At 40.2% G+C, this 72,089-nt stretch overlaps 2 protein-coding genes across 3 annotated transcripts in view; one reads left to right on the top strand and one right to left on the bottom strand.

The window, feature by feature from the left end:
* Positions 1 to 15,302, top strand: part of Focad (focadhesin) — a 225,907-nt gene extending 210,605 nt beyond the window's left edge. The window contains exons 30-34 of the mRNA XM_028773373.1: positions 7,002 to 7,179; positions 9,302 to 9,399; positions 11,630 to 11,881; positions 13,451 to 13,526; positions 14,911 to 15,302. Of these exons, the coding sequence (XP_028629206.1) occupies positions 7,002 to 7,179; positions 9,302 to 9,399; positions 11,630 to 11,881; positions 13,451 to 13,526; positions 14,911 to 14,984 (678 nt within the window). The 3' untranslated portion in view covers positions 14,985 to 15,302. The remainder of the gene's footprint in view (positions 1 to 7,001; positions 7,180 to 9,301; positions 9,400 to 11,629; positions 11,882 to 13,450; positions 13,527 to 14,910) is intronic.
* Positions 15,303 to 18,669: 3,367 nt separating this feature from the next.
* Hacd4 (3-hydroxyacyl-CoA dehydratase 4) lies at positions 18,670 to 42,087 on the bottom strand. 2 transcript variants are annotated; one of them, XM_028773378.1, is made up of 7 exons: positions 42,005 to 42,087; positions 40,611 to 40,714; positions 38,260 to 38,387; positions 30,596 to 30,708; positions 27,062 to 27,168; positions 24,235 to 24,360; positions 18,670 to 19,045 (listed from the first exon to the last, which is right to left on the bottom strand). In XM_028773378.1, exons 1-7 carry the CDS (start codon positions 42,040 to 42,042, stop codon positions 18,963 to 18,965), a joined length of 699 nt encoding a protein of 232 aa, XP_028629211.1. In that variant the 5' UTR covers positions 42,043 to 42,087; the 3' UTR covers positions 18,670 to 18,962. The 2 variants fall into 2 exon arrangements, with proteins under 2 accessions (XP_028629211.1, XP_028629212.1); XM_028773379.1 differs by lacking the exon at positions 42,005 to 42,087 and adding an exon at positions 39,951 to 40,217 and having other exon boundaries at positions 40,611 to 40,712.
* Between the last annotated feature and the right edge of the window lie 30,002 nt (positions 42,088 to 72,089).

Raw genomic sequence — 72,089 nt, 5'->3', positions numbered from 1 at the left:
TGTTGTCTCAGAAATCTTTTCAGGAAGTACTCTACCCTTTGGGAAGTTGTCAAGCTCAAAAAAAATTAGACAAAATTTTTCTGAAATATTTAATTTTATTAGCTTTAAGTTTAATTCTTGGTAACTAGTACTATGGGATACTTTTCTTGGTGTGATTGGATCGTCCCTTAAGTTTTTAATAAAATCTATTTAATAGACAGCTAAAATAGCTATAGTTTGCCAACAATTTTTTCAAGGAAAGCGTGCTCCATATGTAGAACTATTTTAGTTCTCAATTCCTTCTTTCCAGTGTTTGTCCTGATACAACCATGACACTGGGATACACAACAATCTTGTATGCTTTTTCACCAGTTTGTAACATAGAATATTGGTTGGATATTTTTTATTAATTACATTAATATTGAGTATAAATGGCTTATTTATTTATCTACTTATTTAATATGTATAGGTGTTTTGTCTGTGTGTATATCTGTGACTAACATTCATGCCTGGTATCCATGGAGAACAGAGAGAGTATCATACTCCCTGGATTAGAGTTATAAATGGTTGTAAACTACCATATGGGTACTGGAATTGAACCAGTGTCCTCTGGAAGTGGTTAAATGCTTTTAAACACTGAGCTATCTCTCTCAAGCTCCTCTTAATGGATTTTAAAAATTAAGTGGTGCTAAAAATGCAATGGATACCAACATAATTTGGTGGACTTAAAAAAATAGTCTTGACCTCTTAGAGCCTCTCAAAGGGCCTTGGGGTCCCCAGAATTCTGTGTGTCACATTTTGAAAACTGCTACACTAAATGCTTATGTTTAGACTGTATTATGGTTCAGGAAGTCCTGATGGAAGACCCCAGACTCAAATAGTATACAAGAACAAAGAGTGTTTATTCTGAAGAAACAACCAACATGGTGAGGTCACCAGTGCATCACAGTGGCGATGACCCCAGACAAAAGCACATAGGCCTTTTTATAGGGAACAGGGGGTCTCTCTAGAAGGATTAGTCATCTCTAATGTGATTGGTAGGGGCCAAAACCCTGACAATTTTGATTGGCTACTATGTTAGAGTTAGGTAATCTAAAACCTCATTGGTGGGTGCCAGGATGCCTCAGATGGACTGGACTGCATTTCCTTTGTCATGAATGATTAACCACAGGATGGGCTGCCCAGCACAGATGGCCTATCCTGAGATCAGATATCTCCTATTTATGTGGCTATCTTCAGGCTGTTTCTTAGGTGGGGAATTTTATTATCTTGTTCTTGGACTTTGGGGGTCTGCTGCTGAAGCAGATGGCTTATGGCCTAGTTTCTGAGTGAAGACAAAATGGAATGAATGAACCTCTTCATCTCCCCCCTTGAGTTAAGCTCCATCTCAGATCTTTGAGCTGTATCTATTGGCTGATACTGTTGTCTCAAGACCATGAGTTGAACAATGGAGATTTGCTTCTTAATGAACCTAATAAGGGCACTGATAATGCAAGGGCTGCATGTCAGTGTAAGGATCAATAGAATCCAGCTAAGGCAGAGGCAAGAATGGTTAGCCAAGGAGACCAATTAAAGCGGGATTCATAACAGCCTTGATTCTGTCTCAGTTTAGCCCTTTCTTCCAGTCTCTGGCGGACCATGGCCAAGTTATTTCAGATAATTCCCAAGTTGTTGGTATAGAAGCAACTCTGCTCCCTCAGGGGCTGGAAGAGCCAACCTCCCTGCTCCAGGAAGAGTAAATCTAATCCCCTTCTATTTTGGATAAGCCAATGAGTCTACTGACTGTTCTAGATAATGGATAGATTTTTCTAAGTAAACTAAATTTGAATCTATAAGATTGATTAGGCCTGGCGAGTCTGATCAGTTTTGACTAAGGCTGTAGCACCAATGCCGATTCCTGCAGCTGTGCCTGACCCCACAAGCACCAAAAGTAGAATTGGTGAGACCCCAAAATCTTGTTTTCCCTGTGATGATCTGAAACTGTCTCCATATAGGTACTGACAGGAAGGGAGTAAACTTGAGGGAACAGTGCAACAGGAACACACAGGCTAGAGTTTATTAGATGGACACAAGAGGTTAAGGCCAAGGTACACGCAAACCAAGTCTCATTAGGCAGCACGAGGTAGGAGTTGCTAGATTCTATGATAAGGGTATGATTGCAAAGATGCTTAAGATGGGAGAAACTATTTAGTCTTACCTCTTTTCCCATCACACACAGTCCCTTTCTAGTCACTGCTTGAAGGGTGAGGATAGGGGACTTTCCCCAGAAACACCTTGGTGGGCTTTTAACAAATTTCCTGTGGTAGCCCAGCCAGTATAGTATGGGGCCTGGGGTCCAGACAGAGCCAACAATCTTCTCTGATAAGGTCAGTAGTGGAGTTAATAAAATTGAAGGTAAGGTTGAGTAGTCCAAACAGGAGAGATGACTCGTAGACCCTAGGGAGAAGTGTGATAACAGGACAAGACTGAGTTTATGAAGGAAGAGGGCTCTGAGACTAAGGCTAATGTCTCAGTTCTTAGGACAGGTATTGGCATCTCAGGGGGTACTGGTTCTCTTTCTACAGAGGGAGGTCCAGATGGGGCTATTTGGTTTTGTATCTGGAAAAGGAGTCCCCTATTTTGCCTATGATATAATATTAAGCCCCCAATTTTTCCAGCTTTCCATCCTCTACTATTCTGTACCTTTTCTCTTATCAAGATGGAGATGGGGTTTCTCCCCCATGTTGAGCCTACCAGTCCTCCAGGTGTTGGGTTCACTATCCTGCCTATCTGGATAAGATCCCAATTACCATGCACCCGTGGGGCATTAGTCTTACACTCCATATACAGCAAAAGAAGCTTTCAGTACCACCACAAGCCCTTTAATCATTTGTCCCTGGGCACACATGGAGTTGGATGGTTGTGAATTGTCATTCTTGACAGCCCTTTTCACAAGTTGGCCTAGCATTTTGCAGATATTAATATGATGAACAGGGTTTGCCTCTTGATCTCAGATCCTTCCATATGTCTCTGGCCAGAGTTCATAGGTCTAGGTTGAAAATAGGAAAGGTGGTACTCACCGGACCAGTCAGTGTCAAAGCCTGTAACTCCCTCCCTAGCTCTCGAAGGGTTCTCTCAGGGCCTGGAAGTATCCATTTGGTGGTAACATCTTGGTAAGAATTGTTTGCTAATTTCTAAGTAAAGTGAGTATAAGGAGCAGGTAGATGGAGCTCTTTGGAGATTTATAAAGACCCTTCATCATCTAGGGTGCAGCGGGATACTTGTGAGGCAAGAATTTTTGAACTCTTAGATTTAGTGGATCCCAAGGATGGGTGACAGCTCACCAGTGTCTAGTGCTAGCCTCAGGTGCTTGATCATCTGGATGCCGTTCCCTGAGGTGTTTCAGCTATTGAATTGTTTCTTACCTGGCAGGTTTGGCGTGGGTATGGTGGATCCAAGTCTTTATCCCGTCAACCTTTATAGTTGTGGTCATTGTCAGTATCACCATATGCAGGCCCTTCCAGCAGGGCTCAAGGGTCTTGTGGTTGTGTCTCTTAATCCAGACCTTGACACCTGGTTCAAAGCAATGAGGATTAGGGGGTGCAGACTCATAGATTTGGCTGATGCTTGGCCATATTGACTTTTGCATCCTGTGAAGAGCCTGTAACACCTCTAGAAACATCTGATGGCCATATTCTGAAAGATAAAACCTGGTCCATTGTCAGGGCCCAGCCACAAGGGCAGTCAATACCTGGGAATGATTCTTCCAGTAACTTCTTGGCTACCAAAGTGGCGGTCTCTCTCCTGGTAGGGAACACCTCTACCCAAACTAAAAAGGTGTCTACAATGACTAGGAGGTATCTATACCCATACAGACCTTGCTTAATTCAGTGTAGTCTATTTCCCAGTTTACACCTGGCCTTTGTCTTCATAGCCTGATTCCTGGTCTTCCTTGCCCCGTGGTTAGGGGGTTTACTACCTTACAGGCCAGGCAGTGGGAAATGACCTCATGTACTAAGAGTCCTAGTTAAAAGATTTTGTACTTGGCATTCCTCAGCAGTTCTTTGAGATTCCTGTGGTCCAGGTGGGTATTCTGATGAACCTGATGTATAAGCTGTCTAGCAAATTCTGAAGGATCACATGACCTTCCACTGCTTAGAACCTTTTTTTTTTTTTTCTGATAAAGTCCTTGACATTTTCTTTGATCCCTTTTGCCTTCTGGGCTGTAATTTGGAGCATGGGGAAGCTCTGGAGGGGCCAGAACTACCATTGCTTTGGCTGTGAAGTCTAATGCAGTCTCTTTTGCAGCCTATTGGCTAGCCTGTTTTCTTTTGCCCTCTCATCCATGCCCTTTTGAAATCCTGGGCAGTGAACAGCGGCTACCTTGAGGGGCACCCATAATGCCTCTAACAAGACCAGAATCTCATCTTTATTTTTGATAACTTTTCGTTTTGCTGTGAGTAGCCCCCTTTCTTTATATATGAGTCCATGAGCATGAGCTATAGTGAAGGTGTATCAGCTGTCTGTGTGTAGATGTTAGCAGATTTGCCTTTTGCCAATTTAAGGGCCTGTGCCAAAGCAATTAATTCAGCTTTCTGAGCCTAAGTCCCAGATGGTAGGGTCTAAGCCCATATTATATAGTGTCAAGAGTCACCACTGCCACACCTGCATAACTGATTCTTCCTTGCATGAAGCTGCTCACATCTGCAAAATAAGTCCCTTCTGTATCCAGCCAGGGGATATTCGTTAGGTCTGGTCTCAGATTCTGGACATGGTTCTTCACTATTGAGCAGTCATGCATGATGTCCAGGTTCAGGAGCAGAATAGCTGGGTTCAGGGCAAAGGCAGGGTGGTATCTAATGCAGGGTAGGTTTAGGAACAGGGACTGATAGTGCACCAAGTGGGCATTAGATATCCAGCAGGCTGGGAGAGGTTTGAGAAGTCCCTCAATGGCATGAGGAGTGTTTACAATCAGTTCTTGTTCCATGGTGTTTTTATCTGCATCCTTGACATCCTTGACCAGCAAAGCAGTGGCTGCCATGATGCATAGGCAAGATGGCCATTCCTGTGATACAGGGTTCAGCTTTTTAGAGAGATAGACCACTGATCTTTTCCAAGGGCCCAGGGTCTATGTCAGTATCCCTTTGGCTATGCCTTTGTTTTCATCTGCATACTAATAGAAAGGCTTGTAGATGTCTGCCAGGCCAAGTACTGGGCCTCAACTGTTTCCTTGAGCCCATGAAAAGCTTTGTCCATCTCAGGAGTCCAGTTTAGAGTGCCCTCTGGTGACCTCATTCTTCAGTGACTGTTTCCTTAACCTGCAAAATCACCTGGAGTGGAGGTAGGAAAGGTCTCAGCCAAGGAGGGGGCTCTCCACCGGATGCTGCCAGACAGTGATGTATGGGACCTGTTCAGAGTATCCAGGGCTTCCAAACACAATACCCTTAACCAAGTAGATAGTAAGAAAGTGGAAAATGCCTCCTTTGGGCCATCCCACATTGAAGGCTGGCCAGTCATTTCTACAAAAGACAATCAGTTTCCTTGACCATACAATTAGGCTCCAACTCTCCACCAGGTGTTTGAAATCCTTGAAGTATGACTGGACTATATCCATGGGGTGTATCTCACTGACTTCCCCATGTTTTTTCTTAAGAAAAACAAAAAGAATAAGTAAAACACAAACACAAAACCACAAAAACAAGTCTACCGGGGTCCAGAAAAGAAACTTAAATGAAGCTGATAGTGGCCTACCCTAAGAATAGGCTCTGTCAATCAGGAGTGTCCTGCCAGTCTCTATCAAAACCTGTGTCAGACTGGTGCTCTCTGACTCCAGCTGAAGGGAGTCCAGAGGAGGTGGCCTATCCTAAGAACAGTCTCTGCCAACGAGGAACAATCTGTCAGCTTCCACTACAAAGACCAGGGTCAGACTGGAGCTCTCTATCTCCAACTGAAGAGGATCTGGAGCATCCTCAGAACCTCCTGGTCAGGAGTGAGTTACTGGAGTATTCACCCTGCCTCCTTGGCCTCCAGAGTGCAAACAAAATGAAAGAAATTCACCCCATACTGAACAAGACAAAGGATGAGTCAGAGTAAGACAAAGATACACAGCACACAGAGGTGTGCCCCAACTCACTGATAAGTGGGGAGTCAATTGCTCCCCCCAAATGCTCTACTATCAAGTTGGGACCCCAGCAAATCCCAGACGAGCCCTCAAATGTTAGGGTTCAGGAATCATTGAAGGAAGACCCCAGACTCAAATAGTATGCAAGAACAAAGAACATTTGTTCTGCAGAAATAACCAACATGCTGGGGTCACCACTGCATCAAAATAGCGATGACCCCAGACAAAGGCATGCAGGCTTTCTTATAGGGAACCCGGGGAACTCTCTAGAAGGATTAAGTAATCTCTAATGTGATTGGTAGGGGCCAAAGCTCTGACATTAGTACAATTTTGATTGGCTACTATGCTAGGGTTAGGTAATCTAAAACCTCACTGGTGGGTGCCAGGATGGCCCAGATGGACTGCATTCCTGCATCATGAATGATTAACCACCAGTTGGGCTGCCCAGCACAGATGGCCTATCCTGAGATCAGATATCTCCTATTTATATGGCTATCTTCAGGCTGTTCCTTGGGTGGGGGATTTTATTATCTTGTTCCTGGACTTTGGGGGGTCTGCTGCTGAAGCACATAGCTTATGGCCTAGTTTCTGAGTGGAGACAAATGGAGTAAATGTACCCCTTCAACTGGTATTTGGAATGTAGTAAGTGTAGTATGTATTATGCTATTATTCTGTATCCTTACTTCCTAACCTCCAAACACACTCATAGTTTCCATGGGAATAAAATGTGGCGTTGCAGCCATCTGTTGCGAGTGCATTTCAGTGTAACACAGGCAGCTAGATTCTGTGCTATAGGAAGTGAGCAGCTCTAGTATTTGGGGGAAAAGTGTCAAACTCACCCTTCTGACTGCTTTTCCCTTGAGGTTTTACTGACACTTCATTAACTTACTAACGACTAAACAACTGGTTCCCCCTCTCCCAGGACAACATAGAAAAGGCTGCCTTTGTCAAGTTGTACTTAGTCTCTCAAGGACGACTCCCGTTGATGAGCCTGACTGATCTACTCACTGCTGCTGTGCAGCACCCCGAGAAGGAGACTCTAGCCTGGATGATCTTGCACAGCTTATACCAGGCACGCATTGTGAACCACACCAACACAGGTGAGCACAGAAACGTTTGCCTGCTGTAGCTCTTCAGCTGCATGTTGTCACCTCAACTTCAAAGCTAGCTTGTTTGCTGACACAGGTCTGGCCTTACCAAAGATGAGTAGTAGTGCTTACGATGGATGATAGGCTGTATCGCACACCACCCATTTTTGGATAGAAGAATTAAATACTTTTAAAGGATTTTCATATTATCTTTGTTCTGCTGGTCTACCAATGGTTCTCAACCTGTGGGTCACAAACCCTTTGAGGGATAACCTTTTCACAGGAGTTGCATATATGATATCCTGTATACTGGATATTTACATTATGATTCATAACAGCAAAGTTAAAGTTATGAAGTAGCACTGAAAATGATTTTATGGTTGGGGTCATCAGAACATAAGGAACTGTATTAAGGGTCACATGCCACTTAGGAAGGGTGAAAACCACTGACCCAGACCATCATGGATACAACACTAGGTTACTTCTGTCAGTTTTACCTTAGTTTTCCAAACACACAAGATGGAAATGGACTCTCCTGATAATAGAAAGAAAATGGTTTGTCGGTGGCCACTTAATTAAGAGTCAAAAAGGAAAACAAAGAAACTTAAATAATCTGTGTAAAAAGACTTCTCAGGGTGTTTGTTTTTGTTTGTTTGTTTGTTTGTTTGTTTGGGGGGAAAGGGAGAAAACAGGTTTGTAGACCAGGCTGACCTTAAAGTCCAAGAGATCTCTGCCTTTCCTTCTCAAGTATTAGGATTAAGTTAAATGTGCACTGCCATGCCTGGCATGTTTGCTTACAGAGCATTTTAGACACTAAATTGTAATGGCCCCTTGAGGATAAAACTTGCTCTTGGCTATGTGTTTATTAGGTCACCTGATATGATGAAATTAAGCAGTTTGCTTATATCCTCCTTAGTGCCTAGCACCGAAGAAGAAAATGGCCTTGTGATGAGAAATGTAATTTTCTTTTATTTAAATAAATAAATTTTATATATTGTGCCCTCTCCCTCTCCCTTCCTCCCTCTCCCCCCTCTTTCTCTCTCTCTCTCTCTGTGTATGTGTGTATGTGTGTGTCTGTGTGCCTGAGTATGGGTACACATGTACTATGGTGTATGTGTAAAAATTAGAGGGCAATTTTGGGAGTGTGGGTCTCTCTTTAACTATGGGTTCCCCATATCTAATTCAGGTCATCAGGCTCTTGTGCCGAGCATCTTTACCTGCTGGGCTGTATCATCCGCCCAAGAATTTTAAGTTTTCATTCTAAAGTAAAAATATGTTTATTGGGAACAAATTTAGTAGCTGTTTCTAATTTTTGATAAAAATACTTAGAATAAACTAGAGATGTCTGATGTTGCTTTTGATTCTGATCAGCCTACTTCCTTTTCCTCTTATTAAATTCTTAAGATGTTCCTAAGTAGTTTTTCCTGTGCTGGAACCCCTCATTTAAAAAAAAAAAAAAAAAAAAAAAAGAAGAAGAAGAAGAAGAAGAGGCCTGGACTGATGGCTCAGTGGTTAAGAGCACAGGCTGGTCTTCTAGAGGGCCAAGGTTCAATTCCCAGCACTTACATGGCAGCTCACAACTGTCTGTAACTCCTGATCCAGGGGATCTGACACCTGCCCACAGACAGATGTGTGATCAGATTACCAATGCACATGAAATAAAAATATTTTTTAAATAATCATATCTCTCAATCCCTATACTGATATTTATTCTCCAGTTACTCTGTGGTGGCTGGTTGGTGTTTCTGTTTTTTATGTTGTCAGGACAGGCTTCTGATTACTCCAGCGTATTGAGACTAGGAAAGCACAGGAGGAATATAAAACAGCTAACTACCGGAGATTCAACATTATTGCCTAGTTACATTCCAGATTTCTCCTGGTGTGTTCAGTTTTCAGAGGAAAAACTTCAATAAATGTGTTCTGTCACTACTGGGCAGAGAGACTCAAGGGAGGATTCACTTCAACAAAAAGTCTAAACTAATTTCCTGATGTGAGTAGTGTAAACTTTAGCCTGGCAGCAACATTTCCAGAACTGCATCTGAAAGCTGTTCAAGGACCTCTGACCATGTGTCCTGCTTCGGTTGTGATGATTATTGCTAATCCATGATGGAAAAAAATACTCGTTTTGTTTCAGGCGTGTTGAAGAGACTGGAGTGGCTCTTGGAACTGATGGGTTATATGAGAAACATTGCTTACCAGTCAGCAACTGCTCAGCATGTGGCTCCTGATGAGGTACAATCTAGAGAAGCAGCAAACTTAACTTAAAATTAACTTAGCCGGGCAGTGGTGGCGCACGCCTTTAATCCCAGCACTTGGGAGGAAGAGGCAGGCGGATTTCTGAGTTCAAGGCCAGCCTGGTCTACAGAGTGAGTTCCAGGACAGCCAGGGCTACACAGAGAAACCCTGTCTCAAAAAACAAAAAAAAGTAAAACTTCTATTTCCTAAAAGAAGACTCAGTTGCTGTGTTGCTCAGCTTTTCACTGCTGTAACAAACACCAGAGGCCTTCAGCTGACAAAGTGAAATCATTCATCTGGCTCACAGTTTGGGGTTCTAGCCCAGGGTCCATTGATCCCACAGCTTTGGACATGTGGTGAAGTGATGCTTCATGGAGGGAATGCATTGCTGAGCCAGATCTAAGGCCCATAGTTCTTTTCAGGGCACACTCCCTCCCCAATTCCCAAAGAGCTCCTACTACTTACTGCCACCTATATGGTCTACTACTTTCCCATAGCATCTGCCTGGGGACTAAGTCTGGAAGCCATGGCCTTTGGGGTCATCCAAGATCCAAAATCAAATATACTCTCACAACTTTTCTTCCTTTTATTTTGAGAAACACTGGAAATAACTCTTTGATGCCATAAGGAAACAGTATCTATTGTTGTGTTTCTTGAGATGCCAAGACTGTCTTTAGAGAAATATTTTTAGCAAAACATGTTCTTTGATGCAAAGGACTCAAAGAATACTAGTTAGAGGAGAACCCCAGAGTCCTCATAGTGTGTGTAGGAATGCCAGGCTCAGGTCTCTGGGTTCTCTGCCTCATTTGACTAGAAATGCCTAGGATGAAGAGATTCATGAGTTATATGCAGAACATCTATGTGTGCTGACTCCTGCATGTGACATGTGAAGGTTTCCATCAGATCTGCAGTGTGCCTTATGACACCCCAAAGAAAAGGGTCCTAGTATTGAGTGATTGTAAAAACCAATACAAACAATACAATAATTGAAGCATAGCTCTATTCAACTCTTTTTTTCTTAATTTTCTGTGTAGGCATTCTTCCCAGTTGAGTTAAAATTTGCATAACCTGATATGTTCTTTGGAATTCTGAACCATTTATCTCCCACCAGCCTGGGAGCACATAGGGAGGGACCCATGACTCCAGCTATATATGTAGGGGAGGATGGCCTTGTCGGCATAGGTGGGAAAGGAGATCCTTGGTCCCATGAAGGCTGGATGCACATTGGGGGGGAATCCAAGGGTTGGGAGGTGGGAGTGGGAGGGGTGGTGGGGGCACATCTTCATAGAAGCAGGAGGAGGGGGGATGGGATAGGGAGTTCCTGGGTGGGAGTCGGGGCGGGGGGAATGGGGTAAGGGAATAACATCTGAAATGTAAATAAAATATCCAATAAAAACATACTAAATTTAAAAAAAATGCATAGCCTGATATGTTCTTTGGAATTCTGAACCATTTGTCTGAAGAGTTGTGTGTCTTTTTGAAGTTATTAAAATTTTAATCCATTAGTTAGGATCTTAAGAGATTGAAAAATATGTTTTTAAAAAATATTTATTTTTTTAAGTTGTAGTCTTTCCCCTTTCTTTCTGATTTCCTGAGCTTTTATTAACTTTCTGTTTTCTTACCTGCCCCCCCAAAAAATCTCAAAATTCTTAGCATGAAAATTAGCTGAAAAAGTATAATTGAGATCACAGTAATTCAGCTGGAAGTGTCCCCATTACTATATCTAAATTTTTTACAATTGTCTAATGTAGCCTGAAGGTTGGATTACAGACAGATTTTTTTTTTAATGTCTAAAGATAAACTTTTTATTTTTAAAAATAAAATGTTTCATATTTTTTAAAAAACAGTTTTGTTTATATAACAAATAACTTGCTTAGTTTATTTATCTTTTTAAAAAACACCAAAACTGGGGGAAGTATTCAGATCTTGATATGATTGAGAATTAATTGTATTTCTTTGAAAATGTTGGAGGAATAATCTGGAACTGCTGGGTCCTCCCTCACATAAGGAAAAAAAAAAAAAAAAACAGGAACCTTCCAAAGCCCAGATAAGCTCTACAGTTGGCATGGAAACTAAGTTTGCTGCTCAGTGCAGTTCCTCTTCTGGGGCAACAGGAGTAGTAGGAGAAAGAGAAGACCGCCTTGCATCATGATAGAGGCTGTGTTTGTGAACTTGTGTAACTTTGAATAAAACATATGGTCTCATGTTGCTTGTATTTTCTTAACAGGCTTTGGACTTCTTGATGCTGATATTTGCAGCTGCAGTGGTGGCATGGGCAGACCATGAGGCCCCCCTTCTCCTTGGCCTCAGTGCCAGTTGGTTGCCATGGCACCAGGAGAATGGCCCTGGTGGGCCAGCAGCAACCTTGCTTGGCAGGAGTCCGATGCATAGAGTCACTGTGCAAGAGGTTCTCACTCAGCTCCCCCGTAGCATGCTACTGCTGCTACAAAAGGAGCCATGGAAGGAACAGACCCAGAAGGTGAGGGGTGGCAGCCACCTGCTTAGCAGGACAGGCAGGCTTTTGTCTCCAACAGTTGCTGCTGAATGATGAAAGTAGCAATTAGATGAAGCTTGGATCACACCAAAGGCTTTCATACTCATCCCCAAATATCACTCTCATGCCATGTGATAGAGACAGAGGCCAGCCCAGGGTCAGGGTAACTATTGTCTAGACAACTGACAGCAGCAAAAACTCATTTATGGTGAGGGGGCAGCTAGAGAGAGCCTCTATCTCCATCCATTTATTGAGTGAGCTTGTGCTCTTGATCCTGGGTGGAAAGGATACATTTTACCTCCAATCCTTGATGTCAGGACACATAGGCAGACAAACTCAAGATCCACGATGGTGTGCTGTGTGGGATACGAGATGAAAAGTAAGAGAGGGGCATGGACCCATATGCAGGGGTGGTTCAGAGAACATTCCAGGGGAAGTGTAGCTCTAGAGTAGCTATAGTACTGTGACATAGAAAGGTCTGGTTGCCTTATTCTGTCTCACTATGTGTACTTGCCATAGCTGGCCTGTTGTAGATCCCAGACAGGGTTTTGTTGAAGTCCAGTATCATAAGCAGCACTTTCATGATTCGTCCTCATGTGCAGACTCGCAGCTGAACACATGGAAGCTCCATCTCCTTTACTTGGCTTTATCTGGCTCTGTCCTGTCTCTAATACAGCTGATTGGAAGATTCTTTTCTGAATCCTATTTAATCAAAACTATTTTTATGATGTTGAAAACTTTAATACTTTGCCACTTATTTTTGAAATATGAACATTAATCCTTAAAAGCATTTCTGAACTGTAAGCCTGGCTTAGCTACGCCTAACCCCACCGAGTGTCTCAGCTGAAAGGCCTTTCACCGTTAAGTCAGGTAAATGTTAGGAGGCTACCCCAAGCTTTGTATTTTATGTTCTACTTTTAACCAAAATAAACATAGTCTCTCCTATTATTTCCACACTGGAACACTGTTCACCTTGGATACAGGATAGATATCTTAAATTCATTGTGTATTTGTAGTGACTATTTACTAGTAAGTTATAAAACACGAAAGAAAATTTCTGAACCTATGATTCTTGGCCAAAATGCATATGAAACCAGGTGGAAGATGGTATGATGCAAAGAAAGTCACATTGCAGCCACATATAGCTCTGTTCAAGTCTTGATCTGCTATTATTCAGAGGAAGTTGACTTGGATCAGGTCGCTAACCCTGTCTGAGCATATCAGAGTGACTAGAGATAATGTTCAAGATAAGCTGAAGCCCTCTGGGCCCATGTCTACCGTATGCTTCCCACACAAGGTCTTAGTATATCTCTGTATGGAAAGTGGGTTAGGTTTAGTGAGGCCTCTTGATCAATTGTATCTTTCATCCCTGTCTCATCTCTGCACCACCCCCACCCTCATACTATCCCTGCTCTCCTTGCCATTTCTACTTCTCCAGCCTCTACAGGAAATGCTTCAAGACCTTTGCACTTCATGTATGCAGGCCCAAGAGACTGTCTGTTCTCATACTAATGGTGGGATTTACTTCACTGACAATATCCTTTTTCACCCTAGTTCATTGACTGGCTATTTAGCATCATGGAAATTCCTAACGAAGCCTTTGCAGCAAAGTCCAAGGATCTTTTGAAAGGTATTACTTCATGCTTTATGCCCAACATGAGCTAAAACTACTTGTGATGAAATGGAAGAGCATCAGTTGGGTACATGGGCTCAAGAAAATGCCCTTACTATGGCATTTTGAGTCAGAAAAATGGGGTAAAAAGGAGAGCCAGTGCCATTAAAAATTAACTTTAGATAAGTAATATTAAATATCATTATAATTATAAAATAATTAAATTTTGCAAAATTCAGAAAAGTTTAAATATAGCCAACAGAAATCCAGAGTTTCAGAGACAGTTTTGATGATGTCTGTAAGTTTTTCTTCATCCTGTATGTGAGGACTCTTGTAAAATATTTGTAATGGGAAACAATCGGGAAATACACAGAGAGTTCTCATTTCAGCTTTTATGTTGTAACACGATTTGTAAACCCTACAACACCCTACACTAACTTCTGGTAACAATGATACTGCTCTGTTTTCAGAAGGGAACGAGGTGCTGACCGAGCTGTCAAGCACTCTCATTCCCACACTTCTCCCTGCACTGGCACATTACGACTGTAGGAATCCCCAAATGTGGAAGATGTTTCTGAAAGTTTTATAGAGTTGCAAACTCAGCTATGAGGTGTGATTTGGCCATTCGCCTCACGACCTGAGATGGCTCATACTTGTCACCTGTGTCTTGGGACTTGCGGTTCTGGAGCCAGCAGCTCCTGCTCATGTCCTTGGGGCTTGCTGATAGGAGTCCGTATTTGTGTGCAGCAGGGAGTTTGGACCAATGATGGTTGCAAACATATGCTATCTTCATTTACAAAGGTACCAACTGATATCAATAAAGAAAACAATCACTTGGTTTAAGGAACCACACCTTTTCTAGATTACATAGTCATTGGTTACTGGAATGACCTGGGTTCTCTACATTCCTTTACATTTTTTTTTTATTTTACATAACATCTGAATATATTAATATTCTAGAATAAGATAAGAAATATGTAGTAATTACCAAACAATGTTAATCAGAATTTCTCTACTTTTAATTGTTCCTTGGGACCCGTAACACAGTGGGAAATACATACATTACAGATACATGTCCAGGTAAAATTTAGTGTGAGTACACTTGCTTCATTGAGCACAAGAACTCAGCGTTCTTATAGGTGTGAGGGCTTCTCTTTAATTAAACACTTAATGGAAATAGTTCATGTATAAAAGAAGACAAACTTAAAGTAAACCGTTACAGAGGCAGCATTTTATGTAAATAGTAATGACATTAAGAGAAACAATTATCACTAGCACCAAACATCAGTAGGTCTGCAAATTTTCCTGTTGACTGCTTTGACACCTTTTTGATCAAAATGATCATTTCAGACACAGCCCAGCTCTGTCAAGTCCATCAGTCTGTCCTGTGTTCTTGTCCTAGCCACCCTGCTATCCTTGCGAGTTCTCCCAGAGTTTAAAAAGAAAGCTGTATGGACCAGAGCGTATGGTTGGTGAGAGTCCCAGGAACCAGCAGCATTCTCCACCAAAGCAGACAGACCAAAGAAACAGAAGCTTTTTAGGACTGCTGTCTGAGATCTGTGAGAAGTGATACTCACCGTTGGAGGTCATGAGAAGATGGCTACATACTGACATCTCACCGTGTGTGTAGCCAGGAGGGGGTGTATTCCTTGGGTACCTGGGCATTTGAAACTGAAATAGAACATAACTTCTATATGGACAGAGTTCATTGTAAGTCTTCTTTTCTTTGTGAAAACTGGAGTATATTTTCTCTCCCTTAAGTTCTAGTAAAATAATCTTACGAGTTTTTGACAATGTGACTTTTGTTTTTAAGTGTGTGGGAAGGCCAGGTAGTGGTGGCGCACACCTTTAATCCCAGCACTTAGGAGGCAGAGGCAGGCGGATTTCTGAGTTCGAGGCCAGCCTGGTCTACAGAGTGAGTTCCAGGGCAGCCAGGACTACACAGAGAAACCCTGTCTCCAAAACAAAACAAAACAAAAAAGTGTGTGGGAAGATTTTGCCAGTGAAAGCAAACCATACAGGTGACAAGGATATTATAATCTACTTTCCATGAAGGCTTGTCATTGAGGTAGACAAATTTTATTCCTGTTGATAAAACACCCACTTACAGAACTGCTAGGCACGTTCCGATCACTAAGCATGACACCGACTAGTACCCAAGTTAGACTCATCAGTGATAGGTGGGATTCCTATGCTGGGTTGTCATGAATGCAAGTGAAAGTTATCCAATTCACAACAGCAGTGACCACCAAGGAGACTATTAGTTCACACACCAAAAACTCAGTTGTTGGTCTGATGAATCCTGTGATGCTGTGATCTCTTCCTCTGGAGATCATGCCTTCTACTTAGCAAAATGGCTGCCAGCTACCATTACCAAGGGTAAGGAACAGTTCTTTTCCCTACAAGCATGGTAGAATCAATACTGGGCAGACTCTAAGAATATATGTAGGTTTTTTGACAAGTATTTGGTCCTTGGCAGGTGGGATATACTCAGTGGTTAGGCCTAAATCAGGTGTTGACCTGAGTCCTGGACACAGAGGAAGTGGCCCCAAGCAAACTTGAACTGGGTTTCCCTGGGAGAAAGAAGATGGGATGCTAGACCAGCAAAAAGGGATAAATAACTCCTCAGAAGACCAATTTTTTTTATAAGATTGAAGATCTCTTCACCAGAATATTAGTGGCCTAAAGTCTTAAAGTATTAGTAGTCCAAAGATTGTATCATGATTTCAGCTCCTACAATGGCTAGAGACCCAAGCAACATTATAATTTTGATGCTTGTTTTTTATTGTGACTTCAACTGGGGCCCAGTCCTCAACTAATCATATAAATATACATACAAGGGATCATTAGGAAAGAAAATCATGGCATTGCAATCAGGCACTTTTGTGTCTTGCACTCAAAGACAAGTGCCTGAGTTTTCACAATCACCACAGAACGTCTGCTATTCACAGGTGGCACGTATCTTCCTGTTGTCCCAAAGTGCACCAAGTCACAGCAGCACTACTGGTTTTATTTTCCAAATATATCATTCCTTTAAAGGAATGATAACCTGTATTTCTTGGACTACCAAGAAATAGTTTAAGCCAAGAGAAAAAAAAAGTGAAGTAATTTATACCAGCTTTTCTTCTTCTTCCCATACATTATGCACTATTGTGTATTTCCTACCAACTAGAGGCTGAACGTCATCTAGCATTTACTGTTGGATACCAGATTGTGAAAACACTAGATGTTTCATTTTGCTTAGCTTGTTTGAAGTCTTGCAACAGTACCATGGGGAACATTGTTTTCTGCTTTAAAATGGAGCAAAAATATCTATTTTTACTGCATCAGGTATCTTGGCTTCCACTTTAAGATGCATATGTGCTAAGAAAAACACCAGACCTTTGGTACTGGGAAGCTTGAGAGTACTGCAGCAGACCAGGTTTTTCTGCTTGTGTTAAAGAGCTCTGGATTCCAGAGTACCTTGGAAACACAGGAGACAATGATTAGTGAAGGGGAAGTGGGCACTGAAGACATTTTCTCATTGTGAATCAGCAACCAAACATTTGCTGATACCCAAGGAATGGAAGAATCTACGTAGATTTATTATGTCTTTTCAACCCAGTTTCTTCTCAAACCTGGTGTTTCCTCCTGTTCTTCACAGAAAACAGAAGTTTACAGAAAGAGGGAAATAAGATAATCCTCAGTCCTCTCTTCCCTAGTTCTTTGTTTTGAGCAGTCATGGATGGAAAAGTCATGTGGTTTTCTGGCTGCTGGACCTCTAGAGAGTCTACATTGGTACACGAAAGACTAAACTCAATGCTATGCCACTAAAATAATAGTGACCTCCCAACTGTTCCGTCAAGATGTTTTACTTTGTTTTACACAACAGGAAGCTGCTTATTTAGACCATGTTCTTAACTCCATAAAGGAGTGTTTTGTTACAAGTCTTCTGGCAGCTTTTGAAAACACAAGTTGTCAAGACAAATAGTATTTGGGCATGCACTAATGTAGGGCTAGAGCTACCTTATGCCTCTTGGAAGTATCCAAGCACAGATTGGACTGGATAGGTATACGTTTGGCACAGATACGGTTATCTATGCAATTGTCTAAAATCGTGTTACAGACGTAATATAAAAGCTCCATAGTAACCAAGGGGCTACTAATAACATTTTATGATGTGAATTAGTAGATATTGACTTTTTTCGGAGTGGAAGTACTTGGAGGTGGGGCTTTGGGAAGTAAGTAGGGACAAAGAGGGAGCCTTTATGAAGGAGATTACTGAGTTCACAAGAATGGATCTGGGAGAAGTACTTTCCTTCTCTACCATGTGGCCACACAGCAAGGAGGCATCCATCCGCATCCCACACTCAGAAGTCACTTGTCACTTGGCATCTTGATATTAAGCTTTTTGATTTCTAGAATCACTCAATTTAATAATATTTTGTTGCAACAATCCAGACTAAGTGAGCAGTAGTTACAAAAGGTGAGGCACTGCTGTATACAAAGTATAGACATGGAGAAGCCGCTTTGAATTAGTGAGTAGAAGGTGGAAGAATTTGAAGATGCTGATGGCACCTTTTGGGGTGTGGTAAAGGTGACTTTTGGTCAGAGATGAAAAAGAAATGACATCTGGAGTGGAAGCCTCTATTTTCTTAGGGAACTCATCATCTAAATCAGGGCCATTAAATAGGGCTGCCCCTATGCATTTGAAGAGACACCTCTGATCATCTGTGGTACAAGATCGCCTCCCAAAACAGTTCAAGGGTACATTCTATCAAATCTATGAAGCCCAATTGTTGTTCTATCTCTATTAGCTTCAGCTCAGACTATCAGTGTTCCTGCTAGAGAGGCTGGTCGGGTCTACAGTTCATGTCTATACTAATCTTACTGAATTGGCTAGCATCCTGCTGCTCTTGTACATTCAAGTCTCCCAAACCCTAAAACATAAATTTCTGTAGACTTGACAACCAAGTTTTATAAGATGGGGTGCACTTCATGACACAGCAGCAACCTGAGCTAAGATACAGGAAGACGTTATCTGGGTATAGATAATGTTCATGGTTCTAAGGGCAGGGATGTTTGTCTATAGAGTATGTTATCTTAGAATCAAAGAGGACATTTCACCACATCCCCTTCATATAAATCTGTTAGTTGTGAGTGCAGAAATTAAATCAGTTGGTTTCTCAAGTCAATTGAATTTACTCCACAGAATCTATTTCTCATTAACATTACAGGAAAAGCATTCAGAGTTCGCGCATTACAAATGTAAGTAGTATAAAGCCCACAGGCCTGGTGAAGCAGTGTATGCTGCACCTGTTGGGGATTTGTCCTTAAAGCACAGGAGCTTCAAAACACGGTGCCATGATAGATTTTTGTCCAGTTCTATGTTCCTTTTCTCCAGCAGATGCCCAGTGTTGTATTTGCTGCAGCTCTATCTGCCAGCCCATCTTCTCTCCTGTGCGACAGGTTACCTCACATTTTCTTCTGTTTGACAGAAAAAACTCGGAGAATGTCTTTTCTTTCTGTGTAAAGATGGTTGTAGGTGAAATACATACCTATAGTGTGCAAAGAAAAGTAAGATTGGTTAATCATTTCTCTGAAAAGATCCATGGTTTTAGGACACAGGCTGAGGGCTGTTTTAGTTCTAGGAGCAGCCATGGTTAACAAGGAAGGCTCAGTGAGAGCACATGAATTGTCCAGATGTTAGACAGAAAGGCAGTACAAGCAAACGCTTCCAACCAACTCACTCTAATGCAGGGTTCTCCTCCCCCCACCTCTTTGTTAGCTTCCATCACTACCTCTAAACTCTTTCCCACCCCCCCTTTATTTACATGTGGTATCCTTATACTTGAGAGCTGTTATCTCTCGGATATGACTATTATCTTGATAATTTGTGAAGGGTAGACGCAGGAAGATGTAAATAATAGAGGTCTTATCCCCACTTTCCTGGAAAACATTTAATTGATCAAGTTTGTTCAAATACAGTTTTCTATTAGCCACTCTCTTCTGATTAATTTACTTTTAAATAACTTTACTCTTTGATTTCAGGTTTTCTGTGTTACTCTACATGTTGGTGGATTCGATGTAATATTTCCACACGCGCATGTGACATGCATTCATCAAATCTCACATCCCTTTTGCTGGCTTCCAGACCCATGTAATTACTAGTCAACTTTCATGTCAGTTCTTAAATTTTCACACATAAGAACATTATAGCTGGTCTTGCTTAATATGCCCTCTGTTTCTCCTCATTGTCCTGGAGTCACAGGAATTCACCCTTTGTGGCTAAACGCCCCACTGTGTGAGCATGGACCATATTTTCTCTGTCCATCCATGTTGACAACCTCCTGGGCCTCGCATCTTTCTATTGTGAAAGTGCATTCTTTTTCGCACGCTGCTAACTTCACTTCCTTCTGTCCTCTCTTCGCGGTAGCTGGATCATACGGTAGCTCTATTTTTAGGTTTTTTTGAGGAACTTCCACACTGTTGCAGGAGTAGCTGCACTAATTTGCATTCCCATCAACAGTGGTTTCTTTTTCTCCACATCCTCACTAGCATTTGTTTTTGTTGTTGTTTGGTTGATAGCCAGCCAATCTGACTGAACTTCAATGACAGCTCTCTGAATCTGTTGCCCTGGTGGCTAGTGAAATGCAACATTTTTTTTCATAGTGATTGGCAATGTATATATGTGCATGTATATATACTTTATAAGTGTATTTATATCACAAATACATTTTCTAATTGCATTACTTATTTCATATTGATTTTTTGAGGTCTCTATACCGTCTTTCCCACTCTGTAGATTTTTTTTCTTTGCTCTATTATTTGCTATGTAGAAGCTTTCTAATTTGATGTCATCTCATTAATTCCTGCTTTTGTTTCCTGAGTTATTGGCATCTCACTCAAGAATTATCATTTGTACCATATTGTGAAGTCTTCCACTGGTACTTAGAGTTCCAGGTCTTATATTAAGATATTTGGTAGTTTGAGTTGATTTCTGTGTAGGGTGAGGGTTGGGGTCATTTATCAGTCTTCTGTGTGTGTATGTGTGTGTGTGTGTAGGCATGTGTGTAGGCATAGCACTGTGTATTGTTATTGTTGGCATGTTTATTTCTGGGTTTTCCATTCTATTTCACTAGTAACTGTTCCTTTTATGCGGTATCTTATTGCTTGTTACTGAGCTCTGCTTTATGTCTAGAAATCAGGTGTCTATGCCTCCAGCTCTGCTCTTTCTATTTGATTCAGTAGCTTCTGGGCTTGCATACTAATTTTATTGGGTTTTGTTGTTGCTGTTCTATGCAGCATCTCATTTGCTATTTTATTCTTATAAAAGTTATTCTCTTAAATGCATATGTGTTTATGGTACTTGCACATGTGGTTGCTGGTGCACACAACATGTGTGTAAATGGAGTGGCTAGAGGAAGACTCAGCTCTTGGCTATATCACTTTCTGCCTTATGCCACTGAGATGGGGTCTCCCCCTGAACCCAGAGCTGGACCAGCAGCCAACAAGCCCCAGCTATTCTACCTCCAACAGCCCCAAGTTATAGGTGTGTGGCCATGCCCAGTTTTTTGCTGGATGCTGGGAATTCAAATTCAGGTCCACATGCATGTGCAGCATGACTCTTCCCTACTGACTGATGATCTCAGTCCTCAAATGACAGCAGTGTTTTGATGAAGATTGCATCGAATCCCTGGATCACTTTGAACATTAAGGACAGTTAATGACTTCTCCTAATCCATGAAAATAGGCAGTCTTTCCATCTTCTAGTATCTGACGTTTCTCTCATCAGTGTTTTACACTTTTTTGCAGAGGAACTTCCTTAGTTTGTTCCTAGGTATGTTTTGTGGCTATTGTGACTTAAATCTCATTCATAAATTCTTCCTTAGGAAATTCATTATGTGTGGAAGAGCTTTAAACAAATAAACAAAACAGAAAGTAGAGTCCTAAGTAGACAGCCCCAAGTCTCATCAAGTCTTAAGAAGACAGAGCTGTTTTGAATGAACTTTTGAGTTCTTCATCTGAAGAATATTAGCGGTCAGAGAAGAATGTGGAGTACATTACATCCAGCTTAGATACTGCCCACGTCAAAAACTGGCTCTGTTGACACTATCCTCCTACCTCACTCAGTCTCTCTCCCCTAGTAGTTCTAGTGAAGTCTTTATTCATGCCCCCCACACATTTAGTTGTTTTGACTCCTTTCTTTCCTATGCATCTACCTTTTCTTTCTCTTGTCTGATTGCTCTAACTAAAGTTAATATGACATTGAAAGATAGCAAGGAGAGTGGGGATCTTGTCTTGTTCCTGATAAGAAAGGAAAGACATTGGTTCTCAACATTTAGGATGGTATTAGTTGTGGGCTTGTTATACATAACTTGTTTTCCTATTTTATCATGAATGGATGATGAACTTTATCAAATGATTTTTCTACGCCCACTCACATGGCTTTTTATATCATATGGTAGTTTGATTTGTAGAGGTTGATCCATTCTTGCATCTGGGAATGAAGCCTACCTTCTTACAGTGTATGATCTTTCTGATTCACTAGTACTTTGTTGACTGGGGCTGTTGTTCTATAGTTCCTTCTTATTTCTTATAAAGTTTTGGTAATGGTAATGCTAGCCCAAATGACTACCTATTAATTCAAGAAGAAATAGTACTGGCTACTTTTTAAAATCTTGGTAAAATTCATCAGTGAAGCCATTTCATCCTGGCTTTTCTGCACTGGGAGATTGGATACTAGTTATAATGCATTATTAGTCTATTCAGGTTTTTCTATATCCTGTTGAATTTCCATATTCTGTTGGTTGAATTTTGGTAGGTCTTTTATATCCATTTCCATTTCTTCCAGATTTTTCAATTTATTAACAGGTAGTTTCTCAAAATAATTTCAACTGATCATCTATATTTCTGTGCTGTGGATTGTAATGTCTCCTTTAACATTTTTAACTTGATTTCTTTGTATCTTCTATTTTTGGAGGTATTTTAGAGGTATTCTAACTGAAAGGTTTATCCACTTTTATCCTTTCAAGTAAACAACTAGCTTGTTTCATTAATCCTTGTTACTTGTTGGTCGAGGTTTGTTTGTTTGTTTGTTTTGGCTTTTTTGGCACTTGTTATTTGATATTTTATTTCTAGTCCGATTTTTATTTCTTTTCATACAATCATTTGGGATTTGGTTTATTCTTGCTTTTTTTAGTACTTAAGATGCATGATTAAGTTGTTTATTTGAAATACTTCTTTTTAAAATGGTTTTGTTCATTATTCTTGGTATTGTTTTTTTAGATATTCCATAGGTTTGGGATCCTGCATTTCCATTGGTTTCAAGAACATTTTAAGTTACCCTTGGACTTCTTAGTGGCCTTTTGTTTGTCTGTGGGGAAAAAAATGAAAGCAGGGTGCAGCCAGCACCTGATTAAGTTTTTTTGTGGACCTCCTTGGGGTATGTACCCTGTAGACAAGAGCACTAACTGAAGCCTTAGCATTGCTCAGGGCTGCTGCAGTTTACTCCTGTGGTCAGAGAAGCAATAGACCACAGGTAAGTCTTGTCTCATCCTGTAAGTGGCAGGCACCCATGCTTGGATCTGTGGGAAGGAATGGTTGGTCCTCACACTCCCATGATTCTACACTCTACTGACCCTACCTCGGTCTCAGAGGGCAAGTTCTCCAATGCCCTGTATCCAACACAGCTTTTTAGGACTCTGTTCATTCGCCCTTAGCCAGAAGGAGATTCCCCCACAATTAGTGGTGTAGATGGCATGGCAGCACTCAGAAATTTTGTATCTGTTGCTATGCCAAGTCTTATAATATTACAGTGCGTTAGGTTTGCCCAGTAGTTTCTTGTACTCACCTCAAAATGCAGCTCCATACCTATTGCTTTGTGTTTTCTTTGTGCAGCAAAGTGCTGGATGCCTCTACTTATCCATCTTGTAAAGGCATCTTGAAATACCACATGAGTATAACTGTTTGTGGGGGGGGTGGGGGGTGGGGGGGTTGTTTTGTTTCCTTTTGGAGACAGTGTCTCTCTACGTGGCCCTGCCTGTCCTGCAACTCACTACAGAGATCTATCTGCCTCTGCCTCCCAAGTGCTGGGATTAAAGTTATATGTCATAAAGCATGGCTGAAGTGTAAGTTTTTAAAAGAGCTTTTTCATGTATGCATATACCTACATGTGTATATGTGCCCTATATACTTGTGTATGATTCCCTGGAACTGGAATTATGGATGGTTGTCAGCTGCCATGTGGATGTCCAGGTTCTCTTTAAGAACAGAAAGTGCTCTTAAGTACTGAGCCATCGCTCCACTTCCTACAACTATAAGTTCTTTTCTAAAGTTTTTCTTGAGCCTTTATCACCAACTTCCTATTTGCCTGCCAAGGGATGCTAGCATATAGCATGTAAAGCCAAAAAGAAAACAAAATGTTATGGTATAAGTGGGGGAAAAGAACTAATCCTTCTGTTTTCCATTTTATATAATGGTTGTGCCCTCATGGTCAAGATGTCTGTATTTCATGTATCTTGCAAGCATATTTTCTGCTGGTAGCATTGTTCTTGCTGTGAAGTGAAATTGTGTAATACTTAGTTTCGTGATGCCCCACAAAAAGCACCAGGGGCCTTAACCAGACAATCTAGTTGACTGTGTCGGGCTTCCTCTTTAGTTCCTCTCCATTTACTAGTCTGTGTAGGACAATGACAGTATAAACCAACACACACATGAAGAGTGCCAAACAAAAGTATTCACTTACCTATGAAGAGCATCATGAGATACAGCTTCAGCATGTAAGGGAAATAGATGGATATGTCAAACGGAAGCATGGTGGAGTTTGTGCCAAATGACTCAAAATAAGGCAGTGACTGATAGATGGTGAATGCTGTTTAAAGAAAAAGCATCGTAAAGATTCCCTTTCTGAATTACAGAGCTATAGGTTTCATGTGTTTCTAATGTAGGGGATTTTGAATCGCCAATAACAGTTTTGTGATGATTGCTGAATCCTTTAGTTAAAGGTTCAGCTTGACACAAAAATCTGTGGCACGATTATGTGGCTGAAATTGTTCTAGCATTGTGCACTAGCAGTGGCACATTGTGCACTGTGCCATTGGTTGAATCCACACATTTCATGCTTACATGGCAAAACTGTATAGCGCTTCTTAAAATGATGAGTTAAAAATACATCTGTCTCCTTGCTCACAAATAGGGAGACAGTCAAGATGGAAAGCACTGCATGTTATTTTCTTCTTGGAGTTGCATGACACGTTTAACATAGTGAAGACTCTGAGAAGCTCTGCAGTAATGAAATGGGTCACCCATTACTGGCCTTAGGATACCTGCTTTCTTCTCAGCCCTAAAAGTACTTAATATAAATTTGGAGGAACTCTGTGAGAAATACTAACAAATTATTCTGTGGGAGGAGGCTAGTTTACTGTTAGTTACATAAGAGGATCCATAAAATTATATCACATGTATAGATTTTTTTATAGCATTCTATGCAGTAAAATGGCATGCTATAGTTCTCTAAACTGCTGCCATAAGGAAAGTGAAGTAAAAGGTAGTTAGATTTTTGCCTTCCATCTATCAGTGTTTTGCCTGCATGTGTGTAAGTGTACTACATGCATGCAGTCCCTGTGGAAGCTGAAAGAGGGTGATGGATCATCTAAGGCTGAAGTTACAGACAGTTGTTAGATACCATATGGGTGCTGAGAACCAAACCCAGATCCTCTAGAAGAGTAGCCACTGCTCTTAACTGCTGAGCCATCTCTCGAACTCCTTGATGCACTGTTTTTTTTTTAAACAGTTATTCCCTATTTATTTCAAAATAAAATGTGTTGCGATGTGATAAAGTCAGAAACCGAGGAAGATAGATCTGTGATGAGTGGTATTCCACTGGACACCAAGCACGCCGTTAACAAGAACAGCCTCCAAGTCTTGAGCATTCTGACACAGGAGTAATCACTTGGGTATTTATTCACTTTTAAGGAAACAGTCCATTATACAGTCTTTGGGGAAAAAATTTAACTATTTTGTTAACATAGTTTTAATTGAAAAATCACAAAGTATACATTTATGGACTTTTGATATATGTATATAATGCTGAATGATAAAATCTAGTATTCAACATCTCCATGTTTTTTAAAGTGAGATAATTGAATTTACTGTTTTGGAAATGTACACTATTATTGACTGTACTTATTTTGTTGTACATACCTTACAATTGTTTTTCTCCTCATATAAACATTATACTCTCTCCAGCATCCATTCCTTATATGTTCTTTATAGTATTCCCATAGGACAAGACAAAGAAATACTCTTAGCAAATCTTCAGTGAATGAAGAATTTCACTCTTAAATAATGGGTGACTGGATTTTTTTGTTGTTCTTATTTTTAATGGTTCGTAAAACATTCTCTAGATTTTTCTGAAAATAGTATATTTTAACAATTCATTTCAAAACAATAGAAAACTTAAAATTCGGACTTATTGTTTCTAGCCATTAGTAAATATTGAAAACATATGGTGTTCTTTTGTATACTAGTCTTTATATAGTCGCAATTATTGGCAACAGCACCCTTTATAATGTCTGCATTTTCCTGTAGTTACTGTAACATGTTTTTTGCATTATTTAAAATCTTTAATCATGACTTTCAGAAGAAACTCCCTGCAGCCTGTCAAATCCTCTACTGGGGGAAGTGTTTGTTCTTTGCTTAGCCTCGAGTCCTTTGAAAAAATGCTTACTTTAGTTCCTTCATTGTTGCTTTACTAGTACAGGCAATAGTTGATCTCCTGTTTGTTGGGTGTGTATACTGGTGCACATGAGAAAGGAAGGAAGCAAGAAGCAGGCACCGGTGTATGCACATGGAACTAGTCTAATCAGGAACATGCAATCAAGAAGCTTACAGATGTCTAGTTGCAACTGAGATGTACCCTATAAATAATAATCCGAGGTGCTGGACTGGGAACTGTTTTAGCTTAGGCTTCCTCTTAATGTGGATACTCATGGAATGGTGGCCAAATGGTCACTGGCAGAGGTACTATGCTTTGGAGGTGGTAAGAAGCACTCTAGCCAGGGATGACCAAATTTCTAAGTATTAAAAAAAATTAAACTGTAGATTCTGTATATGTTAAACCAAATTTGTGGATGTAAACTGACTCAGGGGTGAAATGAGATTCCCCAGACTCATAGTTAATGAAGGCAAGTACCTGGACCTTGATGCTTGCTTCTAGCCCCATATGTAGGACCACCTCTACCTGGAACTTTAATGTTCTCTCTCCTCCACTCTTCCCTCTGCTTCTTTCTTCTCTCTCCTCTCAGTCTTTGTGACAATATCCTTGTCTAGCCTGGAACTCTGTGTAGACCAGGCTGACCTGTTGTCTGACTCCAGTGTTACAGGTATACCACATCACACCCTACCGAACTTTGCTTCTTAATGGTTTGCTTCTTTGAAGCAAGGAAATATATTGGGAAATTTATCATCAATAAGCCAAGAACCATAAAAAAATAGCAATTTCCCTATCAAAAATTAGTGAATGATTATAGCTCAATAGCTTATATCAGTCAGAAATACAACATGACTCTTACCTTCAGCAAGAACACACAGAGGGTAAATTGGCATCCACAGTGTTTGACTAAGCCATGTTAAGACAGCATAGGATGTCCCTATAACTGACAACATGCTGTACGTGTACCTAGAAGGAGACAGATAGTTAGTAAGCATCATTTGCTGCTGCTGTCTGGGAAATAAGAGAAGAAAATACATTACTACAGATTAAACGCCGGAATGAAATTGGAAGCAGGAATTACATGCTTTATTTCCTATAATTTAAGTAAGGACAGGGGTTAAAATGGTGTATTGTTGTGGGGGGAAACCTGTGTCTCTCTAGCTTATCTCATGGGGTGGATCATAGATAATTATACAGCCGAAGAAAGCAAGAATGTAGCTCTTACCGCCTCCCAAGAAATTACAGCTATAAGCTTCCGTGATTAATGGCTTCAATTTTATTTAAAAAGCCAAGCTCATTTTATGCAGCAATAGCTAGGATTCTTGAAAAGACAGAGCTATTTGCACATATTTTAAAAGATGATGTTATTAAAACACAACCCACAAATTCATATCTACCATCCCTCTGTTTCTGCAGCTTTGCCCTGTTACATAATCAGAACTAGCCTTGGAAGCATGTTTGAGGTACAGTAAGTAACTTTAAACCCGCTAGTGCAAAGTCTTCAATGTGATTTTATTTCTATAAATAAGCCAGTGGTTTCTACACATCAACACATGTCAGAATTACCCACAAAGCCTATTGACTCACAAACTGCTTTTCCTTTCTCTCTTCTTTCTTCAATTCAGGATCCCAGCCCATGAGATGATACAACTCACATTCAGGAGAGGTCTTCCTCAGCTAAACTCTGGAATTTTGTAGGCACACCCAATGCTCTTGGAATCCAATCAAGTTCACAATATCAGCCATCACAGTAACTCGCTAATACAGTTCAATATCTATGTTTTTCTTTTGTTCCTTGTTCCTTGATCTTTTGCATGCAGTATACAGTTGTCCCATTATCTTTTATTGAGAAGATTATTCCTTCCCCATTGAATCTCTTGGGACCTTTGCAAAACTTAATCCAAACTAGAAGAGGTTATTTCTGAACTGTCAACTCTATCCCCTGACTTGTCCATGGAGTAGGACCACACTTGTAATTATTGTTGCTCTGTAGTAAGTTCTGAATTGAAAAGAATAAGACCAAGTGTGTTCTTATAAAAGTTTGATTCATCGGAGTTCAGATTTCTATGTGAATTTTAAGATAAGCATCTCAATTACTGCAATAAAACCAGTTGAGATTCTAACAGGGCTTTCAAAGTCTGTAGATTTATTTGTGAGTATTGGCATCTGAACAATATTAAGTTCCAGTGTGGAATGCCCTTCCATTTATCAATGTCCTTACTGTACAAGGTCTGCCTATGTTTGCTAAAATGTATTCCTGAGTCTGCCATTCTGTTGGAGGCTACTGTAAACAGGGTTGGTTTTGTAGTTTTCATTTTCAGATAGCTCACTGAAAATATATAGAAATGCAGCTGGTTTGTATGAACCTTGTGCTGCATTATGCAACTCTGCTAAACTTGTTGGTCACTTACAGTTTTATACCATCTGGAAGCCTTTTACATTTTTTCCTAATTGCTGTGTCTAGGAATTCCAATACAATGTTGAACAAAGTGGGAAGCATGGATGTCCTTATCGTGTTCTTAGGAGGAAAGAATCTGTCTCATCATTAGCTTTCACATTAGTTGTAATCTTTTCACAGGCACCTTTAGCTGATGACTAAGATCTCGGCTCATTATTTTCTTTAAACTATTTCACAGTAGATTGAGATGCCATGTCTACCCTCATTTTGCAGAGAGAGAAATAGTATCGAAAGAAGAGCCCAGAGGTCTTACTACTGGCTATAAGGGAAACAGAAGTTTGTGTGAGTGCTCATGGCAGTATTTCTTATTGCCAAAATATGGGAACAATGCAAATGTGCATCAACTATGAGGATAATCCAGGGTTTTGTTGATACAATGGCATATTATTCAGCCACAAAATGCCATGAAATACCATTACAAGCTACAACACTGTATTGAGAACATTATTCCAAGGAAAAAGGGGATGGTGACAAAAGACCACCTATTCGATGATTCCATTTATATGAAACACAAAATAGGAAAACCCATATAGTATGAATATGGTTGCCAGGGCTTGGGGAAGGAGGAGATTGGGACTGATGTGCACATATAGGCATAGCCTTGTAATGGGTGATAACTTATATCTCAATAAAATAGCCATTTACAGAAATTTAAACAGTTTGTCCTAGATCATGTATCAAGTAAGTAGTGGAAGTTGATTTCATCCTGCTGTATCCTTTATGTCCCCAAATCATCCCATGATAGTTTATTACCATTGTTAATGCAAAAGTCATTTTATTCTATTGAGTTTATCTGAGAATGATACTGAGGTAGACAGATTCATGTTCTAATGTTTAAGAAAGCTATGATCCCTATGCCAATGCCTTGTATAAATAGGAAGTCAGAGGCTACAAAAGTCCTAGTATAAAATGCTATTTTTGAAACATTAAATAGCTTATAATCTTTAGGACTCAGCCTATTGTTGAGGCTATATTTTAACTTGGTCAGGTTATTGACAATAGAATAAAAATATCAGAATAAAATATATAATATCAGTCACAAAATAAAGACTCTTTTGGGGCATGCTCCCATGCAGATATTTGAAGCAGCAGTAGTTCCTAGGGATGCCACAAAAGGACTAAGTTAGCCATTGGATTCCACTAAAAATGGATATGGGGGGGGGTACATTTTTCCACAGAGAAAAGAAGTTGTAGTTTGCTCCTGTGTTGCTATAATAAAACATTGACCAAAACCAATGGTTTGGGGGAAGAAAGACTCCCAGGTCATATTCCCTTGCTGAATCACTGAAGGAAGTCAGGCCAGGACCTGAAGCAGTAAGTAGCAAAGGTACTTACTGTCTTGCCTCCAGGCCCACAGTGGGCTGGACCATCCTCCATCAAAAATGCCTCCATAAGAAAATGCCTCCACAGGGCAATCAAATTGAGGCAATTCCTTGGATGAGGTTTTCCCTTTTCCCAGGTGTCAAGTTGACAACTGAGGCTAACTATGACGCCAACTTTGTGGGTTCTGACAAGTAATAAAAGTCCATTATTAAAATAATGCATGCTAGAAGAATGATAAAGTTTCTTCCATTCGTATATAGCTGTCAGGTCGGTGTCATGGCAAAACCTTGTGCAGGGACCCTGAGGGCTCGAATTTTCACTTGAAGTACGAAGATTGGTTTTCATTTTTCTTCATATGCCTACTATGGAAAGACCTACATATACATTTCTATTTCAATATAGAAAAATATGCAGTGAGGTTTTTCTGTCTCATACATAGTAACCAGTATTATCAGATTGATTGATGATTAAGACAGGTCTCACTATGTAGTACTGGCTGACCTGGAATTAGCTATGGAGGCAAGGCTGGCCTTGAACTCACAGAGATTCACCTATCCTTACCTCTGAGATTAAAGGTATGTACCACCATGACCAGCAATTTAGCTTACTTACCTCACCATATCCAGTAGATTCCAAAAGATGAATAAAACACACACTACATATTTCTCTTGGACTTCCTCTTGACTGGTGATCACCCCAAAAAGGATAATAACTCTCTCTGTGAGCTTTAAAAAAAAAACAAGTTAAGAATTAAAGTCATCTGTTAGGCCATTTAAGTAATTTTCTAATTTTAAAAAATGGGGCTTTGTTTAAAAGACGCTTTAACTGGAAATACATTTTATAACCTATTAACAGTGGCTGTCTCTGAAAGGGTTGTGTTATGAATGACTTTAATTTTGTTTGTTTTCCTGTACTTTTATAATTATATATAATGAAACAAAGGAAGCATTTTACCTAAGTCAAGATATTTTTTCTCTTCTTGACATATACACACTTCTATTCACTTTGACAAGCTCCTACTTGAATGTCCACTATGAGTTAGATCAGTAGTTCTCAATCTGCAGGTCATGACTCCTTTGGGGAGGGTCAAACAACCATTCACAGGGGTCACTTAAGATCATAAGAAAACACAGATATTTACATTACAATTCACATCAGTCAGAGAATTACAGTTAGTAAATAGCTACAAAAATAAATTTATGGTTGGGAGTCACCACAACATGAAGAACCATATTAAAGAGTTGCAGCATTAGGAAGGTTGAGAACCACTGGGTTAGATGGCACAGTAAAAGTGGTCCTGCCTTCAGAGTTAGTGTTGGGGGATGTAGTTACAGTCTGTGCTGCAGAGGGAAGCATCATTAAGGAAGGAGCCACTTGCTGCCAGAGAGAAGGATGAAGAGAGGTCCGTGAGGACAAGCAGCATTGCAGCTGGCTTCTGCTCGATGGACTGGAGTTATCTAGTAGATAAGAGGAAAGACATCCCAGACAATAGCCGTCTCAGCAGAAGTAGCAGGGTGACGATGTACACTGCCCTGGGGAGGAGTGAGCCGCAGAGAGGCTCGAGTGGGCGGTGTGCAGACGGAAAAACAGGGAAAGTAAATGAAGATGCGTTTGGGGCTGGGTTATGAAGGGTTTTGAATGACAGGCCAGGGAATTTCAATTTTAGCCAATAGAGAAGCCACTGTGACTTTTTTTTCCCCCAGGGCAGTAATATAGTATTAACCCTCCTAAGCTAGTGGAAAATAGAAAAAGAATTTCACACATTCTTGGAATATATGTTATATATGCCAAGTTATAAACATTTAAAGATCATTGAAAGCTCACATATTTTGGCTTAGTTCCAATGACCAGCTTAAATAAAACACAGTCCTCTTTCCCTACACAGTATGAAGTGCCTTGTGTTATACTTGAACAGCCTGCACAGGCTACATTTTTGTGCTTAATAGGGAATTTCTCTTTGCTCTCAGTGGCCAAAAAACGTGAACTTGAGATTGATGGAGTATATTAGTGGCAAAGGAAAAGAAAACACAAAGGGGTTGATTTGTATTTTGTATAGCCGTCTTTTTTTTTTTTAAGCTGATTAAGGAAAAAAATCCTGGGATAATCCACAACAGAATCATGGGCTTTTAGTGTTTTTTTTTTTTTTAAAAAAAAAAAAAACCCAAGATTTGTCAACAGCAGTCCACATGATCAGAAATCCACACATACACGCTATGTCAGCGCGTTCATGACTGCGGAGGTGAGTCAAGAGGGCCCCTGCATGGCTAAGGGGAATTAGACATGATTCAAACTTAGTCAGTCTATGTCAGTTATGCATGGAGCTCTTTCCCTTCATCAATCCTTCTTTAAGATACACTGATCTAGTTTCTTGATTCAGCTTATATAAATTCATCTAAACTGCAATTTAAGTAACTGAATAATCCAACCTGGCTGGCATGGCTCCTGGTAGCTTTTGGATGTAAGACTTGAGCATCTCACAAATACTCAGGTACCAGCTCATCATGGTGCTTACAAATCTGGTGGCTAGGAGACCAGTGCTTCCTAGTCACCCATGCTATGATCATAGGTTTAAGTTCTCTGGTTTCCAGCTTTCATCCAAGACAGACTTGGGTTGGGCTCGGATTACAGTATTCTATGTAGAGGGATCCTATCGACCTAAAGTTTTAAAGTACTCAACCATGAGATTAGAAATTATGCTATATGCATCCATGTGTGTGTGTTTCCTGAGGTTTTCTTTTTTATTTTGGTTTTTTGTTGTTTTGTTTTGTTTTTGTTTTTTGTTAGTTTGCAAAACATAAGTTCTCTGAGTTTTAGGCATTAATCAAAGTATTTTGAGATTCAGCCTCCCTGGTAGATTTTACTCTGCCTTTTAAATGCTGAGGACAGAGGACAATCTATCAGTGAGGCTGGGACTATATGATGAAACTGTTTGAAAACATCAGTGAAGGCTCGGTGACTCCTTGGTGACAGAGTCCCTAGTTGCATAGAAATCAGCAGTGTAAATGCCCCCAAGTGACAGCATGTATACAGAAATAGGATTATTCCCGCCACATGAAATGTCAATCTAATTCATTATCTGATGGGTATTTAACTATATTCAGTAATGGCAAAATAGAGAAATTTTGTTATAGATAGTAAGTTGATAAAAGTTAATACTTATTATTTTCTGCCAGTTTCAAAATTTATAATTTTGTATCTATTCTCCAAAATAACACTAAGAAGATACTGTTACTATTTATTTGCTTTTACACAAAAGCACGTGTTTTCCTAGGTGATAATGACTTCCTTCCCGTCTGGAATCAAAATCTAGACAATGACTCTAAGTCCTGCATTTTGAAACACTAGAGCCTTTTAATCTTTACCAGGTTGGGGGCTACTCCAGAACCTAACATCCAGACAATGGTCTGTCCTTTGAAGGAGTTTCTACAGCTGGCTAGATGTCTCAGCAGATCATGGCGCTTGCCAGGGAGTATGCAATCCTGAAATCCCATAGAGTTGTAAAGAGGAAACTGACTCCTCAACCCTGCCATCTGACTTCTACATGTACAAGCAGCACATATATATTTAATTTTTAAAAATGACAAGTTACATTGTTAAATGAGAAGGTACTTTATAAAAGTGAAGGGTATCTTGCCTGAGCAGGGGTGGCTTCAGCAAGAAATTCCAAATAAACTGAGTGGTCATACACAAAAGAAGGCATGAAGGTGGGGGGTGGGGAGTGTTGAGAAGACCCTTCTAGCAGGATGGAAAGGGGGCATAAAATGCCCAAAAGTCATTAAGAAATGTATGAAACTATAAACAATATTTTTTTAATTTAAGAAATAGGAAAAACTGGAAGGATAAGAACAGTACCCTGACTGTGGGAAGAATTTCTCAACTCATTAAGTTTCAATCTCAAAATTACTATTTTACCAAAATCATAACTATTTTACATCTTACTAATATTTAAAAAAACATAAAACATGTATTCGTGTGTGCATGTATACATGTTTGAATGTGAGGAGATATATGTACACATGTGTGAACAGGTGTGTGGAGCCAGAAGTTGATCTCCAGGGTTGTTTTCTATTCCTGTCCACTTTCTTTAAGGCAGGTCTTTTTGTGGTACCCAGATCTCACTGGTTCATTGAGACCATTGATCAGTATGATCCAGGGCTCCTCCTTTCTCCACCTGCCCAGCACTGGGACTAGAGATGGATACCACCATACCTGTCTTACTGTAAATGTTCATTAACTGTGGAACAGAGAGGTATGGAGTGTGGTGTGAGTGTATGGTTTGGGAGTGGCCACCAACATGACAAAAATGAGACGGTCTGAGAGTGTTTAGATCATAGTACTCCAAGTCATACTTCCAGAGTTCGATTCCAGATCTGTTGGAAATATTGTTTGCCAGACATTTTTCTGCCAAGATAATGAAGACTCTCAGTGGATTTTTAAAAGCCATTCTGCATTTGTAAAATCACACTATAAAGATGATAGCTTTGCACCTATTCACTGAAGAACTCCATGAATCAAAATGACAAGACCTAAAGACCCTGACGTTCCCTTCCAGTAAACTGTGCATGCTCAACACATCAGCAGCTTCATCTCTAGTAATAAAAACCTGTTCTCAACTCAAGGCCTACAGAGAGAAAAATCTGTGAGATTTTTATGAAAGTTCAAAGATGACTTCATTTAGCAGTCAAAATTAGCTGTTTCACAGCCTGGAAAAAGCAGACTGGAAACCACTGTCCTCTCACAAGGGAGTTAGACACTCTCCTTTGAGGTGCCTTCCTTGCCTTCAACACAAACAGGAGAAAGAGCTGGTGACATTGGTTTATACAGAGGTGTCTTTGTGCACTTAAATATCATGAGTGGAACCTATGCAGGCATGGTAATTGGAGGAAATCATCTGTAGTGTTTTGATTTACAGATTTTGTAAGTTGAAGCTCAAACCACTTGTAGCTGTAGTCAGCTGAACTCTATTCCTCTGAGAGTTTCCTACAAGGTGAACCTGTCAAGCACTGTGGGACAAAAGGCATCTGGGGTTGTTTCCTCCTTTCTTTAACTTTTGTCAAGAACAGCTTCTGAGGCTTCTGCAAAGGCTTTCTGAAGACTCAACAAAGGCTTCAAATTCAACCCTCAGGTGTGGCTGTATTCCCATTCTACAATGGTCAAGTTGTCGGGGTTTTGGCTTTCTTTAGCGAAATTTATCAAAATCAACTAGTCCCAATTAACTCTTATTAAAAAATGATGTAATGAAATACGCAAATTTGATTGGAAGGAAAAGGCTGGAAAGGGAAAACACGTAGCTTTCATTTGTATTGTCGTTTTTAGCATGCTTCTTTTGTGTCTTGAAGATTCCCACTTGAAACTAAGAAAGCAAAGCTCTATGTTCTATTTCTATGTATAATTTAAGTGTTAAGCTCTAGGTTATGTTTCTGCATATAATTTAAATGACATATGATTATTATAAGCAATGGATATCTATAAACAGCTTTTTGTGTTATAGTTTTAGATTTTCCTCGTAAGTAATTTAAAAATAAAATATAGATGTCTGTTAAATAACTACTGTCTTATAGTGTGTGTTTTCTCTGCTTTTTTGTTTGAGCAATTGCATATAATTTTTAAAATTATAGTTTATTGCTTATTGTCAGATATGTGAGTGTAAAACATGTAATATCTCAGGACAATGAACAAACCCAAATCTACCCTCATTCCCTCGGCGCCAGTGCTTGCCAGATGTTACATTAGTTGTTCAACTAGCTAACCCTAATCCATTGTTCATGCTAGCTGTGAATTATTTATCTTGACATTTCAGAAAATCTGTTTTCAAAAGAATGCATTCTGTTGTGGCTTTGCAATGCTGTGAAGGTAATATCATAGTAACATTACAACTCTGCAAACATAGCTTTAGTCTTCTTTGAAGCAGGAGGATACAATGCATTTTTTAAAAATATTGCATGCAGTCAGCCATAATCAGTGTAAATAACTCAGCTGCTCTAAGTACCATTTCTTCATTTAAAAATGGGGAAATGAGAGAGCACCACAAATGATTTCACAACCTAGGGTTTTGTTACATTATTTTTAAGCAGAGTACTTGGGATCGTCCCCTAATGAAGGGATTCTAATTGTCGGTAGAACTTGAATAGGAAAAGGCACAGAAAATGGGAGTTGACTGTGATGCCTTTATAAAGGCTTTCCAATCCCAGTCCAACCTCAAGTTGGCAGTTACAACCTCAAGTAAAAGAGGAAGATGGATAGGAATGTCAAACAGACTGTGCTCATCATCTGGGATATACATAGCCCGGGATGCTCATCCTCGACCCTGGTACCCTGATCCTTGCTTGTCCTTCCCCAGAACCAAAGATTTAAAGAGAATTGTGCTCCGTTAGCACTGGACTTAGTAAAATCACTTTTTAAATAAATATATCTGCATGTGTATTTACTATTGTTTTTAAGTAACCAAATCAGGAATCGTTTCTTTGGTTTCAATGATTTAATGATTTCAGTGATTCAAGGATTTAATTAGTAGTGATTAAAAAAAAATCACACTTGAATGCTCTGGAATTTGTACACCTCCCAAACATTCAGATGTCTCAGCTCTAGAATAATTTTGCATATCAGACAAGTCTAGCTAATTCTGTCATACAAGCAATATATGTGCATTTTCTAGGGATATTTTAAGCTCTCAGTTTTCTTACTAACAAGATAAACTTCTTTAATTTCACAGTGTACATTAACAACAGCTAAACTAACACAAGCTTTCCTTCTGAAAATGCTTTGTTACCAAGAAATTAGTAATAGCCAAGTCAGAAAAAAAGAGTCCTTTAAGGAAGAGTGAAAGTGATAACATGACTCAGATTTTATATGAACTTAATTCAGCTTCTAGTGAATAATCCATATGATGGGATGCCGCTTTCATGTGCTCTGAGTCTTTTTAGTTCTGCTTTCCAAAAGTAGCATAATGCTGGACACATTTTGACATTTTCAAAGTACAGCAGACCCATTCAGCCAGAAATACCAATAAATCTTATTTCTAAATTATTTACTGCTTCTATGACCAATCTGTTTCCCTCTTTAGTTTGTAAAGTAACATGTCTAAGGAGATGCTATGAGCTCTACGTTGGTTAATTCTAATATAACTACATTGTACTTATTACCTCTATTTTTTAATACTTGATATTTCAACACATGGAATGCCTTCTTTCTAATGAATAGTGCTTCCCTATTTTGTTTAATAAGTAAAATGAAATCTACCCCATACCTTTTAAAACATTCATGTCTGTGTATGTGTTTGTGTGTCTGTGTGCATCCACACACATGCACATGCCCCCACATTCTCTCGTGTGGTTGTCAGAGGGCAACTGTAGGAGTTAATCCTTTCCCTCCACAGTGTGAGTTCCAGAAATTAAACTCAGGTCATCATGCTCAATGGCAAATGTCCTTACTCAGCCATCTTGCTGACCCATTCTTGCCTACCCTTCTATAGATCTGTTAATGTTTAGAGTGCTGGGCTCTTACTAGATACACAAAGATTAAACCGTTACTTGAACACAGGGATCTAGAACCCTACACCCAACATGTTTTAAGCTCTGTATGTACATTCCAAGAACTTTGTCAGGTATTTAAATACATTAAGATTCTGATATTTTAGGAAATAGTTTGTTTTCAGATTTTGTTTGAGGATACCTAAAATTATGCTCATCCTGATGGGTATTCCAAATCCTGGAGTTTTACAAATATAGATCCATGTAGTAACTTAAGCCTTATCTTGTCTTTTTCATGGAAAATACCATCTAAAATATTTAGTTCTAATCTAGCATTATATTAGTCCTAATATTAGTCTAGCAAATATTAATCCTAATCTAGCACTGATTACCTATATACCAGTGAATTTCCAATCTCCTGTCAGCCTGCTGTTAAACACTTGTTTTGTTTTAATCCCCTATACTTTCCCATCAAGAGCCAGTGGTAGTTGTAGTATAACTTCACAGTGGTCCGTGGAACAGCCTGGCATCACCTAAAAGACTTCAACTCTGATCCTTTTCCCTGTCTAATCTGCTTCAGAGAGAGACACATGCAGAGTGGTCAATGGCCATGGGATCTCCAGAACAGGACACTGAGCAAGCTAGCCAGTGGCACTTCCCAAACACTGCCAATGGGCCATTCTAACTGTTGTGGTTTAGGTAAGGGAATCCTGTGAACAAATTCTGCCATAAAATCACTTAGGGGCTGTAAATAGGACAAAGTAAAAAATTAAATAGACTCTACAATAACAGCATGATTAAACTTACCTGCAAAAACCTTGGGAAAAGCTGATTTGACTCAATGCCAATATAAATATGCAGTAGCTCCAAGAGGGAAATGAATTGGCAAACCCGCATAACCAACCCAATTGCGTAAAACGTGTCGACCATTGAATCTGTGTTAGTGAAGGACAAATACAGACATTGTGAGTCAAAACTGCATCCGAATACACATTTGCAAAGTACAGTGAAATACAGCTGAAATGCCTTTATTGTATGTGCAAAAAAAAATTTTAAATAAGCTACTAAATTGTAGCAATGCGATATATCCCTAGAAAGTACTGTGGTACTCACAAGAATGTATGTATAGTTCTTTTTAATTGGTCCTCTTCCAAAAAGAATGGAAATTTACAAAGTCTTCATGGCCAGGGTTGTTATACTTTTTCCCAATATATGAGATTCTCAGGAAATTCTTACACAAACATAATCCATCAGAATCTAAACCCCTTGACATGTAGATAGTTTGGGGGTGAAGTTACTAAAAATCTGCTGGGTTCAGCATTTTCATTGAGAAAAAAAGGCAACGAGAAAACTGATTTCAAAGAAATTTTGTGGAAATGACACTGTGACGCTGTGATGTCGCACACCACGTTTGCTCGTGCTTGAGTCCTGTACACGTACTGGACTAGTGACTCTGGCTTTATTTTGAGCACTGAACTTTGGAGTTGGCATTGTGAGAAGACATGACTGAGGTATTCCCCTTAGAGGGACGTGAAATAGAAGGGGACAGATGATCCTCTGATGGCAAACTTTAAGATCTTCAATAAAATCCTGCCCCATTTGGAGACTTCTAAGGGTGATTTTTCTGTTTTTACCACCACTTTTGAACATAAGTTCAAGGATCTGTTGCTCTCGGTCAACCTGAGTCATTGCCTAGAGGAGCTTCTCAACCTGTGGACTACAAACCCCTTGCAGGGGTCACTCAACCTTTCACAGGGGTCATATATCCTGAAGATATCCTGCATATCAAATATTCACATTAAGATACATAACTAGAAATATTACAGTTATGAAGTAGCAATGAAATAATTTTATGGTGTGTATGTGTGTGTGTGTGGGGGGGGTGACACCACAACATGAGGAACTGTATTAAAGGGTTCCAGCATTAAGGTTGAGAGCCACTGGCTTAGAGAATGGAACTGGTCTCCCATTCCACTATTCTCAGGCTTCATTTCCAATGAACAGACCAGTTCTGTTTATCTACTTGCAAGTAGCTGCTACATTTACAGTGATGAGACAAGGTGGCTAAAGCCACTTTGCCCACTTGAGGTATAAGGTCACATTAGAATTCCTGCCTGGGGCCTGGGATGTAAATGAGGCTGCTGTCTGCTCACTCAACCTAACCAAACATTCAAGGTACAGAACTGATGGCCTCCTCCCTCTTGTATCCTCTTATATCTCAGTCTCCCTCTGCTTGAAAATTCGGTTCTCATAGTCGACATTCAAGCCTTCTGCTATAGCTCTGAGATTATTAGCAAAGGCAAGAATGTATAGATTTTCAGTAAGACTGGGAAACACAGGATAGTTTGTAGCAGCCCACTAGATGAGTATGACAAGTCTCAACTGATGAGCTCAGCATGTTTTTTTTTTCCAGCCATGCTCGTGTTTGTTTTTAGCTAAACCAGCAGTTGCTCAAATTGTCAAGTCACCAAACAGTTGTAAACTGTGATGACACTTACTCATGTGGGGATGGGACACGGTTGTTTTCACAGTCACTTGGTGAGTCATTCTTTAACAATCTGAAGTGAATAGTTTAAATGGTGAATTCTTGACTTTTTAGGAAACTGAAGGAAGCTTATGATTCAAGTCATCAATATACCAGCTCCATGTAGGTGACTAGTCACGGGTGTGCTGTGTCATGTACTTGTCTTCTTAAAGGATCAAACAGAGTCTTGGGGACATAAAATTTGTCATTCAGTTACTGGCAATCTCCAGCTACTCTAAACCTGGTAATAAAAAGTAGTAGAAGAATTTCATTAATTTCTCACTGCTCTGCACAGAATGTCAGGCTGGAACTTATAGATTTTTCAAAATGCATTTAATTTATGAGTTTGGTGCAGAACATTCCAAAGATAGGTCTTTGATTTCAGAGCAAACTGCTGGCTCTGGGGTAAGACAGGTTCCCTCTCACCTTATCTCACCTTTGCCCTGTTCTAAAAAGGTTTAAGTCTGAAATAATATGAGATAAATGAAATAATATGAAAAAAAATGGAAAAAACAAACTCCAGAGAAGAGAATGGTGCCAGATGCAGAGTTCACATAAGTTCAAAATGAAAATCAGCGAGGCCAGATGAATCCAGGAATAAAAGTTAAACATCAAAACGTTTTGGAGTGTTTACCTTTCCCAAATGAGAAGAACCTGACTGTCATATTTGCCAGTATCCATGAGTGGCCACAGAACTGAATTAAGTAATAGATGAAAAGATACACATTCTTCCTATACCTATAAACACAGAAAAAATGTCATTAAACACATCTTTTAACGTGCCAGTCAAACTGAGCAAGCAAAAGGAAACTGTTCCAGGTCAGAGTTCTGGATTAGGGTCTTTCACTGGTTTGTCCCTCCAAACCCACTAGAATCTGATGAGATGAATTTATCTAACAAAAGTATGCTGATTGAAAATGCTTAAAACCAAAGGTAGTTCTTCTCTAAACTTCATTCTCATCTTTGATAACATTCTAACCTTGTTTCTCTTACACGTTCAGCCACTATGAGAATAGCTTCGAAATTTGAAGGGGACAGGGAAGAAACATGCATGCAAAAGGACTGATTTGGGCAGCTTGCAAAACTTGAAAACTTTAAAGAGCTGGCTTAAAGTTATCAAAGGGGAGTGATCACAACTGTTTTGTGACTCCTTAGCTGAACACACCTGACTTTGTGATCGGGGTTGCACTCGTTCTTCTTGCCCTTGGCTCCTGTTGTGTTTTACAAGGGAAGCTAATTCTGTCCATCAAATGCACATAGAAAGCAGTTTAGTTGCTCAGCCAAAAAAAAAAAAAAAAAAAGGAAGTCAAACTGAGTGTAAAAATATGTGTGGGGAGAGGACAACCAGGATGTAAACTGAACTTAATACAAAAATAAAGAAAGAGAAAGGATTGGCGGATCCTTGGTTTGAGGAGCCGGAAAAGGAGATGAAGGGCTTCCCGATGTGCACAAGGGCTTCCCGATGTGCACAAGGATGGGTAGAGTGGCCTTGTTAGTGTTAACAATGGCTTCTCTTAGTAGGAAACCTCTGAGAAACAAGGTATATAAGCAACACTACGAAGCAGTCAACAGATGACCCACACTGTTATAGGAGTTAAACCGGGAAAACTCCAAGCCCAATAGAAACACCTGGCTTCAGGTAAACACACAACCCAGGCCCTGGTTTCCCTGGAACCTGTCCTGTGACAGACGCTGCTGCGACAGGATGCTGTAAAAATCGCCCTGCGCCCAAGTCTAGGGCGCAGTGGGGACAAGGAAGAAAAGGACTTGTGGGAGCACACAAAGAGAAGAGATAGCCATGCAGCCTGCCCTTCCAGTTCCTCATCTCCAAAACTGAAAAAAAAAAAAAAAAAGGAAACAGCAAAGCCTCGGTCCTGAGTCTATGGAGGAGAAAACGCAATCCACTAAGACTAGGCAGGAGGAGCAGTAAGTGTTGAACAGAGTCAGGAGCTTCGCGGGAGTGAAAGCCAATGGGTGGGTTGCTGCCCAGCTCCCTGGCCCCTCCCTCCCCGCAGCCCCGCGCCCTACCTGGGCTGCAGCCAGGCTGGCAGCACCGAGGGCCCCATGGGCCACAATCTGCTCCTCTGGCACCTCCGGGAAGCAGCGGGAGTGGGCTGGGAAGGCGCTAGGGGCGGCCTCGGGCTGGGCTCGGGAAGGGCGGGGCCTCAACACACTCAGCAAGTTTTGAAAAAAGCGGAGGTCATGAGATGGGCAGGAGATGAAAGCCAAATTCTTGCCAAGCTGCACTAGGAGAGCTGGCCAGGCATAGAAAGTACGCCGGATGAACAAGCACATCCTCACACCCAGGCTTTCCAAACTGATCCCAGGCTACTAATCTGTGGGTAGAGACCCCTAAGAGTTCACCTGCCTATACTCTTAACTGGATCTAACTAGCTCTAAGGGTGCACAGATCCTCGGGGTGGCCAGGTCTTCTCTTAGAAGCCCTAAGGTAGAAGGACGGTTCAGGAAGGGAAGCTAGGGGCACATGGCCCAACACCTATTCAAACGTGACCCAGAGCCCTCCAGAAATCCTTCCCGACGCCTAGAGACCTGAGTGACGGTGGGGTGCACAAATGCTTTTATTCATTTAAGTTAATGTCATTCATTTAATATTTAATGTCATTAGGTTAGTGTTACTCACTTAATGTCGCTGTCCATGACCAACACTTCCACATACCTTTTCCTGGTTTCTTGGGACAATGGGATCCCACCTCCTACTCCAGTGAAATCTACCTCCTGGGTTTGTGAAGATTAGATTGCAGTTATTCAGTTCTACCAGGTGAAGAGAACAAAACAGCTCCTCAAAGCACTTTTCACCCCCAAAAAACAATACAACCACCACCACCAAAAAAAAAAAAAAAGAAAGAAAGAAAGAAAGACAAAAGACAAAAGAAAAAGAAAGAAAGAAACCAAAAACCCACAAGTGGGACAGTTACATACAGTTATTGGAAGGTAACGCTTCCATCTTACCAAAAAGGAAGTTGAGGCCTTAAGAAATATTGTCACTCACCACAGGTCACACAGCTGATAAACAGCAGGGTTAGAAGTTAGAGTCAGCAATTTTTCTTATTGGGTCGTGGTTTCCTTCCTCATAGCTGTCATCAAGTCTGCCTCTGTGAGTGTCCTGTTGTTCTATGCCCCCCACCAAGAGACAGCTCCCCTGTAGCCTCGGTCACTTCTTGAGCCCATTGGCAGTGGCTACACTGTCCTCTCAACTGTCTTCATTCTCTCCTGAATGCTGGCCTTCATGGCAGTGTAAGGACAAGTTCACGGCACACATAGTAGTTCACACCTGTAAGCCCAGCACTCTAGAAGCTGAGATGGGGAGCTGGTCAGGATCAGCCTGGGCTACACAGTGAGTTCCAGGCACCCTAGGTACAGAGGGTGACCCTATCTTAGGGGGTGGAGGCATGGGGGTGCACTTTCAAATTTCTAACCCTAGAGTTTAGAATTCACCTTTTTAACACCCTCTCCAAATTTATATCATCTGCCATCAATATGGGCCTCTCTCATTTCCCATCACCCTCTTGTTTCACATATCTTACAGTTTAGACTCCCAACACTCCTGAAACCCCTCAGGGTTCCCCAGGTCCCTTTTTCTGTCCCCCAGTCTTCGATTGTAGGGCGTGAACCTGGAGAGCACACTGATATCCAAGCAACACACAGGCAAGGAGCTGTTTCCAAAGTCATCTGTGCACAAGCCCAGCAGAAGCCAGGGTGTTCTGGATGGACCGGAGCTGGGAGGTCAGGGAGTCTGTCAGAGACAAGGGCCTTTACAGCAAACACTTCTTCACCCTCCTCCTGCCCTCTCTTCACTTCTCTGGCTTGGCATATGGCTATGATTCCCTTGCCCTTTGCCTCTCTGAACAGCTTCCTCCCTTTACTTCACCAGAGGCCTGCCCTGGGTCAGCTCTTCTGCAGAGGCAACCACCAGACACAGTTGCAGCCTTTCCTATTCTCTTCTGAATACCAGGTCTGGTGCTGGAACAGTTTTTGAGTATTTCTTTGTGAAAGGTTTACTACTTCCAGTTCAAACTGTTTCAAATGAGCTTACCACTTTTCTTCTTAGATCACTGCCTAATTTCTCATAGGGGGGCCACCATTCTCAGAGCTACTTAGATTTAAAACTCAGGCATTATTGCTGTCTCCCCACCCAACACAGACCTATCCGTTAGAGCTACTGCTAACTTCCCACACGTGTTCACACTTCCCCAGCAGTGTGAGCTGAAGGCAGCCCCCCTCAACCCAGTCCACACCATCACCACATCCACCTCCTGAACTTTCTTCACTCCATCACTAGGCTTACATCTTTCTAATGGATCAAAGATTCCATTTTAGTGCCAGATGAAAAACAGGCCAATCAATCAACAAAAATAACAATGAAAATGACAATGAAACCTTCTGGTCCAGCAGAGTATCCTATCTTATTTTCCAAGGAAATAGGTACAAGAATAATCATGATGGGAAGTGAAATTCCTCTCTTCCCTTGGAAGATGTCCAGTGCACATGTTCCTGAGGCCCGGGCAGTGACATTGAACTTTATCCCACCCTCCGTACTTCAGCCCAGTCAGAGATTTGTGCAAAGCTACAGAAAGTGTTTCTTCCTTTTTAAACATGTATTTTATTTTAAATTATATGTGTGTGTATGTAGTATGTATGTATGTATGCATGTATGTATGCATGTATGTGTGAGTGCATGTGAGTACAGGTGCCTGTGGAGGCCAGAGACATCCAATCCCCTGGATGTAGGCTGGCCCAAACTCAGGTCCTCTGCAGGAGCAGTATATGTTCTTAATCACTGAGCCATCTTTCCAGCTCCCAGACAGCATTTCTTAAAATAGAAATCTATCTCATAGAGGAAACTGATTTGGTAGCCCAATCTTATCTTTAACCTGTGACCCAGGGGCATCTCCTGTCGCCTATCACTCCTTGTGTTCTCTGGCTCCACCGGGCACTATCTATTCCTGTGCCTCTATGAATCTTCCCCCTTTATTTTACATTTCTCTTCCATCTCCCCTTACCTTCTCACAGCCCAGCATTTACCTTTCAGAGTTCTATTCATTCCTTAAAGGCTTTCCCGGAGCTTCCTGTGGGAGTCACACTGGGTTAATGTATGTCTATGATGACACATACCTTAGGCTATCATTACCCAGGACCTCCCTCCTCAACTAGATTATAGATTCCAAGAGGGCACTATGTCTTGTGTTCACAGTGAAGAACCTGGCAAGCTTAAGCCTCTGTAAACACGGTTCCTTTAGTGAAAAGCACACAGCTGTTGCAAAGATTAAACAGGAAAATGTACAGATGAAAGAGGGTCACAGCACTTAGCACAGTGGTTTGCACAGCAGGTGTCTATTAAAGTGCTGTGTGGACAGATCAACCAGGTAAACCGGGCATTTTCCCATCACAAAATTTTAACACAACGAGTACTTTCTGAAGGCTGCCATCCTGAGACACATGCTACAAATCTTCACTTCCTGTTCATATAGAAGAAACTGGGGGCCTGTTGGCTTAACTCTAAATTCATATAATCTTGTCTTTGAAAGGAAGTTTTTTTTTAATTATTGGAACACTTTAGTTATGAATCTCATGGGAAATGTTTACAATGTTACACATCCCAAAATACATAAGATGGGAGCCTCGAAGATAGTGAGACCATGATAGTGAGACCGGCTGCAGATTAAAACAGAAATGTGAGGTATTGACAAAGCATGCTGGGACCACAGAACCCTCAGAGAAACTACATCTAACAGCTAAGGATGGAGTTCTGAGTACTTATCTCCCACCCACACCTCTCTCCCTCTTCCTCTCCCTTCTTCTTTCTCATTCCACTGTTCCTTTCTCCCTCTACCCATCTTTCCTCTGTGTTTTTCCTATTTCATTTGCATGGGCAACAGGAGCACACACTCTGGGCCAATAACTCTTTAATCCATTTCTCGCTCTTCTGTTTTCTCCATTTAGTGTTACTGGGACATTAATTAGAAATAGCTGTTGACTGTGACTGCCTGAGCACACTTTCAGCCTCTCTTGTCACTCCTTTGCAGGTGACTCAAACAAAGCTTTGCTTCTGCTTCCCTGCAAAATGTTGACCCGCTTTCCTTTACCATCTCATTTGGAAAACCAGACATCAGACTGTGTGCCTTTGTTAGGATTTTACTGCTGTAAACAGATACCAGGAACTTGAACTCAGAAATCTGCTTGCCTCTGTCTTCTGGGATTAAAGCTGTGTATCACCATGCCTGAACTTGCTTTGAGATCACACTCCCTTAATCTATTTATCTTCTAGAACATAGGATTCAGTTTCATTCTACTTCTTTGTGATTCTTTACTATTTGAACCATATATTTTGTATTTTCTCTTAGTAAGCGGCTATACTTAATCAAAACTCTCTTCCTGAGTCTAAACCACAGCACAGAGTATAAACTGGGTTGTTTGAGATCTCGTCATTGCAATTCATTTGACTCTTTTCACCTTAGCCTCAGGCAGACTCTTCAGACAAGAGTAAAAAGCAGCCATATTCTTCACCAAAATATCACAAGAACAGTTGGTCTCTCAGCCACATATTAAAATTCTTCTCTGCTAAACCCTCTAGAGTCAGGCTTCCACAGTTCAAATCACCTTCAGCAACAAAGTCCTCCATATTCTTACTAGAATAGCCCATTAAGCCCCACTGAAAGCATTCCACTGTTTCCCAACTCCCCAAATCCACATCCCTCCAACCAAATCATGGTCAGACCTACCACAGCAGCACCCCATTCCTGGCACTAATTCTGTCTTAGTTAGGATTTTACTGATGTGAACAGACACCATGACCAAGGCAACTCTTTAAGGACATTTAATTGGGGCTAGCTTACAGGTTCGGAGGTTCAGTCCATTATCATCAAGGCAGCAGTATGGCAACATCCAAGAAGGCATGGTGCAAGTGGGACTGAGAGTTCTACATCTTGATCTAAAGTTCAGTAGGAGAAGACTGGCTTCCAAACAGTTAGGATAGGGTCTTAAAGCTCATGCCCACAGTGATATACTTCCTCCAACAAGGCCATACTTCCTCTGACAAGGCCACACCTCCTAACAGTGCCACTCCCTGGGCCAAACATACTCAAACCACCACACTACCACCCTGCTTTGCATCATCTTTCTCAGTGTAATGTCCTGTTCCAAACCAAATATATCTAGGTCATTCATCCATGCAGAAACTGGCTATTTGTTTGGCTTCATTTCATTTGGGTTTTTGAGATAAGCTCTTACATTGTAGCCCAGGTTGGAATAGCCTAGGCTAGTCTCAAACTCACCATGATGCTCCTATCTCAGCCTCCTGAGTGTTGGTACTCCAAATGTGAGTCACTACAGTTTAGCAGTGATCTCTTTTTTTTTATCCTGTGCCTTGGACACTGTCTTCATTCTGTCCTCCTTATCTAGTTAATGACCATTGGCTGTATCTGTTTTACAATGTTTTCCTCTGCCTCCCTGTAAGGCTCAAGAGTAACCAAAGTCATGGGAATGCTTTTTATTATGACTTTGTAATTGTAGAAACACAGTTATATCTGTAAATGGTTTAGTCAAGGTCATACAGCTACTGAGTGATGGAGTTGAGATTAGATGCTTGGTCTGCATGTAGATAGTGAATGTTTAGCTACTCTGCTACAATAGCTTATTACCTTTGATGGTTCAGGATTTGTTTGTAAATACTGTTTCTCTATCTATTGTACATGACAAAGTCCAATTTTAACACTGTGTAAAACCCATATGTATGTACCCACTTATAAGTGAATATTAGCCATGAAGTACAGGATAACCATGCTATAGTCCACAAACCCTAAGCCAAGTAACAAGGAGAGTCTAAGGGAAGATGAGTGAATCTCACTGAGAAGGGAAAATAAATCAGACATGGAGGGGTGGATGGAGGGAGGGACCTGGGTGGGAGAGGAGGTCAAGAGATGAACAGGAAGGATCAAGTGTGAAGAGGACAGAGGGAGTGAGAACTAGGATAGTGTGGCATCTCTGGGAGGAACTAAAAACCTAGGACAAGGGAAACTCCCAGGAACATATGAATATGACCCTAAGCAGGACTCCTCACAATAGGGGATATGGAACCTGAAAAGGTTACCTCCTATAACAAGGAAAGACTCTCGATAGGGGGATGGAAACAGAACCCATCCAGAAAATCTTCAACCCGCAATTTATCCTGCCTACAAAATGTGCAAGGATAAAGAAGGAATAGAAATTGAGGGAATGGCCAACCAATGACTGGCCCAACTGCCGAGAGAGAGAGAGAGAGAGAGAGAGAGAGAGAGAGAGAGAGAGAGAGATCCGACTCCGACACTATTAATGATACTCTGCTATACTGGAAGACAGGAACTTAGTATGACTGTTATCTGATAGGTTTTGACCAGCAGCTAATGAAAACAGATGCAGAGACAGACCCACAGCCAAGCATTAAGTAGAACTCGGAATCTTGTGGAAGAGGAGGAAGAAGGATTGAAGGAGCCAGATAGGTCAAGGACACTACAAAAAAGCTCCAGAATCAACTAACCTGGTCCCACACAGGTTCACAGAGACTGAACCACCAGTCAAAGAGCATGTATGGGACATATATAGGCCCCCTACACATATGTAGCAGATGTGAAGCTTGGTCTTCATGTAACAACTGGAGCAGGGGCTATCTCTGACTCTGCTGCCTGCTTTTGTATCCTTTCCCCCTATCTGGACTGCCTTGTCTAGGCTCAGTAGGAGAAGATGTGCCTAGTCCTACTGCAACTTGATATGCCAAGGAGGGTTAATATCTGTTAGAGGACTCCCCTTCTCTGAGGAGAAAGGAGGGAGGGTGGGAGAGGTGAGGGTAGAAGGAGGGACTAGGACAGAAAGCTGGGATTGGGATGTAAAGTAAATAAATTAACAAATAAAAAAAGAAACCCACATGTGTAATATTTTATAAAAGAGAACAGCAGAAAGGTCTTGTGGATGGGTGTTTAGTGGAGATTTTATAGTTAGTTCTTACACCTATCTTAGATTTCTTCTCATATATTTCTAAGCAACTAATCATTTTTAAAAGATATCTAAGCTGGCATGATGACACACTATAAACTGGGAGAGAAATCTTTATAAAACATGATTGAGGCCTTTAATCCCAGCACTTGGGAGGCAGAGACAGGCGGATTTCTGAGTTTGAGGCTAGCCTGTTCTACAGAGTGAGTTCCAGGACAGCCAGGGCTACACAGAGAAACCCTGTCTCGAAAAACCAAAAAACAAACAAACAAACAAACAAACAAACAAAAAACATGATAGAGAAAAGACCTCTCTGCCAAAATTCAAAGAATTTGCAAAAGGTAATAATAAGAAAGTAACCCAATAAAAATTGAACAAAAGATTTGAACCTAGGCTCCACAAAAGCTGCATGAAGAACATAGAAATAACCTGAGAATAGTTATTGGAAAATACAAATTAACCACAATGAGTCTATGCACTTATAAGGATTCTAAAATTAAAAAAGATTCCCTGATTCAAGTGGTGTCAAAGGTAGCTGGAAGTTTTATATACAACCTAAAATCCTGCGTAATGAATCCATGGTCCATGCCTGTAAATCCAGGGTTCAGAGGGATCAGAAGTTCGGAAGCCATCCTCTGCTACACAGTGAGCTCAAGACTACCCCATGTGACATGTGACCAAGACTACCCCCATGTAACATGTGATCCTGTCTTTAAAAGAAATAAAATACTCAAACTGGAAACAACCCAAATTTCAATCAATAGATGATTGGGTAAACAGATAATAGCAAAGCCATACATGGAAGATTACTCACTGATGAAAAAGGAAATGATCGGCAGTATATGAGTGAAACTCAAAATAATTTTGCTGAGTGTAAAGATATAGACTAAAGACAATTCATACTTTATGAGTCCACGTGTTTAAAATTCTAGGAAATGGAAACCAGTTGCAGTGATAGAAGTCAGAGCGATGGCTGCCTGAAAAAGAAGGAAGGAAAGAAATGAGAGGGAGGAGGGGATGGGAGAAGGAGAGCGTCATTGTTTACGTTGTACCGATAGTTTGACACACAGAATGGGGTATGGTAGCACACACCTGCAAACCCAGTACTCAGGAGGCTGAGCCAGGAGGATCATAACTTTTAGGGCAGCTTTGGATATTTAGCGAGACTCTATCTCCAAAAAGTCATCAAATTGTAGTTTATGGAGTTAATTTTTATGCTGATTACATTGGACTTTGATAAAGCTATAAACATTTAGCCTACTAAGTTTTAAAAACAATTTGTTTCATTCTTTGTCTTGAATGACAGATTTATTTTTGTTCATGAAACTACTGCATTGATTAATGGAAACAAAACCAAACAAAATCTACCAGTGAAAGGTGCCCAGTGTCTTCCAGTTCAGCCTCTTTCATGCTGCCCTTCTCCCAGGATGCACTGGTGAGTGTAAACCTTTGCACACTTCAGGGATGTGAAGACAGGAACTCGGGGCTGTACACAGCAGTCTTGTCGTTTAGTGGCTTGATAGCCTCTGGTTAAGAGGCGAGTGCACCAGATGTGTCTGTTGAGGGTAATCTGGTCCCATCTGTTACCAGGCTTTCACCTGTGCTTCTTCGAAAGGTTGTTGTATTTTTAATTACCCAGCCTTTGGCTTTCGGTAGTTTCCTATCCTCCTTTGGTCTGCTCAGCACCTTGGGAGGTGATGTAGAAGGTTCTAGAGCAAGCTGGGCATCACGCGGGACCTGGGTGCTGCTCTGAAAAGAGGGAATAGGGGGCTTCTTTAAGAATGTATGGATTTTCTTGTACCTGGCTGAGAAAGCTGATACTAACGGCTTGTGGTTCTTCCAGGATGTTTAGAAACTTTCTGTTACCACATCTGCATCTTTGGTACAAAGGATGGATCTGGTGAGGGACCTAGGGCACAATATTTGAAATGTTTCCTTTCGGGCTTGCAGTATAGGAAGGACCAAGGTTTGCAGTCAAGGATCTCCTGATCATTCCTACTCCCACCTGCTCTTCCGGGGTTCAGCCTGGGACTGTAGCACCAAAGGTAATCAGGGCTGTGGCTATAATCTTCCATTCTGTATCTTTCTACCCACCCTCCACGCATCCTGTTTTGGGCTCTCTCCTCCCACTCCTCTTAGGAAGCGCTGCTTTAATTCCCTAGGCAGGTGTGGTTGGTTACTTTAATGGCCTCGTTCTTAGTTTCCTTTTTCTATGGCTTATTTTAAAGTCAGCCTACTGTGCCCCAAGATTTGCTATTATTAAAGGAGTCTTTAGGAGTATTTGGAAATTTCTTTCTTTTCTTCTTGCCAAAGGGATTTTCCTTGGGATGCTCTGCTCAGACAGAGAAAAGCTGAGCAAGGAGCAGTTACAGCCCTTGCTTCACACTACATTGTATCTACATTGTATATGTATCTACATTGTATACTACATTGTATACTATATTGTATCACAGCAATATGCCTGGACCGAGGTCCAGACTGGATCTGGCCGGTGATAAACAATGCCACACACAAATAAATACAACGAGAAATTCATGCTGTTTCCAAACCAAACAATTTAATTTAAACAATTTAAATTACATACAATTTTATTTCTGATTATCCTTGTTTATGAATTGCCTATGTTTAACAAACCCTGATCAATCCATTATCAATTACTTAGAGGAGTCATATGTAGAAAATCACTTAATATAGTTTTTTTTAAGATAAAACTTTACTGGAAAAGCTTTTTTGCTGTAGATATAAAGTGTTAAAGGAAGATAACTATATTGATTGATAGTATGAAATTATTTGTGTTATACTCTGATAGTTTTAAAGACAGTATTATTTGAATATTCTAAAAAAGTCATTTTTAAACAAATTGGTTTATAAAAGTGTTAGGCATTATGGTTGTAAAGCAAGAAATAGAGCTTAAACTTTCTGTATTATTGAATAAAGGAAATTAAACAATATTAGATATTCTAAGCATTTGCACATTAATTTATTTAAAAGTTATCATCTTTTCTTGGGTGTTTAAATACATGAGCATAGTTCATGGCATCTGTTGTTGGTTGGTTGGTTGGTTTGTTGGTTATGAGCCTCGTGTTCAACAGCTGGACCTTCTCTCCAGCCCCATAGCATGTCTTTGTGAGGATTAATAATGCTGGTCCCAAGAAATATGCTCAGCAATATTCCTCCTTTGAGTAACAGATTCCAGAAACCAGGGAAAGGGGTGGGTCCCTCAGGTCCTTCTTTCATATCACATTCCTAACTTGACTGTTTTCTCTATGTGAGGACATTTGTGAAAAAGACCAGACAGCTCTGTATGAATATCTCTAGTAGAATCTTATGAGTCACTCTATGGTGCAAACTCACTCTCCATAAAAGCTGCTCTGGGCGTGCCAGTCACTGAGTGCTGTCAGCTTCCTGACTCCATTCACGTGTTAGAATGGAGTCACACATTCACAGTGACTTGAGCATGCTTTCTACAGACTTGCTTATCCAAAGCTTGGCACAAGACCTACTACTGGGGGTCCTTGCTGGGCATTTAGACCAGAATGAATGCAAAGCTAAGAAAACATTTTCTCCATTCTCTATCAGTCTGAAATTTCGTAAGGCCAGGCATTTTCTTTTTTTACTATTATTATGCCCAGAGGTAGAACGAAGAAATTTAAGAGGCCACAAAATTTTCCATCACGAGGCTTGAGTTTGAGTTAGGTTTCACTTCTCTGTGATCTCAGACACATATCAAAGTCTGCCTGAACTTAGTAAATTTATTGGTTTATTTATTAATTTATTTGTTTGACAGAGTTCTCTGGCAGAACAGAACTGATAGAAAGAACATGTTAAATATATGTTTGGTTGACTTATACAGTGTGGTCCCCATAGTCTAACAATGGCTGTCTTCGCACTGCAGCAGACTGCTGTGAGTCCATGAGGTTGGAGAGCTTGGAAGTTTCAATCTGGTGCTGAAGACCTGGAGGATCCTGGGAGGACCATTTTTCTTCATTTATATTTGAAGTCTGAGGATGGGTTCCAATGTCAGATGAGAATTTAGCAGCAGTAACAGGGTAGATGAACTCTCAAACAGGGCACACATAATCGCAGGTGAGATGCTAAGAAACACATACCAAAGAAAACTCTCATCCTGACCTCCTTCTCTCTGGCCCACATCATCAGAAAGTGCTGCCCACAGTTAGGTCAGCTCCTCCCACTACAATTAACCAAGAAAATCCCTCCCAGGTACACCCCGGGGCACGTACCAAGATTAGCTGTCACAATTTGGTTATTATTTTATTTCATTTTATCTCATTTCTTTCTGATACTGAGGATTCAGCAGAATAGGCAAGCACTCACTCTACCACAGAGCCACGCCATCAGGTGAGTTCCTTCTTCAGTGGAATTACAGACTATGCTGTGTCCCATGGGACATCAACTGGTAACAATCATCAAAGTTTAAGTGAGAAGGAGACAGAGGTTCTGACAATCCCAGAGTCTACTATATTCACTTATGCTAGACACTTACTGGGATGAAGGGTGTCTAGTTAACAGAGCTGAGGGTATCAATGGGGGTACAAAAAGTCAAACAATGTCAGGCAAAGAGATTGTCATCCTCAAAGAAACTCAAGAACTGATACTTCAGCCAGAATGGTCCAAATCCTCATTTTGTCCCTCGCCCTCCCCCCAGTTAAAATTGTAGAAGAGCGGGTGATAGGCAGATAGGGGAAATGAGGAAGCAGGGAAGAGCAGACGTGGAGTGGAAGTGAAGAGTTCTGTAATAGCTCAAAACATCAGGGCCCAACCCAGATATGACCATCTGGGTTGACACTAAAGGTGAGGGAGGAGGCAGGAAATATCAGATGCCATGGGGCAGGTGAGCTCATAGACAGAGCAGTCCCTGTCTCTGGCAGAGAGCACTGGGAATAAGAAGATATTGGGTCTTTTTAGGGTATAGATCGAGGATGAGGAGGGTAAATGTCATCTTTGCACATTAGATGCCGTGATAAACGAGAGGGAAAGAAAATACCCCCAGCTAGTTGGGAGTTCTTTGGATGTTTATTGGGAAATCTGATACCAGTGACAACAGGGTTTAAGTGAGATACTTCTGGGCTTCAAGCATCCAACAGATCTTACTAGGTCAACCAGCAGTCTTGGTGGCTGTTCCACTCACTATTACATCCTACAGCTTTTCCAGCCTCATGAGCTTCCTGAGCACCACTCTCCGACATCCCTGATTTTTTTTTTACCTTTCTGGAACTCTAATTGCCTCCTGTTGGCTACTATGCCTTGGGAAAAGCAACTGTAACAAGCAGTTCTCCATCTTTCCTGTTACTAGCTGGGCCTGCTCTACCTGTGAGAAAGGCCACAAATAGGCAACAAAAGCATATGGGTAAGACTTCCTTGGTGCCCATACGACCTCTTAGCTGCTAGACTCCATGCTTAGTCACACCTGTCTGCACAGGCTTACTGGGTCTGCTTAGGGCAAACATCAGGATGTGAACGTTTGCCTACTTGAGGGGACTGAGGACATCTGCAAGATGGGTGGAAGCTATAAAGTAGCTATTGGGGCATCTGATGGCTACTGGAAGCTTTCCTTATCAAAGGGAAGCTTTATGGAGTTGTTTCAGGGGGATCTGAAGAAATCATGACTGAGGCAAAGTTTCCTGAAGCCAAAGCCACAGTTTTGGCAGTAGCCTGACCGCAGCAGTGAGTTCTGAGATCAGAACAGGCACCTTGAGCAGCCACAAGTGTAAAGTATCCTAAAGGTATGAGGACAGCGCCCGCTGCGCAGAGCAGCTAGTTGGCTGACAGCTCCATTTCTGTAACTGCAGTAGGGCATTCACAGAATGATGACTGTCACTGCTTCCTCTGCAACTTCAGGTACCATCATGTATAATCCTGATGAACTTGGAAACTGGGGAAACACAATAATGATAACAGTGATTCCAACACAGGGATGTGGAGGTTGAGGAGATGAAAGCTATCAACCAATCAGCCAGTCTGCTCGCTTCTGACAACTCCAGTCATTCTTTCTGTCCTGCCTCTGTCTCTTTCTGTCTCTCTTCCTGTTGTTCTCTGTTGCTGTCTTTCTATATACCTTTCTCCTCAAATGCTTACAACAGAGATGTAACATAAAAGTAACGTTCATAAATGATTCACATACCTTTAGGGAGGGCTGAGTAGTAATTTGTCTAACTCTTTCTACTTATCACAAGCAGTAGGCTACACAAACTTAGTTGAACATTAGTATGTTGGTCTTTAAAGTTTATTATTCCAATATGTCCATACTTAGATGTGTAATCTCCAAGAATATGATTTCTTATCTGCTCAGATTACTAGTGTTTACTGTACATGTAACATTTAAGAGCTTGGTGGAGGTGGCTAGTTGTTTTACATTGCTGTTATAAAACACATCTTACTCCACATACACAACAATTGTCTTATTGGTGTCTATTAAAAAGCCTGAGAGAGACTGGAAATCCGGATGTGCCTGACCTAGCCTCTGAGAGGCAGTGGGTTTCTTCTTTCACTAACCTGATGGCACTGATCAGGGAGCAATTAAAACTCAGCCAAAGGATGCTAGAGAGAGCATTTGCTGTTCTTAGAATTCAGCACCCACATCAGGCAGTGTAAACCTCCTACATCTCTACTTCCAGGGAAACCAACACTTGAATTTGAATAAAAATTAAGATAAATGTTTCTTTTCTTGGAAAAAAGCATTCAAGGGATAATAGAAAAGAACTGCAAAATGGGTGTCCAAATCAAAGAATAGTGATGTAAGAGAGCCAGTGGGAGCAACAGAATTAGCAGAAAACCAGATTGGCTCTGGTGCATCCTAAGTAATAAATTGTTGATGCACACGGTGACCATTTTATAGTCCAAAAGCATAAGATAGGAAACTTTGTTAAAAATATTTCTTGTAAATCATTTCTTTATAAAATCTCTCACCTGTTAAAAAGAACGTATTACTATAAATCCCTCTCACGATAGTAACACTATAAAATACCTAGCAATAAATAAGACTTGATTTCTTTAAAAAGGAAGTTAACTCTTATTGTGGGCTATATAAAAGCTGAAACGTGTGGGGAAATGTTTCACATTCTTGAGTGAGTTATTAATATTTATTCCCCAAATTTAAGGTTCCCCAAATTGAATTTTGAATGAACAGTAATTCCAACTAGTACACAATGAGGTTATAAAAACTGAATAAAAAGTTTATACAAACAAAATTTGAAGAATGGTTACAGTATTAACAAAATGGGGAACAGTGGGGATGATTTGAAGCAACACATAAAATGATAAGAAAATTATTTTAAGTGTAACAAACTGTATTAGATTTTGGTGCATTGATAAAGGAGCAAAGTGAGTCAATAAATAAAATAATCAAGATCTCAGTAGTGCATTCACACTACGCATGGAGACATACTGTTGGACAAAGGCAAAACTTCAAACAAGAAATGTATTGTGTACCTAAAAAATGGTTGAAAAATGCTATCTTTTTTCTCCTGGATGGTTTTGGCTTCTTTGTCAAAGATCTATTGATCATAGGCGTGTGGGTTTATTTCTGGGTCTTCAATTCTATTCCACTGATCTACCTGCCTGTCTCTGTACCAATACCATGTGGCTTTTTATTACTCTTGCTCTATAGTACAGCTTGAGGTCAGAGATAGTGATTTCCCCAGAAGTTTTTTATTGTTAAGGATGGTTTTCACTATCCTAGTTTTTTTGTTATTCCAGGTGAATTTGAGAATTGCTCTTTCTATCTCTGTGAAGAATAGAGTTGGCATTGTGGTGGGCATTGTACTGAATCTGTAGATTGCTTTTAGCTAGATGGTCATTTTTACTATGTTAATCCTGCTGATCCAAGAGTATGGGAGATCGTTCCATCTTCTGAGGTCTTCTTTGATTTCTTTCTTCAGCGACTTGAAGTTCTTGTCATACATATCTTTCACTTGCTTGGTTAGATTCACACCAAGGAATTTTATACTATTGTGACTATTGTGAAGGGTGTCATTTCCCTAACTTCTTTCTCAGCCCAGTTATCCTTTGAGTAGAAGAAGGCTACTGATTTGTTTGAGTTAATTTTATACCCAGCCACTTTGCTGAGGTTGTTTATCAGCTGTAGGAGTTCTCTGGTGGTGTTTTGAGGGTCACTTAGGTATACTATCATATCATCCACAAATAGTGATATCTTGACTTCTTCCTTTCCAATTTGTATCCCTTTGATCTCATCTGCTTAGTTAAGGGAAAGGTTTCAGGGTCTAGCTGTATGTGAGCCAGGAACCAATCCTTCTGTGATTAGGTACAGGGTTGGACAAAATCCAATTGTGTACCCAATCATAGGCTAGCAATAGTAGCAAAGACTTGGGTAACCACCCTGGCCAGGAACCATGTGAAAGTTTGTGTGTGTCTTAGTTTGCTTTCTTTTGCTGTGATACAAACCATTAAAAAAAAAAGAAAGAAAGAAACTCAGGATGGAAAGGGTTTATTTGACCTACATACCACAATCAGAGTCCTTTAATGAGGGAAGCCAAGGTAGGAACTCAAGCAGGGCAGAAACAAACTAAAGCAGAGACCATGGAAGGTTGTTGCTTATTGGTTTTCTCTGCTTGATTTTTTTTTTTAGACAACCTAGAAGCACCTGGCCAGGGGTGGTATAGCCTTTAGTGGGATGGACCCTCCCACATCAGAAGCAATAATAATAATAATAATAATAATAATAACAATAATAATGAGAAGAAGGAGGAAAAGAAGAGGAAGGGGAAGGAGAAGGGGAGAAGGAGGAGGAGGAGGAGGAGGAGGAGGAGGAGGAGGAGAAGGAGAAGAAGGAGAAGGAGAAGGAGAAGGAGAAGAAGGACAACACCACCAACAACACCACCAACAACAATATTCCATAGACTTGTCTACATGCCACTGAGATTAAGGCACTTTCTTAATTGTGGTCTCCTAGTGCCAACTTGACAAATGATTAACCAGCTGTTAGTTGAAGTAAGTTAGTTAGTTAGTTAGTTAGTTAGTTAGTTAGTTAGATGTTGTTTCCTAGTGCCAACTTAACAAAAGACTAACCAGCTGTTAGTTGGAGGAAGTTAGTTAGATAGTTAGTTATAGTTAGTTAGTGAGTTAGATAACAGAATTTTTTTTTAGCTGTATTTCCTGGGAGCTCCATCTCTTAGTAGGAAGCCAGAGTCTTTGTCTTTCCTACCAACTCTACCCTCTCAGCCTTCCCTTCTATCCATACTTCATTCCTTTGTGTCAAATGTCTACCCAAAGGAGCATTTTCTACAGGAACCACAGTGACCACCCTAGTCTGGGACAAGGTAGGTAAATTTTATTATCTTTCCAGTCCCCTGTTCTAATTTTTCCAGACTTACTCTTAGACTTGTAGCCGACTGCCTACAGAAGCCCTTTGTCCCCTTCCTCCTCTACTCTACAGGGACTCGATCTCTTGATGAGGATCTCAGTCGCTTAGATCTTTCAGATGGTTCCTACCAGCTTCTTCTCCTAGCCCATTTCAATTGCTTTGTTTCATCTGTCAGCTTTGAGAAGAAATCTCTGCAAAGGATACCACAGACAACACACTTGTCTAGAATCCTGAGTAGGCAATAGCAACTAAAGAACAGAATACCCATCCAACAAAGACAAAACATCTACATCAAGAAACACATCAAACATCATAATTCTAGCTGTGTATATCCTAATTAAAAACACAAACAAGAACAGCCATATGACTCCTCCTGAAGCTAGTAACCCTGAAAAATGTAATTTAGCTGAAGCACTAGACAAGAACTTCAAAACCAATTACGAGTATTTTCAAGGACTTTAAATAGAAATGAGTAAATGGCTTAACAAAAACTGTGAAAATATAAACAGTTGAATGAAATGATGGAAATATTTTTGATATATGAAAATAAAAAAAGAATCACTGTAAAAGGAAACCCAAAACTAAAATAAAACTGGAAATGAAGAACTTAGGAAGTAAAATAAAAACCTCATAGATAAGTCTTACAAGTACAAGGCATAGAATTTCAGGTCTTAAAAAGGTAGAAATAGATAGCTCAGTCAAACAAAATGTTAAATCTAAAAACATCCAGGGACAAAATATTCAGGAAATCTGAGACACTATGATAAAAAGCAAACCTACAGATAATAAGTACAGAGGAAGGAGAAAAAAAGCCAAAGAGACAGAAAATATTTTTAACTCTAAGAAGAAATTGTTTTTCACTCTAAACAGGGAAGGGCTTATCAAGGTTCAAGAAGGATACAGAATACCATAGAGGCAAAACTAGAAAAGAAATTTCCTACGACATGTAAGTGACAGGGTTTCTCTGTATAGCCCTGGCTGTCCTGGAACTCATTCTGTAGACCAGGCTGGCCTCGAACTCAGAAATCCACCTGTCTCTACCTCCCAAGTGCTGGGATTAAGAAAAAAAAAACTCTATCAATTATAAGTCTGATAGAGTTAGTATCCAAAGTATATAAAGAACAAAATAAAAAACAACCCTGGATGTTAAGAAAACAAATAACATGGTTTTAAAATGGGTTACACAACTAAGCAGATTTCTCAAATAATAAAACACAAATGGCTGAGAAATTTTTAAAGGAAATGTCTCACATCCTTAGCTCTCAAGAAAAAACAAATTAAAACTACTTTGACCTTTTTCATCTGACACAATTCGGCATGGTAAAGATCAATAAAATAAATGAAAGTTCATGTTGGCAAGGATGTGGGGAAAGGGGAAACCTCATCTGTTTCTGGTGGGATTCCAAACTTGTATAACCAGTATGGAAATCAGTGTGGCCATTCCTAAGGAAGCAGGAAGTAGACCTACCTCAAGATCCAAGATCTTTATCCACTCTGGTGCACGTATCCAAAGGACTTTCCACCCCACTCCAGAGATACTTGCTCATCCATGGTTTCTTCTGTTCTATTCATAATACTCAGAAATTAGAAACAGCCTAGATGCCTACCAATTGATGAATGGATAATAAAAATGTAGCACATGCAGTGAATATTATTTAAATGTTAAGAAAACTGAAATTAATAAATTTATAAGTAAATTGGTGAAGGTAGAAAAAAAAACCCTGAGTGTGATGATTTGAATGAGAATTGCCCCCCATAGGCTCAGATATTTAAATTGTTGGTTCTGAGTTGGTAGACTGTAGGAAGAATTAGAAGGTGTGGCCTAGTTGGAGGGGGTGTGTCACTGAGGGTGGTCTTTGAGGTTTCAAAAGCCACGCAAGGCCAAATCTTGCCCTCTTTCAGTCTCCTCACTGTGGATCAGTCGCAAGCTCTCAGCTTCTGCTCCAGCACCATGCCTGCCCCATCTGCCTCCATGCTTCCTGTCATGATGATCATGGACTTACCCTCAGAAACTGTAAGCAAATCCCCAATCAAATACTTTATTTTATACTAGGCTTGGGCATAGTGTTTCCTCACAAAAATTAAAGAGTAGCTAAGCCAAGGAGGAAATCCAGATTTTAAAAAATATTATATGTTTTCTCTTATATGAGGATATTGGCTTTTAAGTTCTTGATATCTGTAGAACTACAATCCAAATAATCACAGTGGTTAGATATCTAGCAAGGAAATAGGGAAGTGGAGAGGATCACTCAAGGAAAGGGAAATAGGATATATTTTTATGGCGAGGCAACGGGGCAACTAGACTAGAAAGATTAAATAAGGAAGGGATGGGAGAGAAGGGTAAAGGAAGAAATGGAGAAGGACAACAAACATCAAAGGCCATTGAAAACCCATATGGAAACCTACTATGTAGAAGCTTTCTGCAGTATATATATGAAAGGAATCTCAATGTGGTCACCAAATAATAGAGGAGACAATGCCCTGACTAAACATCTTACCCCACCAGGTAAAATAGATGACATCTTGTTGACTCCTTGGTAAATGGGCCCCATAGAAAACGCCAAACATCCCAGGCTATTGCCAAGGCTGTTGGTTACTCTCCACAACTTGATGGTAAAGCCCTATTGCTGAAGATGGATGCCATTGAACACAGAGAAGTTGAGCTAGTGCCTAAATAGAAGCTTCACCCCTCCTGACTTGCATTCATTGTTCTAGAAAGTACTCTGCATGCTACCAGAGAAGAAAGGTAATCACTATCACCCATGTATAAACTCTGCAACCTTCAATAGTAACATGCCTTCAAGATATACTACTAGCTCAATGGTGGTACAAATGTCACAGGAGTAAGCAGCTACTTTTTGATTGGACATGAGGCCCACTCAATGAAATGGAACTCATATTTGGCACTGCCACTGTAACCAAAAATCTGAGATTAAGTGGGTAATGGGCATAGTAAAGAGTCTGCTACTCTTATTCTGATAACAAAATTGCTCCTACTGGCATACTGCTATACTCATAGGTCAGTGCCTTGCTCAAGCCTCCTCAGAGAAGCTGCTTCTTGCAGTAGATGGGAATTAATGCCGAGATGTACAACTGGACAATGTACAGAGAGGGAGAGCCTTTGAAGCACTCAGTCCTATATGTATGAATTCACAGACAATGTAGCGGCATGTACAAGACTTGCACAGATTCAAGCTGGGTGAAGTGCTGGCACAGAGAGGAGGAAGTGGACATAGAATCTCGCTCTTAAATAACAAACTATCTACAATTGAAACCCACTGGTAAAGGGAAAATCAGTTTTCTCCAGTGGAGACTCATTGGGCATATCACCCACTCCCAGGGTAGGCATCATACCCAGGGATAGTTGGCCAAATGAAATTAACTAAATGGTATTATTGTGGACTTTTTGTCTCATTTTACTTCGTTTTCACACTTTTTTTTTTTACTGGACTTTTGTCTATTTTGAATTTTTGTTGTTTTTGAAACAAAAATTTTGTTTTAAAAATGATAGACAAGGAACATAAAGTTGGGTGTGGTGGGAGGTGCAGAGGATGTGAAAAGAGTTAGGGTAGGGGAAAACATGATCAAAATATATAATACAAAGTTTTTTCATTAAAATAATAATAATAAGAAAAGCAAGAGAGGAAAGGAGATGCTACCAGAATTAAAGAAACAATCTGCCAAGCCCAATCCTATGTTCAGCAAATGAGTCTGTAGAATGGGAAGGAAAGATAAAGACATTCCCATGCAAGCAAAAACATAGAGGAGTGTATCTTTATCAGACATGACTAAACAAAATAATTAAGAACTTCCTTCACCCTGGACAAAAAGAGACATTACCAGGTAAGAAGTGAACTGCAGAAGGTGTGACATTCATTACCAAGTGGTCAGCCCAGTCATATTTATAGTAGTAACATTATATGAAGCTAGTAGATTATATTTACATAATCATGAATAGAAATAGACACATATGCACATATGTATGAACAATTAAGGAAATAGAGGTCATGAATTTGAGAGAATGCAAGAAGGAGTGCATGGGAAGTGTTGGAGGGAGGAAAGGGAAGGAAGAAAACAATGTAGTAATGTTTTAATTTCAAAAACAATATAAGCAAATATAAGGTGCTATAATATTGTAAACATAGTATATAAATTATTTATATAGTGTGAAGTCCAAAAGGACAATTAAAAATAGTACATTTGGGAGATGGCTGAGCAATTAAGCACATTCTACTCTTGAAAAGGACCAGAGTTAAGTTCCTAGCACTCATGTCTGGTGGCTCACAACCTCTGTAACTCCTGCTTCAAGGGAGCCATGTCGCTTTCCTGTACTTGGAACATCCATACATATCTGAACATACACATACCTAAAATAAATAAAGCATTAAGTAATGTGTTAGGATAAAGACAATATGGGGAGGTATAAAGTATGAGATTAAAAATTCAAACATTCTAAAACCAGGTGTTGTGATTCATGGCTGTAATCCCAGAACTTGAGAAGTGGTGGTAGTAAGACCAGCAAATGAAAGTTATCTTTAGCTACATTGTGAGTTCAAGGTCAAACTGGCCTATATGAAACTCTGTCTTTGTGGGGAAAATTTAGGAAGGCCGCCACAGCAGCTCAAGCCCGGAGGGGCTTCCGCCTCTGTGGCGGGTCCCACATTAGGGAGGAAGATCCTATGGTTCCAGCAGCCTGAGGGTCTTGGCGGTGGCAGGCCCCAGTAACACGAGGAAGTCCTTGGTTCCAAAAAGGTTTATTGTCATGGCGGATAATAGATGGATCTAGGCGTACCCCCCAAAACTCAGGGCAGTCCCGAGTTATATAGGGAGGGAGAAAGGGGGAGGATTGGGGGAGGATCTGGGGGAGGAATGTTTAATTTGCTCTGCCCTCTGGCCTTCATTAGTATGTAAATCTCTAGGGCCTGAGGCCTATAGCCTGGCCTATGTGACTCTATGGAAATGTGACTGTTTTTCAGGATCCTAGATGATGGGACGGACTGAACTCCTGCCAGTTCTCACGCAGAATTCCACGGAGAATCTCTGGGTTCTAAGTACCTGCTCAACCATGACCCAGGATACCCTTATGCAGTCCCACATGTCTTAAAACACTGAATAGTTAGAATGCTATTACAGAGTTTCTATTGGGGTGTTTACTTAATATCCTTCTGTATGTCTTTCTTGAACCCTTTCTTATCTTTAGGTAATCTTATGTTACCATTATTTCAAAGCAATTTTTATACTAAGAATATTTGTTTTTATAAACTTCTTGGTAATTACACAGCGAAACCAGGAGCAAACCAAAATAATAAAAAAAAATGAATCAAAATGAACTAGGAAAGTTAATCATAATAAACACTGTGAAAGAAGAAGGAAAGAATTCTAGAAAAGAAGTTATCATATGGCTATAGGAAGACCTTACCTATTGGTAATCATCTTAAGTATAAATTGAATTCCTCAATTAAAAGACCTAGCAACTCTTTAAAGGCACATGTTAAAGTATAAATAAAAAGCATGTTGCCTTTAGGAAACTTACTTCTCTCTAAGGACATATGTAAAGTGAAAAGATGGATTGTAGTATTTATGTAAGTGAAATGCAAAGACAGGAGTAGTCATATAAGGGAAAGTAAACTGTCCAAAGCATGTTGAGAGACCAAGAGGGATATTATATAATGATATTATGTACTGATATTATGTAATGATACTATGTAATGGTATTATGCAATGACACTGTAATGATACTATGTAATGTTGAAAGTTTCAATTCAGTAACAAACACTGTAAACACTTTAAAGAGTTGCTAGGTCTTTTAATTGAGGAATTCAATTTATACTTAAGATGATTACCAATAGGTAAGGTCTTCCTATAGCCATATGATAACTTCTTTTCTAGATTTCTTTCCTTCTTCTTTTACAGTGTTTGTTATGATATATATTTGCTATTAAAGCATTCAAATATATGAAACAAATCCTGAGGACAGAGTTAGAGTCCAATATATAATAGCAGTGACTTAAACAACTTACTTTCAGTGAACAGATCATCCAGGCTGAAAAATTAACAAACAGTAGTTAATTGTGCCACAGGCAGACCCAACAATCCTCTACAGATCTCTCCCTCAACAGCTGCGGAGTATACATTCCTCTCAATAACATAGAGAACATTCTCCAGGACAGATCATGTGGGCTACAAAACAATAAAACTAGATGGTGCAATAAAACTAGAAATCCATAACAAGAAAAACCTTGGAAATTTACAATCACTTACTCCTAAGCAATTAACAGACCAAGTAAGGGAATTAAGACATTTCTCAAAACAAATAGAAATAGAGATACAGCATAACAAAAAGCTTTGTCATAAACAAAACATTAATAACGGAAGTTTATAACAACTAATAACTATATCATGAATCTGGTAAGACTGTTGGTATAACGGCTAATTTTCGCTATCAACTTGACTAAATTTAGAATCTCCATGGAAATACACTTCTGGATATATTTATGAGGGTGTCTCTGGAAGCTTTGATTTAAGAAGGAAGACCATCCTGAATGTGGATAGGCCATACCATGGGTGAGAGGGCAGCACTGAATGAAGAGGAGAGGGCAAGCTAGCACTTGTATCATCTTTTTCTGTTTGACTGTAGATACAACGTGAACTGTAGCCTTGTGAGCCCAACAGCATGGCTTTGTAAACACTGCAGCAAGCCATAATTGCGAACCAAAAGCCAAAATAAACCTTCTGTCCCTCAGGTTGCTGTTATTAGGTATTTTTTTCATAGCAACAAGAAAAGTAATTAAAAGAGTTAGGAATGGTGCAGAATTCTTTTAATTTCAACCCTTAGGGGCTGAGGCGGGAGATAGTGAGTACAAGGCCAGCTTAGGCTATCTGGCATGGCTTTATGGGGCTAAATGAGGTCTTAAATAAGTGATTTATTGTAGTACTTTGAAGAACTATAAAATAATATAAAACATTACTATATTAGTAGAAGGAAGGAAAGAAAAGATATAATAAAGATCAGGGTAGAAATAAATGTGATAGGAAATTAAAAATATGAAAGACCTGGTTTCTTGAAAAGATAGTTGATGAAGAAAATAGTGGATATCATCAAGGCATGGTGTCTTCATTTGCTTTTACTATTGCTGTGATTAAAACAATTATGACCAAAAGTAACTTGGGAGAAAACGATTAATTGGTTTATGAGTCCCCACCACAGCCCATCACTAAGGCATGCAGGCAAGAAGCCAAGCAGGTCAGGAACGTGAAGCAGGAGCTGAGACAGAGACCACGAAGGACTGCTGCTTATTGGCTCACTCCTTCATGGCTTGCTAAGCTCTCTTTCTTAAACCATCAAGACCACTAGCCCAGAGGTAGCACTGCCCACACTTGGCTGAGTTCTTTCACATCAGACATTAATCAAGAACATTCCTTACAGACTTGCCCACAGGTTCTCTTATGAAGACATTTCTCAGTTAAGGTTTCTCTTCTTCTTCCCAGATTAATTCTAGCTTGTGGCAAATGTTAACAAAAAACTAATCAGGATACATGATTTCGCTAAAATCTCTGGTAAATAAATCATGTTAGATAATAGCTATCATTTTTTAATTTTTATTGTAATTTTATATGTATGAATGTTTATATGTATATCATATGTGTGCCTGCTTGCCTGTGGAGGTCAGAAGAAGGCATAGGATCCCACGCAACTGAAGTTACAGACAGTTGTGAGCTGCCATGTGGGTGCCTGGAATTCAACCTGGGTCCTGTGGAAGAGCAGCCACAGCTCTTAACTGCTATTATTATAAGAGATGGGCGACAGCTGAACACCTCTAGTGTTACAAGCAAATTACAATAAGAAACCGCAGTAGAATGGGAGAAAAAGTCAGGGCGGCTCCTAGAGGAGCTGGTTGGTGTTCCTTGTGCAGCTCCTTCTCCGTGAGACGGAGTGAGACAGCTAGACTAGGATCCAAAATGGATCTCAATAACAGGCAATTTAAAGAGCAGAAAAGGAGACAGGAAGGGGACAAAACTTATGCATGGCAATGCCACCAGCAATAGGAAGAGAGCCATGCAACCACAGCGCTGACAAGAAGCCATTTAAGAGACCCTCTCTAAGTCAGCAGGGAGTGATTCTAGACCCTCTCTGAATGGCACACACTGGGAAGTTGGAGCAAATGGTTCTATATGGAGCACGGGACTATAGGCTAAAATCCAGCCTGCGGAATACCTCTAGCCAGCAGGGGAGAAACTGAATTAGAACCAGATGGCAGAAATCTGATCTCTGATTCTAGGCATAGTGTGCAGTGGAACGCTGACACAATTCTGTGTGCATACCCATTCACCAAAGATCACACAGTAGCACAGCCAGCGTTTACATTCTAACTTGTGAAGGATCCTCACAAGCATCGCCGCCCCTCTGAAAGGACTTCCCAGAGGCATGAATAGCACTCATAACTGGGTCAGTAGAAGAGTTCCTAGAAGAAACCCGGGGGATGGCTCATTCAGTAAACCATGCCTTGAAAATGGAAGGAGGGACCAGGAAGGGGGAAAACATTTGGAATGTAAATAAATAAAATAATTAATAATAAAAATATAAAATTAAATTTAAAAATGAGAGTAACCAAGTTCATTCTTCTCTCTCTCTCTCTCTCTCTCTCTCTCTCTTTCTCTCTCTCTCTCTCTCTCTCTCTCCTGACTCCTTCAATACTTTCCCAAAGAATATCAACTGGCCTGGTTTAGGTGGTACCCTTGACTCAACCTCCTGAGAGCTGAGAACATTCAGTTTGTCTGATCGCATGCCTTCACTTTTTTCTGTTTCTTCTCCCTTTATCTGTATCTACCCTATTGCCCCATTTGTTCTTTTCTTATTTACTTTCCCCTTTATTTTTCTCTATCATCCTAAGACCGTCTGCTAGTCTTCCTACACTTTTTCCCTTTCCATTTATACTCTCAGGAACTAAATATCTTAGTTAACACTGTACAGCCAGTGTTTCTTTACTTCCTAAAGCTATTAGAATTGAAGGGGAGCTTTCTTTTTAGTGAAGCATTATCTCCACTGAGATGTAATCCAATCCAGAGAAGAAAATGATACCTCAACCTAGTCCCAACTGAAGGCTGTAAATATTGCCATTGAAAGAAAAGGAGTGATTAAAAAATGAAGGCACTGATCTAATCTCAGATGTGAACTTGCAAATATAAAATTGGAAAAAACCAAAGCACCATTAGTTGGTAATCTCATAGTAATGGCTCCCACTGTGAATAAGTTAGATGAAGTCCCAGATAAAGAATTTAATACTGTTTACAAAAATGTTCAAACAAATCAAAGAATACACAGATCGACTCCTAAGTGAATTCAAAGAGAGCACAAGCAAACAGCTAACAAAATAAGGAAGTTAACACGGGATATGAAAGTGCAATTTAATACAGAGAAATATTAAAAGACATGAAATACTGGAAATGAGAAGTTCAGTAAGTCAAACAATAGCAATAAGAGTGGAAGGGCTCAGCAATAAGACAGACAGATCAAAGGAGAACATGACATCAGGACTGGGGGGGTGCAGGGGGGAGACAAGTGACTTAAAACATTCAGAAAATGACAAAGATAAGCTAGTAAGAAAGTACAAATGGAACATAGGCTATCTATGGACACTATGAAAGATCAAATAACATGAGTTATGGGCATAAAAGAAAAAGAATTTTATACTAAGGACAAAGAAAATAGGTACAGAACTATAGAAAATAAAACTAAAGAAAATAGGCATGCAGAACTCCAAACAGGCACAGTCAGAAAAGAACTTCCCCACAGCATATTATAGATAAACACTAAATATTCAGAACAAAGGGAGCATATTGAAAGGTAAGGAAACACCAAGTCACACATAAAAGCAGAGCTGTCAGAATAAAATCATATTTTCTTAACATTTAGTGTAATGATGTTTTATATTTATTATATACATGCTTTATTGTGTTGAGATATATTCATTCTATTCCTAGTCTTTTTATCAAGAAGGGATGTTAGCTTTCCTTTATCATGTAATCTTTGTATATATTGAGATGATCATGTTTTGTTTTGCATTTTGAATTCATTTAAGTCTTCCATTATATCTGTTGATTGTTGTTGTTGTTGTTGAACCATACTTGAACCCCTGGAATGGAACCAACTTGTTCATGGTGAATGATCTTTTTGACACATCCTTGAATATTTTATTTAAAAATTTTTGAATCCATATTTATCAGGGAGATTGGCCAATATTTATGTCTTACTCAGTTTTTGTATTAGCATAATGTTGGCTTTACAAAAAAATTTTATTAGTATTTGTTATAATGTTTCTATTTTCATCTCTAGTTTTATTAAATTGTGTCCTCTCTCTTTTTTTTTTTTTGATTTGTATAAGAGTTTGTCAAGCTTCTATTTTTTTAAAAAAACCAACTTATTTTTTTCATTGATTATTTTTATTATTTTTCACTTCCATTTTTAAAACTGTTTTCTGGTTTTTTTTTTCATCTACTAATTTGGGGTTTGGCTTCCTTGCTATTTGAAAGTCCTAGTATGAGTAAAGTATTATTTGAGAGCTTTGTTTTATTTATTTACATTTCAAATGTTGTCCCAGTCCTCCCACCATGTGTCTCCAACCCTATTCCCCCTCCTCTTCATCTCTTCTAAGAGGGTGCTACCCCACTCACCCACCCCTACCTCACCCTCTAGCATCCTCCTTCTCTGGGGCATCAAACCTCCAAAGGACTAAGTGCATCCCCTTCCACTGAGGCCAAACAAGGTAGTCCTTTGTTATATATGTGGCAGGGACCATGGACCAGCCCATGCATGCTCTTTGGTTGGTAGCTTAGTCCCTGGGAGCTCTGAGAGGTCTGATTAGTTGAGACTGTTCTTCCTATGGGGTTGCAATCCCCTTCGGCTCCTTCAATCCTTCCCCTAACTTTTCCAACGGGATCCCCAGTCTCAGCCCAATGGTTGGCTGTAAGTATCTACATCTGTCTCAGTCAGGAGCTGGCAGAGCCTCTCAGAGGACAGCCACGCCAGGCTCCTGTCTCCATTATCAGCAATAATGTTGGAGTTTGGTGTCTGTGGAGGAAATGGATTGCAAGATGGGGCTGTCTCTGGATGGCCTTGTCTTTAGTCTCTGCTCCAGTTTTGTCCCTGCCTTTCCTTTAAACAGGGACAATTCTGGGTTAAAAACTTGAGATTGGTGGGTGGCTCCATCTTTCCACTGGGGGCCATGTTTATCTACTGGAGATGATCTCTACAGGTTCTATCTCCTGGCTGTTGGGTATTTTGGCTAAAGTTATCCCCCATTGGATCCTAAGAACCTCTTGTATCCCTGACATCTGGGACTTTCTAGTGGTTCCCCAAGTTCCACAGCCACTGCTACTTATTTCTAGTCCTTATCATGGCCCTCTAGCCTTCTTACCTGTCTCTTCCCATACCTGGTCCTGCCTCCCTTTTTTCCCTCCCCCTCCTGTCTCTTGCCCAGGTCTCTCCCTCCTTCTGCCTCCCATGATTTTGTACCCCTTCTAAGTAGGATTGAAGCATCTGCACTTTACCCTTCCTTCTTGTTAAGCTTTATATGATCTGTGAGTTGGATCTTGGGTATTCCGAACTTTTGGGTTAATATCTACTTATCAGTGAGTACATACCATGTATGTTCTTTTGGGTCTGGGTTACCTCACTCAGGATGATATTTTCTAGTTCCATCCATTTGTTTACAAAGTTCGTGAAGTCATTTTGAATAGCTGAGTAGTATTCTATTGTGTAAATGTTCTACATTTTCATATCCATTCTTCTGTTGTGGGGCATCTGGGTTGTTTCTAGTGTCTGGATATTATAAATAAGGCCGCAATGAACATAGAGGTACATGTGTCCTTGTTATATTTTGGAGCATCTTCTGGGTATATGCCCAGGAGTTGTATAGCTGGGACCTCAGGTAATGCTAAGTCCAATTTTCTGAGGAACCACCAGACTGATTTCCAGAGTGGTTTCACCAGCTTGCAATCCCACCAACAATGGAGGAGTGTTCCTCTTTCTCCACATCCACGCCAGCATCTGCTGTCACCTGAGCTTTTGATCTTCGTTATTCTGATTGATGGAAGGTGGAATCTCAGGGTCCTTTGGAATTGCACTTCCCTGATGACTAAGGATGTTGAACATTTCTTTAGGTGCTTCTTGGCCATTTGAGATTCTCAATAATAAAAGAACTTCTGGAGAACTCACCATTCCCGATCTCAAACTGTACTACAAAGAAATAGTGATAACAACTGCATGGCATTGGTACAGAGACAGACAGATCAATCAATGGAATAGAATTGAAGATCCAGAAATAAACCCATATACCTATGGACACTTGATCTTTGACAAACAAGCCAAAGCCATACAGTGGAAAAGAAAGAAAGAATCTTCAACAATTGTGCTGGTGTATCTGGTGGTCAATATATACAAGAATGCAAATTGATTCATTTTTATCTTCTTGTACAAATTTCAAGTCCAAACAGATCAAGGACCTCCACATAAAACCAGAAATGCTGAATCTAACAGAAGAGAAAGTGTGAAATAGCCTCAAAGACATTGGCACAGGGGAAAATTTCCTGAACAGAACACCAATGGCTCAGGCTCTAAGATCAACAACAGACAAATGGGACCTCATGAAACTGAAAAGTTTCTGTAAGACAAAGGACACTGTCAGTAGGACAAAACGGCAACCTACAGATTGGGAAAGATCTTCACTAATTCTACATCTGATAGAGGACTAATATCCAAAAAATACAAAGAGTTCAAGAAGTTAGACTCCAGAAAAAAAAATAGACCAATTTAAAAATGTGATGCAGAGCTACACAGAATGCTCATCTGAGGAATCTTGAATGGCTGAGAAGCACCTAAAGAAATGCATTTTTGTTTTCTAGTTTTTGGTTTTGATTTTGGTTTTGGTTTCTGTTTTTGTTTTTGTTTTGGGTTTTTTTTTTTTCATAGCACTTGTGTCAAATTTCCCTTTTGGGGTGTCCCATAAGCTTTTGTTTGTTGTGTTTTCATCTTCCTTGACTTTAAGGAATTTTAAATTTCCTTCTGAATTTTTTCAATGACACATTTATCATTCAAGACAGAATACAAGAAATTATTTCTACCTGTGTTGGCTAAGACTTGTTTTGTGTCACATTGTGTGATCTATTTTTACAGAAATCCCCATGAGCTGCTCAGAGAGATGTGTGTTCTTTGGTGGTTAAAGAAAATCTTCTGTAGATATTTGTTAGCCCCGTTGATCTCTAACATTCTCCAACTCTGATGGTTTTCTATTTTCCTTATATTACTGAGTTTTTGAGAATCTCATAAAATGTATCTGATCATAATCACAGCTGGGGCCGACTTGTTGTCTCCTTGGGAGTGGAGTATGATCTGACGACTGAGGTGAGTGGGTTATTCAACTCAAAGCACTCACAACATTCAGCCTAGTACAGTGTTGATTTAATTTTTCTTTACATCTAAAAGTGTTTCTGTTATGAAATCAGGTGTGCCAGCATCTAGCGTATATAGGTATATATGTTTAAAACTGTAATATCAGCTTGGTGGATTTGCCCTCACTCAGTATGAGGTGGGGTTCTTTATCTCTTCTAACTTATTTTGCCGCTTAGTCTGGCAAATATTAGCACAATAATACCTATTTGTTTGAAATTCCTTTTTCATCCTTTCACTCTGAGGTTACCTTTGTCTTTGATAGTGAGGTATGCTTCTTGGACACGACAAATTGATTAATCTTTTTGATTGTGGAGAGTTGTGTGTGTGTGTGTGTGTGTGTG

Source organism: Grammomys surdaster, unplaced genomic scaffold (genome assembly GCF_004785775.1).
Source record: "Grammomys surdaster isolate TR1022 unplaced genomic scaffold, NIH_TR_1.0 225, whole genome shotgun sequence".
Lineage (NCBI taxonomy): Eukaryota > Metazoa > Chordata > Mammalia > Rodentia > Muridae > Grammomys > Grammomys surdaster.
The sequence above is the reverse complement of the archived record's forward strand: the minus strand, read 5'-3'. Positions and strand labels throughout refer to the sequence as shown.

Bases quoted from the DNA above. Each gene is read 5' to 3' on its own strand.
- Hacd4 (XM_028773378.1), bottom strand. From the start codon at position 42,042: ATGGGGCCCTCGGTGCTGCCAGCCTGGCTGCAGCCCAG. The intron at 38,388-40,610 runs GTAAACACTCCA...TCACTAACACAG, and splicing joins GTTCTTCTCATTTGGGAAAG to ATTCAATGGTCGACACGTTT. The intron at 27,169-30,595 runs GTAAGTAAGCTA...GTCTCCTTCTAG, and splicing joins AATCTACTGGATATGGTGAG to GTACACGTACAGCATGTTGT.